Genomic DNA, 72089 nt, shown 5'->3' with positions numbered 1-72089 from the left:
TGGGCCACATGTTGCCTGTCTATTTTCATTACAAGAGGTTGGAAAAAGTGTTCAGAAACATCTGCCCGGGGCTATCTTTGGTAGTATATTTGCCAGTGAGTTAAACAGTTGGATCAATATGATCCTGAGTTGATTAGGAGGCTAAACAAGGATCATTTGAAATTACAAAATTGTAGTCTCCATCTTCATCTGACAATTGTGCCAGAGAAGCTTAAAACATGGAGATGGACATCCTCTGAGTCTGGACAGGAAAGCTATGTGGCAAAGGTTAGAAAAAGGATTGAACCACTGAAAAATGAGAAAAGAGTTGAAGCACATGCCTAAATATGATCAAAATGTCAGTTTAATTAGTTAAAAAAAACAGGCTATGTTTCCACAATGAATATTTAGTGTCTTTTTCTCTGCTGTGTAATTTGGGAGTAAAAAATTCAGCGTCTTACATGAGCAAAGTGAATGGGATTTATAGAAATTTGGCAACATGTCAATTTCTCTTGCGGTTAAATGTGTTTTATTTGCACATTTCCCTATAGACTTTCATGAGATGAATCTGCATAAAAAAACCCCGCACATCTGTTTTTACTGCGCTTGCGCAGCAGACATGCAGTAAAAACACATATATTCTGCAGATGATTGTATCAATAAAGTTTTATCATCGGTAGGTAACTCATCAAACAAGTACCGTATATACTCGTGTATAAGCTGAGATTTTCAGCATATTTTTTTGTGCTGAAAATGCCCCCCTCAGCTTATACACGAGTCATTGTCCAGAAAGTCGGCGGGGGAGGGGAGCGGCGGAGCAGCGGCAGGAGCCAACGACTGTGACATCATACTCACCCTCCTCGCGCCATCGCTGAACGTCCCTGCATATCCGTTGTCCCGATGCAACAGAGCTTCCTGTGCTGAGAGGTCAAATGGTACCGCTCATTAAGGTAATGAATATGAATGCGTCTCCACTCCCATAGGCGTGGAGCGCATATTCATTATCTTAATTTGCAGTACCACATGACCGCTGAGCACAGGAAGAGCTGCCATCGGGACAACGGATATGCAGGCACCTGCCATGACGGCGTGAGGAGGGTGAGTATGACGAGGGAGGACGGGGGGAGCCGAGCCATGCATACAAGGATGGGAAGGGGGGAGCCGAGCCATGCATACAAGGATGGGATGGGGGGATCCGAGCCATGCATGCAAGATGGGATGGGGCGAGACATGCATACAACAGGGGGAGCCACACAGAGCAGGACAGGATGGGGGGAGCCACACAGAGCAGGACAGGGATGAGGGGACAATATATACCTGGCTTATACTAGAGTCAATAAGCTTACCCAGTTTTCCGTGGCAAAATTAGGTGCCTAAGAGGCACAAGACAACCAGTGCTGTAGTGACAATCTTCTGCTATTATTAATAATAATAATAATAATAATAATAATAATCTTTATTTATATAGCGCCAACATATTCTGCAGCGCTTTACAGCTGAACAGCTTCAAACACAGCAGTCATAAGTAACAACGTTAACAATACAATAATTAAAGCAAAATAAGACGACCCTGCTCGTGAGAGCTTACAATCTACAATGAGGTGGTGGAGATACAAATTACAGGTGTGTATTTACAATGATGTATTTACAATGATGGTCCAGCCATCTTCAGGGGGTGGGGGATAGATGGAGAAAGTGAATGGGCTACACACACACAAACATAAAATGACTTTGATTAGTGAACGTGATAGGCCTCTCTGAACAAATATGTTTTGAGGGAGCGCCTAAAACTATGCAAATTGTGGATGGTCCTATTTTCTTGGGGTATAGCATTCCAGAGGATTGGCGCAGCACGGGAGAAGTCTGGGAGTCGGGAGGTACGGATTAGAGCAGAGGTTAGTCGAAAGTCGTTTGCAGTGCGCAGTGGTCGGTTAGGCCGATAGACAGAAATGAGGGAGGAGATGTAAGGGGGTGCTATGAAGAGCTTTGTGGGTGAGAACAAGTACTTTGAATTGTATCCTGTAATGAATGGGCAGCCAGTGTAATGACTGGCGAAGAGCAGACACATCCGAGTAACGATTAGCTAGATGGGCAACCCTGGCTGCTGCATTAAGGATAGACTGCAGAGGGGAAAGTCGAGTGAGGGGGAGTCCAATTAATAGAGCATTGCAGTAGTCCAGGCAGGAGTGGATCAAGGCGACAGTGAGGGTTTTTGTTGTCTCCATGGTGAGAAAAGGACGGATTCTAGAGATGTTCTTTAGGTGTAAGCAGCACGAGCGGGCAAGAGATTGTATATGGGATGTGAAGGAGAGATTGGAGTTAGACAGCGCGCCTGCTGCCGGGTGTTATTATGGTGCCACCCACGGAGAGGGAAATGCCAGATTTAGGGAGGTTAGTAGATGGCGGGAGCAGAAGAAGTTCAGCTTTGGAGAGGTTGAGTTTCAGAAAGATAAAACACTGATTTTATTGATACAACTGCACACAGTGCTGCAATTAGTAGGTGACACATACCTGGAATCAGGGTCATCTCCTTCATATCATGCTGTTCTGAGATTCCCTTTAACTTTTAATTATGCATTTCACCATAAAATGAACGCATGATGCTTAAATAACCGCCCATTTCCATATACGGTAATATGAAAAGTATTAAGAGATAACAATATGAGTGTGAAGTACATAGTTTGTGAATTGTTGTGTCCTGTTTTGCTCAGTTGTTTTTATATTTTTTGCTGGGCTTTCTTGGAAGGTAGCATACAATTACAATTTCTTCATCAATCATGTCATTCGATATAGAAACTGTGGTGTCAGTATGGAAAAGCTTCATATTCGGTGAAATACATCACTATTGCACTGTGATCAAAGTATATCTATTTGGCAATTGTGCATTTTTTTGTATTCAGGTAACTGAGCACACTGTTGTAGCAGAGGACATTGAGATTCTATGAGTTAATTTCTGGGGCAGTGCCCCCGGTGGCATTCAAGATGGCAGGTGGCATTCAAGATGATTATTATTATTTATTATTATAGCGTCATTTATTCCATGGCACTTTACATGTGAGGAGGGGTATACATAATAAAAACAAGTACAATAATCTTAAACAATACAAGTCACGACTGGTATAGGAGGAGAGAAGACCCTGTCCGCGAGGGCTCACAATCTACAAGGGATGAGGGAGAATGCAGTAGGCAAGGGTAGGGCTGGTCGTTCAGCGGTTTGATCGATCAGTGGTTACTGCAGGTTGTAGGCTTGTCGGAAGAGGTGGGTCTTCAGGTTCTTTTTGAAGGTTTCGATGGTAGGCGAGAGTATGATATGTTGTGGTAGAGAGTTCCAGAGTAGGGGTGATGCGCAAGAGAAATCTTGTATGCGATTGTGGGAAGAGGAGATAAGAGGGGAATAGAGAAGGAGATCTTGTGAGGATCGAAGGTTGCGTGCAGGTAAGTACAGTGAGACGAGGTCACAGATGTATGGAGAAGACAGGTTGTGGATGGCTTTGTATGTCATGGTTAGGGTTTTGTACTGGAGTCTCTGGGCAATGGGGAGCCAGTGAAGGGATTGACAGAGGGGAGAGGCCAGGGAATAGCAGTGGGACAGGTGGATTAGTCGGGTAGCAGAGTTTAGAATAGATTGGAGGGGTGCGAGAGTGTTTGAGGGGAGGCCACAGAGCAGGAGGATGCATGGACTAGGGATTTTGCAGATTCTTGGTTTAGGAATGTACGGATCCATGAAATATTTTTCAGTTGAAGGCGGCAGGAAGTGGAAAGGGCTTGGATATGTGGTTTGAAGGAGACATCAGTGTCAAGGATTACCCCGAGACAGCGAGCTTGTGGGACTGGGGAGAGTGGGCAGCCGTTTACTGTAATAGATAGGTTCGTTGGGGGGGGTCGCGTGAGATGGGGGAAAGATGATGAATTCTGTTTTGTCCATGTTAAGTTTTAGAAATCTAGTGGAGAAGAAGGATGAAATAGCGGACAGACATTGAGGGATTCTGGTTAGTAGGGTGATGATATCTGGTCCAGAGATGTAGATCTGTGTGTCATCAGCATAGAGGTGATACTGAAAGCCGTGAGATTCTATGAGCTGTCCCAGGCCAAAAGTGTAAATAGAAAAGAGCAGGGGCCCTAGGACTGAACCTTGCGGGACTCCGATAGATAGGGGGCGAGGTGTGGAGGTGGTGTGTGAGTGGGAGACGTTGATTGTCCAGTCTGTTAGGTATGATGAGATTCAGGATAGGGCCAAGTCTGTGATGCCAAGGGATGAGAGGGTCTGTAGTAATAGGGAACGGTCCACTGTGTCAAAGGCAAAGGACACGTCCAGGTGGAGGACAGAGTAGTGTCGCTTGCTCTTGGCGATTAATAGGTCATTGGTGACCTTAGTTAGTGCAGTTTCAGTGGAGTGGTGTTACCGGGAGCCAGATTGTAAGCAGTCGAAGAGGGAGCAGGAAGAGAGATGGGAAGACAGTTCAAGATGGATGTGTTGTTCCAGTAGTTTTGAGGGATAGGGGAGAAGTAATATAGGGCGACAGCTAGATACAGAGGATGGGTCAAGAGAGGGCTTTTAGAGGATAGGTGTGATTAAGGGATGTTTAAAGCTTGAGGGGAAAACACCAGTTGTTAAAGATAGGTTGAAGAGATGGGTTAGGGTTAGGATGAAGACTGTGGCAAGGTTTGGGATGAAGTGGGATGGGATCGGGTCAAGTGCACAGGTGGTGAGATGCGATCTTGAGAGTAGAGTGGAGAGTCTATCTTCTGTAATGGTGGAGAAGTTGGTTTTGGAGGTGGAGGGCTGGGCAGTTGGGAGGAAGGGCTCTGAGGGTTGTCGACCAAAACAATCTCTGATGTATATGATTCACATTATACAGCTAGCTGCATACATTATTACATAGACCTTTAGTTTGAAAATCTAAGACAGAATGGCTGAGCAATCCTCTTGCTTAACTTATAAAATGCTGATATTTATTTTTGGATTATGCAATCAATTTGACATGAATTTTCAAATGAAATACATCTGCTTCATCTTGTCAGTGAGTGACTGTTTTGCTTCCCTATGGAATCTGGATCGTGCTGAGTTGTCTGTGTTTTGATTGACAGCTCAACATTCCAGTCTGTGACTGGGAGGTGCTGGGCTTTTCTCCAGGTGTTTTCTGTTCAGGAAATTGCCTAGCTACTTAACTGAGCTGTCTGCCTCTGATCCCTGCCAGATGTAGTTTGTGCTTCCAGGTAAGTGTTTACCTGATTCTGTTGTGCTAAATTCTGGTCTTCTGCTGCCTGACCCTCTGGACCATGTCCTGATCATCCCTTCATGTTGTCCTTTTGCTTTCATCTGCTATTTTCTGGTATTTTAACCCCAGACCGTGACCTGACTTACGCCTTTGTCTTTCTCCTTGCTTTTCTATGTGCTTTATTGGTGCTGACAGCAGAATGTGTGACTTCTGTGCCTCATGGTCTATGCGTGAGTTGTGACTAGCATCACATCCTGTCTGGCCCTATACTTTTTTGTTCTCATCAATGGATCCAGTTCGTATACTCTGTGATTAGGTGACAAATATGACCAGATAGTTCAAGATCCGGCCAGGGATCACCAGAGGCTTGCCTCATCACAGTCCAACCTTCAGGGTCAGTTTAGTACTCTTGGTGCTTCACAAAGCTCTCCACTATTGACTTCCGGACCCGCTGTTGACTGCCCCAGAATCAGTTGTGGCACTTCCTGACAGATTTTTGGGGGAGAGGGATCAGTTTAAGGTATTCAGGAAGAGCTACAATCTATTTATACTCTTCGACCCCGGTCTTCTAGTGATGAGTCCGAACATGTGGAAAAAATCATGTCCCTATTGCATGGGGGTCCTCAGACTTGGGCATTCTCTTTGTCTCCAATAGCACCAGAATAGTCTTCTGTTGACACCTTTTTTGACACCTTAGGAATGATTTATGACAAACCTGACAGTCCAAGTCACAGAGGCCGAGATCATGGGACCACACCGCTGAAGATTATAGTTAGGAGTTGTTTATGAATGACATTTATTTTTATATTATTGGATGGTTTATTTTGGTATCCCTTTGATGATATTCCAATTTTTTCATCTGACCTGAGTTCACACTATGAGCATGTTCGTTATGTTTTACAAAAACTCAGTGATAATTCTTTGTTTGCTAAATTAGAAAAGTCTACATTCTCTGTTCAAGAAATATCATTTCTGAGGTTCAATGTCTCTGTTGAAGGGTTTAAGATGGATCCTGGGAAGGTGCAGGCTATAATTGATTGGGTTCAACCTCACGACCATAAAGCACTACTGAGTTTTTTGGATTTGCGAATTACTATAGAAAATGTATTAGGAGTTTTTACTTACCCATATTAAAGTGCAAGTGCTATTCAATGTTCTCTGCGGAAATTTACTTTTTGCATTTGTGAAGTCAGAACTCCATCTCCTTTTAGCCCATATGATATTTGAGTTTCTTCTCACATTATCCAATTAATATAATTAATATATTCAGATAGGATGTTTTGACATTTCACATGATGCAATTATATTTAACCTATCTGTGTAGTATTTCTGGAATTTTCTTACTAGCAAAAAGCTATATGTAGACTCTTTTGGTGGCCATTCATACTTAACAATATTAATGGCTTTGAATACACTTCGGAGGTTTGCGCATATGCTAAAGTTTGTCATAACTGGCTGCCAAGGAAATTGGCTCCATTGCCTATTCCAGAAAGACCCTGGACTAATTTGGCCATGGATTTGGTTTTGTCTAGTGGGAAAACTGTTATTTGGGTGATAGTTGACTGATTCAGTAAACAAGATTGCTTTGTTCCGTTATCGGGGTTACTTAATGCAAACATACACTTTCTAGGTTACTTATCAATCATGTGATGAGATTGCATGGCGTTACTTTGTACATTGTATCCTATAGGGGTTGCAGTTTGTCTCCAAATTCTGCAGAGAATTTTGTAAGATATTGGGGATTGTCTTATCGTTTTCCTCTGCTTACAACCCTGAAACCAACGGTTAGACAGAGAGGACAAATCAGTCATTGGTACAAATTCTACGATGTTTCATTGCGGCTCAGCAGGAAGCCTGGTTTTCAATCTTACCTCAAACTGAGTTCGCCTCTAAAGCCCCCGTCTCACATAGCGAGATCGCTAGCGATATCGCTGCTGAGTCACAAGTTTTGTGACGCAACAGCGACCTCAGTAGCGATCTCGCTATGTGTGACACGTACCAGCGATCAGGCCCCTGCTGTGAGATCGCTGGTCGTGTCGGAATGGCCTGGACCTTTTTTTGGTCGCTGAGGTCCCGCTGACATCGCTGAATCGGTGTGTGTGACACCGATCCAGCGATGTCTTCACTGGTAACCAGGGTAAACATCGGGTTACTAAGCGCAGGGCCGCGCTTAGTAACCCGATGTTTACCCTGGTTACCAGCGTAAATGTAAAAAAAAACAAACAGTACATACTTGCCATCTGATGTCCATCAGGTCCCTTGCCGTCTGCTTCCTGCTCTGACTGAGATCCGGCCGTACAGCGAGAGCGCAGCACAGCAGTGACGTCACCGCTGCGCTCTCGCTGTACGGCTGCTCAGTCAGAGCAGGAAGCAGACGGCAAGGGACCTGACGGACATCAGATGGCAAGTATGTACTGTTTGTCTTTTTTTACATTTACGCTGGTAACCAGGGTAAACATCGGGTTACTAAGCGCGGCCCTGCACTTAGTAACCCGATGTTTACCCTGGTTACCCGGGTGCTGCAGGGGGACTTCGGCATCGTTGAAGACAGTTTCAACGATGCTGAAGTCGTTCCCCTGATCGTTGGTCGCTGGAGAGCGGTCTGTGTGACAGCTCCCCAGCGACCACACAGCGACTTACCAACGATCACGGGCAGGTCGTATCGCTGGTCGTGATCGTTGGTAAATCGCTATGTGAGACGGGGCCTTAAGGCCTCTTTCCCACTTATGTCTTTTTGTTTCCGTCAAAATCCGTCATTTTGTGAAAAAAAAAATGGATCCAGCAAATGTTGCTGCTGGATCCGTTTTTTTCTCATAGACTTGTATTAGCGATGGATTGTGACGGATGGCCTTCCGTTTCACGGATCCGTTGTGAATTCTGTGTCCGTCACCCAGAGACAACATAGTAACGTTTTTTGTGTTCGTTGAAAAATCGGACAGCTGTCCATCGTTGGCTATAATGGAAGCCTATGGACGCAGGATCCGCCGCTGTCCGTCAAAAGACGGAATACAGTGACGGATTCCGTTTTTTTAAACTGAGCATGCCTGGAAGAATTTCTAATTCCTGTAATTTAACCCATTTTTCCATTCAGGGAAAAAACCTCTCTCTCTCTCTCAGTTTTTTACAATCTGCACAGGATCCGTCTTTTCAACACTTTGACGGATTGTGACTGATTCTAAAAAACTGATGTGTGAAAGAGGCCAAAAAGTTGGGTTAACGAGTCTGCTGGAACCCAGCCATTTTTTATCATTATGGTTATCATCCTCATTTTGATGAATTCTGGTTGTCCTGGAATAAAGGTTGCCATACAGAAACTTGGGGATGTCTGTAGGGAGTTTCAGAAGAATATTTTGGAAATTTCATCTGCAAGTCACTTTGGATAAGTCTCTATGAGCTTTCCACTGGGATTTTTGCCCATTGCTCGAGGCAAAACTGCTCCGGTTCCTTCAAGTTAGATGGTTTCCTCTGGAGAACAGCAATCTTCAAGTCTGACCACAGATTCTCAATTGGTCTGGGCTTTGACTAAGCCACGTAAAACATTTATATGTTTCCCCTTAAACCACTTGAGTGTTGCTTTAGCAGTATGCTTTGGTTCATTGTCTTGTTGGAAGGTGAAACTCTGTCCCAGTCTCAAACCACTGACAAAGTAGCACTCTGTAGCGCTATAGCATGCAACATGAAATATATGAAATTTGAATTGTATTACTGCTCTAGAAAATTAGAAAAATGTAGAATAATTAGTGCATAAATTGGCCAATTCATGTGCACCCAGCAGCCATGATAAGGCGATTCTCATTGCTGTGAACCTGCCTAATGTAAATCCTCTCTTAGGTTAAAGCCTACATTTCTATGGGAAGGTAGGATCCTGCTGTAATTAAAATGCCTGCGACTGAGGTGTGGAGTGCTCAGTCAGAGAGCCTATGTATACAAATATCACCGTCTCATCCAAACAGAAATCCACCCCTCAGCTTGGTCGTATGAACAGTGTAAAAATCTTAGGTTGTGGGTTGTAATAATCACCTAGGCAGGTTAACAGTTCAACTATTTTTTATTCCTTGTGTCCATGGTCTTAGAGCAACTTCGGATAGATGGCCACAATGTAATGCCCCCAGTCCACAAGATCCCAACCCGGGGTTGGTAGTTCCACTGACCCCGTACCAGGCAATATCCACTATCTCCAAACGTTTAGTTGGCTCACAGCTTTTGAATCGCCTGCTGGTATAGTCTACAGTCACAGCCAATGCTCCTCCAGCCGACGGATACCATGACCATAGCACATTTATCCAGCTCCAGCCAGCAATAACAACTCCATTTCCTCGTCAGTGTCCTAAATACTCATGGTAGCTCCTCCAGAATTGAGCCTGGCCTTTGGGAAACACCCCCACAAAGCTAACTGTTCATTGATGGAGGTATTTTCCTTTGGCTGAGCCCCTCACCTGGGACTGCATGTGAGCCCCTCTGTGGTGACGGCTCAACTGGGTATATTACCCACATCCGTACAATGGGACTAGTGACTGGGAGAACAATGGCTTAATTGATGCCACTGATGAGAGTAATGGAATGATTGCTTTACATTTGCAATCTTGTGTCTGACATTATGTATTCAAAAGATCAAGCCTGCACATCTGCTTACTGTCACTGAAAAGAAACATCGATTTCTGAGGCTGTACACTTTCCAGAAGAGATTTGTGCACCTTTAACTGATGAGCAATCTCTAATAAAACACAACAATATGATTGACTTAACCAGTGCTTTGTGCTGGAAAAAGTTTGCATCTCCGTGAATTCTGCTCTATGTCTATGGGTCCAATAGTCTTTAATCCATGGGCAGCTCATAACAGACAGATACTCCAGTCTTTGCTTGGAAACTCTGCATCTCCTTCAGCTTTGCCTTTGGTCTCTGTACTACTACTCTGATTAATGCCCTCCTTGCCTGGGCTGAGAGTTTTGGTGGGCAGCCCTCTCTTGGCAGGTTTGTTGTAGTTCAATATTCTTTCCATTTAATAATGAATTGATTGTACTCTGGGGTATCATTAGATATTGGGATATTATTTTATAACCCAACCGGCTTGCACTTCTCAATAACTTTGTCCTTGACTTGTTTGAAGATCTCCTTGGTCTTCATGATGTTTGGTTAGTGGTTCCCCTTGCTTAATGATGTTGCATCCTCTGTGACCTTTCAGGAAAGATGTGTATATACTGACAGACCATGTGACAATTAGATTGCACACAGGTGGACTTACTTTCACTAAACATGTGACTTATAAAAGTAATTGCTTGCACCAGAATTTTTTAGGCAGGGTGCCCACGACTTGGAACTAGCAGCGCTTTGGACACAGAGCATGTTCATTGCATCCAAATCGCTGCGTTCTATTGAATGCAGGTAAATCCGCATGTGTTCACTGAACCATGCGGATTTACCGCATACAATACATTCTATTGATGTAGTTGGTAAATTGACATGCTGTGGTCTGGACAGACGTGCCGCATATCAGTCTCCATGGGTGAGCCGCGGGCGTCTGTGGACGCATAGTATATATGGGATTTCTTGAAATCCCATCCACTTTGCTGTCACAGCTGGCCGCTGTGGGTTTGATGCTGCATAAATACGCAGCATCAAACCCACAGAAGTTCCCGATCGTGGGCACAAACCCTAAGGAGCTTCATCGCAAAAGGGGTGAATACATATGCACATGCCAATTTTTAGCTATTTGATCCCATAAGTTTAATTTATGCCTATATTTTTCTCAATTCACCAAACACACGTTGTATTGCAACAAAATAGGTAACTAACCAAGATGGTATGAGTATGGGAAATGTTACTTATTACCGTATTTTTTGGACTATAAGACGCACCGGACCATAAGGCGCACCCCAAATTTGGGGTGAAAATTGCAGAAAAAAATATTTTTTATAAGATGGGGGTCCGTCTTATTGTCCGAATTTACAGTATCTTACCTGAAGGCTGGCGGTGGCAGAGCAGGGTCACAGGAGGCATGGTGTCGGCAGAGGTGGGGTGATGCGGTACGGCGTGCACCTGAGCAGGGTCCCTTCCTGCTTAGGTGGGCGACGCCACGGCCTGGTGTCCATGGGAGGGTTGCAGCACTGGTTACCGGCAGAGGTGCTGGGATGAGGAGGTGCTGGGATGAGGAGGTGCTGGGATGAGGAGGTGCTGGGATCAGGAGGTGCTGGGATCAGGAGGTGCTGGGATCAGGAGGCGCAGTGACAGGTATGGTGTGAGAGGGTCCCTTTCCCCGGTGAGGTGATGCAGCAGCTCGGTAAGCAGCAGAGCCGGGTGAATGCTGTTGTTATCGGTGGTGGCGGCCATCTTCCGGGGGCCGCGCGTGCGCAGATGAAGCGCTCTGCTTCCCGGGGCTTCAGGAAAATGGCCGCGGGAGGCCGCGTGTGCGCAGATGGAGATCGCGGCGGCCATTTTCCTGAAGCTAAGAACTTCAGAAAAATGGCCACCGCGATCCCCATCTGCGCACGCGCGGCATCCCGCAGCCATTTTCCTGAAGCCCCGGGAAGCAGAGCGCTTCATCTGCGCACGCGCGGCCCCCGGAAGATGGCCGCCACTACCGATGACAACAGGATTCACCCGGCTCTGCTGCTTACCGGGCTGCTGCATCACCTCACCGGGGAAAGGGACCCCGCTCACTGCGCCTCCTCATCTCCGCACGTCTGCCGCCGCACCTCGGCCACCGCACCTCTGCCGCCATGGGTAAGCCTGCATTTCGACTATTAGACGCACCCCCCATTTTCCCCCCTTTTTTTGGGGGGAAAAAGTGCGTCTTGTAGTCCGAAAAATACGGTAAGTATTTTGTGTGACATATCTGTGTGATTTAACGGCATGAAAATTCAAAGTGGGAAAATTGTGAAATTTTCAAAATTTTCACCAAATTTCTGTTTTTTCACAAATAAACACAAACCATATCAAATAAATTTTACCACTATCATGAAGTACAATATGTGCCTAGAAAATAATGTCAGAATCACCAGAATCCGTTGAAGCATTCCAGTGTTATAACCTCATAAAGGGACAGTGGTCAGAATTGTAAAAATTGGCCTGCTCATTAACATGCAAACCACCCTCGGGGTTAAAGGTAGAGAGACCCGGGTCTCTGACCTTACTATGATCCTGATATGTCCCCTCCCCCATATAAATGAGGAATGGGACATAAATGTACAATAAACAAGGCACAAAGACAAAACAGGGATAACAGAAAACCATTATCATGCAAAAGCACTCACAAACAATAGGGAGAAGGATAGAGACAGGGAGGAATAAACTAAATCGGGATAGGGTCCAGGAGATAAACGCTTGCGCACAGCAACAAACAACAGATAACTCCTACTACAACTCCCTTCCAACTACTCAGCTTTAGCACTTAATACAGGAAAACAAATCTTTCACTGGCAAGGACTAAACGCCCAGAGACAGTATATATAGAGGGCATATATGATAAGCAGTTGCAGTTGAGAACAACCAGGCTGTATGGTCTCAGCCAGCATAGAAAGTCTTTAACCCTTTCAGCACTGAAGAAAAGGAAATCCATCTAAAATAAGACATGAATCACATAATGTCTAAAGAGGACTGCGACATAACCTTCTAACTCCAGGTCTTCTAAAGGGACGTGACACCCAACAAAATTAAGACTTTGTGAGTAGCCTAGTCAAAGTCCGGACATTAATCTGACTGATATGCTGTGGTCTGACTTTGAAAAGGTGGTTCATGCTGGAAAACCCTTTAATGTGGCTGAAGTACAACAATTCTGCAAAGATGAATAGGCCAAAGTTCCTCCAGAACGTTGTAAAGGACTCATTTCTTGTTATCACAGCTTGATTGCAGTTGTTGCTGGTAAGAGTGGCCAAACCAGTTATTAGGTTTAGGGGGTAATCACTTACAGGGCCCTGTAAGTTTGGATTTCTTTTTCCCTAAATAATAAAGATTTTCATTTAAAAACTGTATTTGTACTTGTGTTATCTTTGTTTAATATCTAAATTTGTTTGGTGATCTGAAACATTTAAGTGTGACAAACATGCAAAAGAATAGGAAATCAGGAGGGGCAAACACTTTTTCATACAACTGTATGTGTATATTAGAAAAAACAGAGAAAATGGACGTAACAGCTTAAATGGAAATGAAATCCGTATATAAACATCTACTGTGAGTAATAGTGGCATATACGTTCTAAACAGTGATAGAATATAATACCTTTATTGAATCACTTTTGAGTGACAAAAGTTGGCACTGTGTGCAAGAGTGCCCGCACAATTACAATGATAAAATTAAAAAGACAATTTAAAAAACGAGACAAACTGCGCACAAGATATAGTTGGTAGAAAAGAAACGGGGACCACAGGGAAAATGATGACAATTAGGTTTTAATGGGCTTTATAAGTTAAGGTGCAAAGTAATACTGTTCCCATAGAGGATATGCCTATACACACGTGGTCAAAATTGTTGATACCCCTTATTTAACCCCTTAGTGACAGAGCCAATTTTGTACTTAATAGCCAGGCCAATTTTTACAATTCTGACCACTGTCACTTTATGAGGTCATAACTCTGGAACGCTTTAACGGATCCCGCTGATTCTTAGTTTTTTCGTGGCATATAATACTTCATGTTAGTGGTAAAATTTCTTTGATATGACTTGTGTTTATTTATGAAAAAACGGAAATATGGTGAAAATTTTTAAAATTTCACAATTTTCAAACTTTTAATTTTTATGCCCTTAAATCTGAGAGCTATGTCACATAAAATAGTCAATAAATAACATTTCTCACATGTCTACTTTACATCTGCACAATTTTGGAAACAAAATTTTTTTGTTAAGAAGTTAAAATGGTTAAAAGTTGACTAGTGATTTCTCATTTTTACAACACCATTTTTTTAGGGACCACATCACATCCCCAAGTCACTTTGAGGGGTGTACATGACAGAAAATACAAAAAAGTGACAACATTCTAAAAACTGCACCCCTCAAGGTGCTCAAAACCACATTCAAGTAGTTAATTATCCCTTTACGTGCTTCACAAGAACTGTAGCAATGTGGAAGGAAAAAATGTTTTACATTTTTTCACAAACATTTTATTTCAGAACCAGTTTTTTTTTATTTTAACAAATGTAAAAAGAGAAAATTAACCACAAAATTTGTTGTACAATTTCTCCTGATTACGCCGATACCCCATATGTGGGGGTAAACCACTGTTTGTTTGCACAGCAGCGCTCGGAAGGGAGGGAGCGTCGTTTGACTTTTTCAATGCAGTATTGGCTGGAATTGAGATCGGATGCCAAGTTACGTATGAAGAGCCCCTGATGTGCCTAAACTCTGGAAACCTCCCACAAGTGACACCATTTTGGAAACTAGACCCCCCCAAAGGAACTTATCTAAGATGTGTGATGAGCACTTTGAACCCCCAAGTGCTTCACAGAAGTTTATAACGTAGAGCAGTGAAAATAAAAAAATCATATTTTTTCCACAAAAATGATCTTTTTTCCCAAAAAATTTTATTTTACCAAGGGTAACAGGAGAAATTAGACCTCCAAAGTTGTTGTGCAATTTGTCCTGAATACGATGATACATTATATGTGGAGGTAAACCACTGTTTGGGCGCATAGCAGAGCTCAGAAGGGAAGGAGCGCCGTTTGACTTTTTCAATGTAGAATTGGCTGGAATTGAGATTGGATGCCATGTCGCGTTTGGAAAGCCCCTGATGTGCCTACCGTCACGATCCATTTTTGGGTCTGTGGTAGATTAAAACTTTTTCCTTTCAGGCCATCAGGGGTTAATGTCAGTGTTTTTTTCCCCCGGTGGCCTGATGGTGTAATTGCATTGTTGCTTTGTCAGCTGTTGTCGGTGGTAACCACTCCCACATCCTTTAAAAGGTCACCTGATGCACCAGCTGATTGTTGGTGTTAGTTCGACAGCTGTGTTCGGTTTATCTGGTGTCGCTATCTTGCTGTGCTTTGCAGCAGAAAGCTAAGTTTGGTACTAATACCCTGTCCCTGTCAGTTTCAGTGTCTGTCTTACCCTACCTTGTGTTGTCTTAGTGCAACGGTGGGACCTGTGTTACATAGTTACATAGTTAGTAAGGCCGAAAAAAGACATTTGTCCATCCAGTTCAGCCTATATTCCATCATAATAAATCCCCAGATCTAAGTCCTTCTACAGAACCTAATAATTGTATGATACAATATTGTTCTGCTCCAGGAAGACATCCAGGCCTCTCTTGAACCCCTCAACTGAGTTCGCCATCAACACCTCCTCAGGCAAGCAATTCCAGATTCTCACTGCCCTAACAGTAAAGAATCCTCTTCTATTTTGGTGGAAAAACCTTCTCTCCTCCAGACGCAAAGAATGCCCCCTTGTGCCCGTCACCTTCCTTGGTATAAACAGATCCTCAGCGAGATATTTGTATTGTCCCCTTATATACTTATACATGGTTATTAGATCGCCCCTCAGTCGTCTTTTTTCTAGACTAAATAATCCTAATTTCGCTAATCTATCTGGGTATTGTAGTTCTCCCATCCCCTTTATTAATTTTGTTGCCCTCCTTTGTACTCTCTCTAGTTCCATTATATCCTTCTTGAGCACCGGTGCCCAAAACTGGACACAGTACTCCATGTGCGGTCTAACTAGGGATTTGTACAGAGGCAGTATAATGCTCTCATCATGTGTATCCAGACCTCTTTTAATGCACCCCATGATCCTGTTTGCCTTGGCAGCTGCTGCCTGGCACTGGCTGCTCCAGGTAAGTTTATCATTAACTAGGATCCCCAAGTCCTTCTCCATGTCAGATTTACCCAGTGGTTTCCCATTCAGTGTGTAATGGTGACATTGATTCCTTCTTCCCATGTGTATAACCTTACATTTATCATTGTTAAACCTCATCTGCCACCTTTCAGCCCAAGTTTCCAACTTATCCAGATCCATCTGTAGCAGAATACTATCTTCTCTTGTATTAACTGCTTTACATAGTTTTGTATCATCTGCAAATATCAATATTTTACTGTGTAAACCTTCTAACAGATCATTAATGAATATGTTGAAGAGAACAGGTCCCAATACCGACCCCTGCGGTACCCCACTGGTCACAGCGACCCAGTTAGAGACTATACCATTTATAACCACCCTCTGCTTTCTATCACTAAGCCAGTTACTAACCCATTTACACACATTTTCCCCCAGACCAAGCGTTCTCATTTTGTGTACCAACCTCTTGTGCGGCACGGTATCAAATGCTTTGGAAAAATCGAGATATACCACGTCCAATGACTCACCGTGGTCCAGCCTATAGCTTACCTCTTCATAAAAACTGATTAGATTGGTCTGACAGGAGCGATTTCTCATAAACCCATGCTGATATGGAGTTAAACAGTTATTCTCATTGAGATAATCCAGAATAACATCCTTCAGAAACCCTTCAAATATTTTACCAACAGTATAGGTTAGACTTACTGGCCTATAATTTCCAGGTTCACTTTTAGAGCCCTTTTTGAATATTGGCACCACATTTGCTATGCGCCAGTCCTGCGAAACAGACCCCGTCGCTATAGAGTCCCTAAAAATAAGAAATAATGGTTTATCTATTACATTACTTAGTTCTCTTAGTACTCATGGGTGTATGCCATCCGGACCCGGAGATTTATCTATTTTAATCTTATTTAGCCGGTTTCGCACCTCTTCTTGGGTTAGATTGGTGACCCTTAATATAGGGTTTTCATTGTTTCTTGGGATTTCACCTAGCATTTCATTTTCCACCGTGAATACCGTGGAGAAGAAGGTGTTTAATATGTTAGCTTTTTCCTCGTCATCTACAACCATTCTTTCCTCACTATTTTTTAAGGGGCCTACATTTTCAGTTTTTATTCTTTTACTATTGATATAGTTGAAGAACAGTTTGGGATTAGTTTTACTCTCCTTAGCAATGTGCTTCTCTGTTTCCTTTTTGGCAGCTTTATTTAGTTTTTTAGATAAAGTATTTTTCTCCCTATAGTTTTTTAGAGCTTCAATGGTGCCATCCTGCTTTAGTAGTGCAAATGCTTTCTTTTTACTGTTAATTGCCTGTCTTACTTCTTTGTTTAGCCACATTGGGTTTTTCCTATTTCTAGTCCTTTTATTCCCACAAGGTATAAACCGCTTACAGTGCCTATTTAGGATGTTCTTAAACATTTTCCATTTTTTATCTGTATTCTTATTTCTGAGGATATTGTCCCAGTCTACCAGATTAAGGGCATCTCTAAGCTGGTCAAACCTTGCCTTCCTAAAGTTCAGTGTTTTTGTTACTCCCTGACAAGTCCCCCTAGTGAAAGACAGTTGAAACTGTACAATATTGTGGTCGCTATTTCCTAGATGCCCGACCACCTGCAGATTTGTTATTCTGTCAGGTCTATTAGATAGTATTAGGTCTAAAAGTGCTGCTCCTCTGGTTGGATTCTGCACCAATTGTGAAAGATAATTTTTCTTGGTTATTAGCAGAAACCTGTTGCCTTTATGGGTTTCACAGGTTTCTGTTTCCCAGTTAATATCCGGGTAGTTAAAGTCCCCCATAACCAGGACCTCATTATGGGTTGCAGCTTCATCTATCTGCTTTAGAAGTAGACTTTCCATGATTTCTGTTATATTTGGGGGTTTGTAACAGACCCCAATGAGAATTTTGTTACCATTTTTCCCTCCATGAATTTCGACCCATATGGACTCGACATCCTCATTCCCTTCGCTAATATCCTCCCTTAAAGTGGACTTTAGACAAGACTTTACATAGAGACAAACCCCTCCTCCTCTCCGATTTTTACGATCCTTTCTAAACAGACTGTAACCCTGTAAGTTAACTGCCCAGTCATAGCTTTCATCTAACCATGTCTCGGTTATTCCCACTATGTCAAAGTTACCTGTAGATATTTCTGCTTCTAGTTCTTCCATCTTGTTTGTCAGGCTTCTGGCGTTTGCGAGCATGCAGTTTAGAGGATTTTGTTTTGTTCCAATCTCCTCGCTGTGGATTGTTTTAGAAATGTTCTTACCTCCCTTCTGAGTATGTTTTCCTGGGTCTTCTTTGTTTGAGTCTAATGTTTTTCTTCCCGTCCCCTCTACTTCTAGTTTAACGCCCTCCTGATGAGTGTAGCGAGTCTTCTGGCGAATGTGTGCTTCCCAGGTTTGTTGAGGTGTAGTCCGTTCTCACTTGCCAATTCCCTACTTAGGGATAGCAGGGCAAGTGAGTGTTTAGGCATCCTGGTCGGCGATGGGTTGAAAGAACCCATATAGGGACGTTAGTAAGAGCAGGGCACATACTCAGGTGAGTGCAGGTGGTGTCCATTCCCCGTTCCCTAATGGCAGGGCCCACTGTTGTTAAAGTTTCCCTGGTGTCCCCTGCTGTGTTGTGCCATCTGGTGACCGACCAATCGTGAGGTTGTGTCACACCGCTTCGGTCACATCGTTACATTAACACCGACTGTCACATTTTTTGGGATTGTATTGGGCAGGTGATGAGCAGTGCCTGGTTTTCTCCACATATACAGCTTACAATTATCACCAAAAAGGTCTATCTGTTACGGATCTGCAACACAGGACTAAGGTAGAAGGGGGAAAACTGACCCTGCACTATGACTAGGCTGAAACCCTACGATGGAGTGGGCGACGCATTCCTTGCGAATAGACCCACCGACGATCCTAGGTTAATCTCAAGCGAAGACCTATAGATAAGGGGAAGGGATTCCCTAAAAGAACTTAAGTCTGGGTACAAAACCTCCTAATAGAAAACAAAGAGAAGGCTTCAGAAACCAATAGAAAACAGAAACTAACGCTAGCAGAACCAGAGGTACCAGCACTGCACAAATAACACACACAGAAGACAAAGGAAAGCACCAAGCTAGAGCTCAAGCAGATAAAGACTGTTGTCCAGCAAGGACTGGGAGGCAGGTGCCAGTTAATAAAGAGTGAAACAAACACCTGACCCAAGACAAACCCAGCACCAGAGGAAAAAGACCAGCAGCCAGAACTCCACAAGAAAATGGAGGATAGTCACAAACTAAACAGATTCTAACAGTACCTCCCCTTTAACGAGGATCCCCCGAATCTTCTAGGCTGGGCCTTATTCGGAAATCTGTGAAAAGCCTTAATTAACCTTGAGGCTGAGACGTCCACAGCTTTCACCCAGGAATTGTCCTCGGGACCGAAACCCTTCCAGGACACAAGATACTGTAACCCTCCTCTATGCCACCTGCAATCAAGAATCAGTGAAATCTCAAACTCGCAGTCTTCATCAATTGGAGGAGCAGACGGCATAGCCGGTGTGTCAACCTTCTTCAGCAAAGATACATGAAAAACTGAATTAATTTTCCAGGAAGAAGGAATGTCTAATCTCACCGCTGCCGAGGTGACAATGTGAACCATTTTGAAAGGTCCTACAAACTTTGGCCTCAACTTTTTAGAAGGGATCTTCAAACGCAGATTCCTAGAGGACAACCAAACCATGCCCCCAACAACAAACCTCGCCTCCCTTCTTCTCTTGTCAAAAAATGTCTTAGACCTCCTATTATCCTGTTTAAGATTATGGCGCACACTGGTCCAAATCCTTTCCAAATTTCCAGAAAAACTCTCCTCCTCAGGCCCAATCCTAGTAAAAGGACCAAAAGATGGATTCTTCCCAGTACAACAAAAGAAAGGAGAACACCCAGCCGAAGAAGACGTATGATTGAGAGCAAACTCAGCTAATGGTAGATATTCCGACCACATCTCCTGATTGTCCGCTACAAAACATCTCAAAAACTGCTCAACGTCCTGGTTCTTCCTCTCAGTCTGTCCATTGGACTGCGGATGATAGCCTGAAGAAAATGACAAATGAACCTTAAGTCTGTCACAAAAGGCACGCCAAAAGCGAGCCACAAACTGTGGTCCCCTATCGGAGACAATGTCCGTGGGAACACCATGGAGTCTGACAATCTCTTTCACAAATGCCCTGGCAAGTGTCTTAGCGCAGGGTAATTTATTGAACGGGACCAGATGACACATCTTACTAAACCGGTCCACAACCCTGATAACAGAAAAACCCTCAGAGACCGGGAGGTCGGTGATAAAATCCATTGCAAGATGCATCCATGGAGAACTTGGAACCTCTAACGGGCAAAGCAACCCTGCTGCCGAAGCATGAGAAGCCTCAGACCTAGCGCACACGGTACACTGACGCACCCACTTGACAATGTCTCTTAGCCACCCGACCACCAGAAACTCCGACTGATCGACTTTCTTGTTTCTGCAATCCCTGGATGACCCGCTAAACAAGACTCATGACATTCTGTAAACAAAACTCTCCTCAGGGCTTTAGGCACAAATAATTTCCCATATGGAGTGTTAGTTGGTGCCGCATCCTGGGCTTTAAGAATGCTAACTCAAAACCTAATGCTGCCACCACCACCCCTCTCTGCAGAATAGATTCTTCCTTTTCAGTATTAGCCGCTGGGGTGAAACTTCGAGACAAAGCATCAGCTTTAACATTTTTTGTCCCAGGGATATATGTCACAGAGAAATGGAACCGGGCAAAAAACAATGCCCACCTAGCTTGACGGGCATTCAAATGTTTAGCAGCATCCAGATAGATCAGGTTATTATGACCAGTAAAGGCTTGTATAGGATGTCTAGCGCCCTCCAAAAATTGTCGCCAATGCTCAAACGCAAGCTTAATGGCGAGCAATTCTCGGTTCCCAACATCGTAGTTGAGCTCCACCTCTGAAACTTTGTTAGAAAAGAAAACATAGGGATGCACCCCATCGTCTCCCTCCTGGGACAGAACAGCCCCCACTCCTACTGAAGAGGCGTCCACCTCTACTAGAAAGGGCTTAGTCTCATCTGTCTGGATCAAAACAGGAGCAGAGCTAAACCTCTCCTTGAGATGCTCAAAAGCCTTAACATCCTCAGGGGACCATTGGACATTATTGGGACCCTTCTTAGTAAGATCAGTAAGGGGTTTTGCGATAACAGAAAAATTCTTTATGAATTTTCTATAATAATTAGCAAACCCCAAAAATCTCTGAAACGACTTCAAGCATTCAGGTCTAGGCCACTCCAATAGAGCCTGAACCTTCACTGGGTCCATCTCAAAACCATCACTGGAAACAAAGTACCCCACAAAACTAATTTTCTGTACCGCAAACTCGCATTTCTCCAGTTTAGCAAAGAGGGTGTTTTCTCTCAGAATCTGCAGAATCTCACGGACTCTCTGCCAATGCGACTCCAGATCAGGCGAATAGATCAAAATATCATCCAAATAAACAATCACACTCCTACCAATCAACGGCCTCAGGATGTCGTTAATGAAATTTTGAAAGACCGCCGGAGCATTTGTAAGGCCAAAAGGCATAACTAGACACTCAAAATGACCTTCCGGTGTATTAAAGGCTGTCTTCCATTCATCGCCTTCTTTAACCCGCAGCAAATTATATGCCCCACAGAGATAGATCTTAGAGAACCACTTGGCTCCAACTAATGGCTTAAGCAAATCCGGAATTAGCGGAAAGGGGTAAGGATTGTGCACAGTGATCTTTTTAATCTCTCTGAAATCCAGACACGGCCTAAGACCCCCATCTTTTTTTTTGGCAAAAAAGAACCCCACAGCCACAAGGGACTTAGAGGGTCTTATATGACCTGCAGCAAGAATAGTCTGCAGGTATTCCTTTAAGGCCTCCCTCTCGGGAATCGTCAGATTAAATAAATGACGCTTAGGGAGAGTAGCACCTGGGACGAACTCAATAGCGCAATCGTAATCTCTATGAGGTGGTAGAGCTTGTGACTTCACTTCTGAAAATACTTTCCAGAATTCCTGAATGGCTTCAGGTAGCTTATTTTTCACAACAGCAGCAATGTGTACATCACAACATTTCCCATAGCACTCCTGACCCCAGAATCTTATCGTACTTGATGACCTTTCGAGAAACGCACCCATGCTCTAGAGGAGTGTTATCAATTGCAACTACAGGAAAAGGGCATGATAAAGGTACAGAATCAATCTTATACTTGTCTAGAAATTGTTGATCAATCAAATTAAGTGCAGAACCACAGTCCACCATCACTTGAAAATCAATCGAATGACCACGACAGGTAGAACTACCAGAAAAGAAACTCCTGCCAACCGTAAAAATGCAATGCGAAAGGGGTTATTCTAATTGACCTTTTTTTTCTCTTTTCCTTGTTTAGGCATCCTTCACATTGCTTCATAAAATGGTCAGCCTTACCACAATAAAGGCATAGCCCTCTCAGAGAATCTTCTCTGCCTTTCCTGGGAACGAGAGGACACCGCCCCAAGTTGCATCGGCTCCCCACAGTCAACAGGGCTCTCCAGCAAAATTGAAACCTTCTCATTCTGTCTACCTTTCAATCTTCTATCCACTCGGATAGCTAATTGCATAGCAGCCCCAAGCGTAGCCGCTGCAGGATATGCAATGAGCAAATCTTTAACCCTGTCATTCAAACCTGCTAAAAACTGACTCTTGAGTGCTGGATCATTCCAGCTGACCTCTGCAGACCATCGTCTGAACTGGGTACAATATCTCTCAGCGTCGCCAGAACACTGTTTCAGACGCCTGAGTTCTGCCTCGGCTGTAGTGACCCGATCAGGATCATCATATAATACCCCCATAGCAGAAAAAAACGCTTCTACTGACATCAAACAAGGGTCACCATGACGCAATGTAAATGTCCAAACTTGTGGCTCACCTCGCAATAACAACATAATAATCCCCATACGCTGTAATTCAGCCCCTGAAGACCTGGATCTAAGCCAAAAATAAAGTAAACATGCATTTTTAAATGAAAAAAAATCCTGCCGTTTACCAGAAAAACATTCAGGCAAACCCACCTTAGGTTCTTCAGAGCAGATTTCAGGGCAATTACTCAGGTGCTGTGGTAAGCTGGCAACTTCCAACGTTAACCCTTGCAGACGCTGAGCAAGATCTTGAACGCTGTTCATATTGCAGAAATCCGGGAGGGTTTTTTTTTTTTTTAATTTCTTTCTGGCTGGACAAACTGTCACGGATCTGCAACACAGGACTAAGGTAGAAGGGGGAAAACTGACCCTGCACTATGACTAGGCTGTAACCCTACGATGGAGTGGGCGACCCATTCATTAAAAATAGACCCACCGACGATCCTAGGTTAATCTCAAGCGAAGACCTATAGATAAGGGGAAGGGGTTCCCTAAAAGAACTAAGGACTGGGAACAAAAACGGGTCACCTCCTAATAGAAAACAAAGAGAAGGCTGCAGAAACCAATAGAAAACAGAAACTAACGCTAGCAGAACCAGAGGTATCAGCACTGCACAAATAACACACACAGAAAACAAAGCAAAGCACCAAGCTAGAGCTCAGGCAGATAAACACAGTTGTCCAGCAAGGACTGGGAGGCAGGTGCTGGTTAATAAACAGTGAAACAAACAACTGACCCAAGACAAACCCAGCACCATAGGAAAAAGACCAGCAGCCAGAACTCCACAAGAAATGGCGGATAGTCACAAACTAAACAGATTCTAACACTATCTTCGTCTCATCAGACCAGAGAATCTTATTTCTCATAGTCTGGGAGTCCTTCATGTGTTTTTTAGCAAACTCTGTGCGGCTTTCATATGTCTTAGGCCGGCGTCACACTGGCGAGTTTTACGGACGTAAGAGCGCAGAAACTACGTCCGTACAACTCGCATTACATACGGCACAATTATTCTCAATGGGGCTGCTCCTATTAGCCGTATATTACGGTTCAGTATTATACGGCTTTCTACGGCCGTACAAAATCGCAGCATGCTGCGTTTGTCAGCGTATTGCGCAAAAAAATCGCTAATGAAAGTCTATGGGGGCGAGAAAAATACGGATTCCACACGGACCTGCAGTGTGACTTGCGAGAAATACGCAGCGGTGTTAGTGAAAAGTCGGTAATTCAATTGCCGGCTTTTCATTTCTCCTGCCTAAACCCGACAGGATATGAGACATGGTTTACATAAAGTAAACCATCTCATATCCCCTTTTTTTTTGCATATTCCACACTACTAATGTTAGTAGTGTGTATGTGCAAAATTTCAGCGCTGTAGCTGCTGAAATAAAGGGTTAAATGGCGGAAAAAATTGGCGTGGGCTCCCGCGCAATTTTCTCCGCCAGAGTGGTAAAGCCAGTGACTGAGGGCAGATATTAATAGCCAGGAGAGGGTCCATGGTTATTGGCCCCCCCGTGGCTAAAAACATCTGCCCCCAGCCACCCCAGAAAAGGCACATCTGGAAGATGCGCCTATTCTGGCACTTGGCCACTCTCTTCCCACTCCCTGTAGCGGTGGGATATGGGGTAATGAAGGGTTAATGCCACCTTGCTATTGGAAGGTGACATTAAGCCAGATTAATAATGGAGAGGCGTCAATTATGACACCTATCCATTATTAATCCAATTGTTGGAAAGGGTTAAAAAACACACACACACATGATTTAAAAGTATTTTAATGAAATAAACACAGCGGTTGTTGTAATAATTTATTGTTCTCTCAATCCATCAGGAACACCCTCGCTTGGAAAAATAATAAACGCACAAGATACATACCTTCTGGTGAACCGTCTCGTCCCACGATATAATCCATCTGAAGGGGTTAACTAATATTACAGGCAGGAGCCCTGCTAAATGCAGCGGTGCTCCGTGCCTGTAATCCCCGGCGAATGAATGAAATGTAGGTCATTGACCTACATTTCCTTCAGTCGCGGTGATGCGCCCCCTGGTGGATGTCCTCATATGACCTGGAGCGTGGGAAAAAGTTCCCAGGCTGCAGTTCATGAGAACATCCAGCAGGGGCGCATCACCGCGACTCAATGTAAGTACAGATCACTGCTTTCCTTTCAGCACCCGGGGATTACAGGCACGGAGCACAGCTGCATTAGCAGGGCTCCTGCCTGTAATATTAGTTAACCCCTTCAGATGGATTACTTCGTGGGACGAGATGGTTCACCAGAAGGTATGTATCTTGTGCGTTTATTATTTTTCCAAGCGAGGGTGTTCCTGATGGATTGAGAGAACAATAAATTATTACAACAACCGCTGTGTTTATTTTATTAAAATACTTTTAAATCATGTGTGTGTGTTTATTAACCCTTTCCAACAATTGGATTAATAATGGATAGGTGTCATAATTGACGCCTCTCCATTATTAATCTGGCTTAATGTCACCTTTCAATAGCAAGGTGGCATTAACCCTTCATTACCCCATATCCCACCGCTACAGGGAGTGGGAAGAGAGTGGCCAAGTGCCAGAATAGGCGCATCTTCCAGATGTGCCTTTTCTGGGGTGGCTGGGGGCAGATGTTTTTAGCCATGGGGGGGCCAATAACCATGGACCCTCTCCTGGCTATTAATATCTGCCCTCAGTCACTGGCTTTACCATTCTGGCGGAGAAAATTGCGCGGGAGCCCACGCCAATTTTTTCCGCCATTTAACCCTTTATTTCAGCAGCTACAGCGCTGAAATTTTGCACATACACACTACTAACATTAGTAGTGTGGAATATGCAAAAAAAAAGGGGATATGAGATGGTTTACTGTATGAAAACCATGTCTCATATCCTGTCGGGTTTGTGCAGGAGAAATGAAAAGCCGGTAATTGAATTACCGGCTGTTCACAGATATCGCGCTGAATGAAATCTAAATACAGAATATATATATATGTGTCTCAATGACATATATATATATATATACTGTATATATGTTTTCCCGAACATTTGAGCACATAAATCCATTAGATGTCGGTTTTGCAAGCCTGCGCGAAAATCTCGCAGTACGGATGCCATACGGATTACATACCGAGGATGCCATGCGCAAAATACGCTGACACACCCTGACTACGGATCACTATTTTGGGAACATTTCTCCGTATTACGGCCGTAGTACGGACGTAAAAAACGGACCGTATTGTCTTACGCCGAGTGTGACGCCGGCCTTACACTGAGGAAAGGCTTCCGTCTGGCCACTCTGCCATAATGGCCCGACTGGTGGAGGGCTGCAGTGATAGTTGACTTTATGGCACTTTCTACCATCTCCCTACTGCATCTCTGGAGCTCAGCTACAGTGATCTTGGGATTCTTCTTTACCTCTCTCACCAAGGCTCTTCTCTCACGACTGCTCAGCTTGGCTGGACGGCCAGGTCTAGAAAGACTTCTGGTGGTCCCAAATGTCTTCCATTTAAGCATTATGGAGTCCACTGTGCTCTTGGGAACCTTGAGTAATGCATTCTGTTATAACCTTGGCCAGATCTGTGCCTTATCACAATTCTGCCTCTGAGCTCCTTGGCCAGTTCCTTTGACCTTATCATTATTTATTATTATAGCGCCATTTATTCCATGGCCCTTTACATGTGAGGATGGGTATACATAATAAAAACAAGTACAATCATCTTAACCCCTTTACCCCCAAGGGTGGTTTGCATGTTAATGACCGGGCCAATTTTTACAATTCTGACCACTGTCCCTTTATGAGGTTATAACTCTGTAACGCTTCAACAGATCTTGGCGATTCTGACATTGTTTTCTCATGACATATTGTACTTCATGATAGTGGTAAAATGTATTCGATATAACTTGCGTTTATTTGTGAAAAAAACGGAAATTTGGTGAAAATTTTGAAAATTTAGCAATTTTCCAACTTTGAATTTGTATGCCCTTAAATCACAGAGATATGTCACACAAAATACTTAATAGGTAACATTTCCCAAATGTCTACTTTACATCAGCACAATTTAGGAACCAAAATTTTTTTGGGTTAGGGAGTTATAAGGGTTAAAAGTTGACCAGAAATTTCTCATTTTTACAACACCATTTTTTTTTAGGGACCACATCTCATTTGAAGTCATTTTGAGGGGTCTATATGATAGAAAATACCCAAGTGTCACACCATTCTAAAAACTGCACCCCTCAAGGTGCTCAAAACCACATTCAAGAAGTTTTTTAACCCTTCAGGAGTTTCAGAGGAATTTTTGGAATGTTTAAATAAAAATTAACAATTTACTTTTTTTTTACACAAAATTTATTTCAGCTCCAATTTGTTTTATTTTACCAAGAGTAACAGGAGAAAATGGACCCCAAAAGTTGTTGTACAATTTGTGCTGCGTACGCTGATACCCCATATGTGGGGGTAAACCACTGTTTGGGCGCATGGCAGAGCTCGGAAGGGAAGGAGCGCCATTTGACTTTTCAATGCAATATTGACTGGAATTGAGATGGGACGCCATGTTGCGTTTGGAGAGCCCCTGATGTGCCTAAACATTGAAACCTCCGACAAGTGACACCATTTTGGAAAGTAGACCCCCTAAAGAACTTATCTAGATGTGTGGTGAGCACTTTGACCCACCAAGTGCTTCACAGAAGTTTATAATGTAGAGTCGTAAAAATAAAAAATCATATTTTTTCACAAAAATTATCTTTTCGCCCCCAATTTTTTATTTTCCCAAGGGTAAGAGAAGAAATTGGACCCCAAAAGTTGTTGTGCAATTTGTCCTGAGTATGCTGATACCCGATATGTGGGGGTAAATGACTGTTTGGGCGCATGGCAGAGCTCGGAAGGGAAGGAGCGCCGTTTGACTTTTCAATGCAAAATTGACTGGAATTGAGATGGGACACCATGTCGTGTTTGGAGAGCCCCTGGTGTGCCTAAACATTAAACTCCCCCACAAGTGACACCATTTTGGAAAGTAGACCCCCTAAGGAACTTATCTAGATGTGTTTTGAGAGCTTCGAACCCCCAAGTGTTTTACTACAGTTTATAAAGCAGAGCTGTGAAAATAAAAATTCTTTTTTTTTTTCCACAAAAATGATTTTTTAGCCTCGTTTTGTATTTTCACAAGGGTAACAGGATAAATTGGACCCCAAAAGTTGTTGTCCAATTTATCCTGACTATGCTGATACCCCATATGTGGGGGGGGAACCACTGTTTGGGTGCATGGCAGAGCTCGGAAGGGAAGGAGTGCCATTTGCAATGCAGACTTAGATGGATTGGTCTGCAGGTGTCACGTTGCATTTGCAGAGCCCCTGATGTACCCAAACAGTAGAAACCCCCAAAAGTGACCCCATATTGGAAACTAGACCTCCCAAGGAACTTATCTAGATGTATTGTGAGAACTTTGAACCCCCAAGTGTTTCACTACAGTTTACAACGCAGAGCCGTGAAAATAAAAAATCTTTTTTTTCCCACAAAAATGATTTTTAGCCCCCCAAATTTATATTTTCCCAAGGGTAACAAGAGAACTTGGACCCTAAAAGTTGTTGTCCAATTTGTCCCGAGTTCGCTGATGCCCCATATGTTGGGGTAAGCCCCTGTTTGGGCGCACAGGAAAGCTCGGAAGGTAAGGAGCACTGTTTTACTTTTTCAATGCAGAATTGGAATTGAGATCGGACGCCATGTCGCGTTTGGAGAGCCCCTGATGTGCCTAAACAGTGGAAACTCCCTAATTCTAACTGAAACCCTAATCCAAACACACCCCTAACCCTAATCCCAACGGTAACCCTAACCACACCCCTAACCCTGACACACCCCTAACTCTAATCCCAACCCTAATCTCAACCGTAAATGTAATCCAAACCCTAACCCTAACTTTAGCCCCAACCCTAACTTTAGCCCCAACTGTAACCCTAACTTTAGCTCCAACCCTAGCCCCAACCCTAACCCTAGCTTTAACACTAGTACTAACCCTAACCCTATGTCATGTCGGACGCTGTTCAGACCAGGTCGTCCGACAGACAGCGGTAATTCCGCTTTTGTCCACTATGCGCTCATTGGCGTCGGCTAGATTTTATCTAGCTGGTCCGGGGTTAATTTACCTGGTGCTCGGATTGGAAGCTGGGCCATGCCCACTGCCTTTAAATAGTTCTCCTGAACATTGGGCGTCGTAGATTATAGCTTCTGTCTTGTGCGTGGTTATCTCGGTCTGGAGTGGTGAGCTATGTAGTTGGAGTATCGTTGCTGGTGGTGTATTTCCCTTTGTCTTATTTTCTCCTTCCCATATTTGTATTTGTTTTGCCCTTTGCATTTATAGTGTATTCCTGAGTGACTGCGGCGTGGTGCTTATTTTTCCGTTATCCTTTTCTGTGCTAACTGTGGGTATTGGAGTGTGGTCTCTTCACTGGTGGGGGTGGTTTCAGCCTAGGGTTGAAACAGGAGATAGGGCGAGGGTGGAGGCCCAGACATGCACACCATCAGTGTAAACTCTGGGAGAGGGTCAGTCAGGGTTTCCCTAGTCTGAGGGAAATCGCAGGGGCCCGGGTTATTAGCTCTTTCCTACCTAGGTCTCCCGTGACACCCTAGCCCTAATGGGAAAATAGAAATAAATACATTTTTTTAATGTTGTTATTTTTCCCTAACTAAGGGGGTGATGAAGGGGGGTTTGATTTACTTTTATAGCATTTTTTATAGCGGATTTTTATGATTGGCAGCTGTCACACACTAAAAGACGCTTTTTATAGCAAAAAAGTTTTTGCGTCTCCACATTTTGAGACCTATAATTTTTCCATATTTTGGTCCACAGTCATGTGAGGTCTTGTTTGTTGCGGGACGAGTTGACGTTTTTATTGGTAACATTTTCGAACACGTGACAGTTTTTGATCGCTTTTTATTCCGATTTTGTGTGGGGGGCGTTTATACCGTTCCACGTTTGGTAAAATTGATAAAGCATTTTTATTCTTCGGGTCAGTACGATTACAGCGGCGATACCTCATTTATATCATTTTTTTATGTTTTGGCGCTTTTATACGATAAAAACTATTTTATAGAATAAATAATTATTTTGGCATCGCTTTATTCTGAGGACTATAACTTTTTTCTTTGATGATGCTGTATGGCGGCTCGTTTTTTGCGGGACAAGATGACGTTTTCAGCGGTACCATGGTTATTTATATCCGTCTTTTTGATCGCGTGTTATTCCACTTTTTGTTCAGCGGTATGATAATAAAGCGTTTTTTTTTTGCCTCATTTTTTTTTTTCCCTACGATGTTCACTGAAGGGGTTAACTAGTGGGACAGTTTTATAGGTTGGGTCGTTACGGACGCGGCGATACTAAATATGTGTACTTTTATTGGTTTTTTTTTTATTTAAAGAAATGTATTTATGGGAATATTTTTTTTTTCTTTATTTAGGAATTTTTTTTTTTTTTTTACACATGTGGAAATTTTTTTTTTTACATTTTTACTTTGTCCCAGGGGGGACATCACAGATCGCTGATCTGACAGTTTGCACAGCACTCTGTCAGATCGGCGATCTGATTTACAGTGCTGCAGGCTTACCAAGCGCCTGCTCTGAGCAGGCACTTTGTAAGCCACTCCCTGCAGGACCCAGATGCAGCCCCGCGGCCATTTTGGATCCGGGGACTGCAGGGAGAGGAGGTAAGAGACCCTCGGAGCAACGCGATCACATCGCGTTGCTCCGAGGGTCTCAGGGAAGCCCGCAGGGAGCCCCCTCCCTGCGCGATGCTTCCCTGTACCGCCGGCACACCGCGATCATGTTTGATCGCGGTGTGCCGGGGGTTAATGTGCCGGGGGCGGTCCGTGACCGCTCCTGGCACATAGTGCTGGATGTCAGCTGCGATAGTCAGCTGACACCCGGCCGCGATTGGCCGCGCTCCCCCCGTGAGCGTGGCCGATGGCGCTGGACGTACTATCCCGTCGGTGGTCATACGGGCCCACCTCACCTCGACGGGATAGTACGTCCAATGTCAGAAAGGGGTTAAACAATACAAGTCACAACTGGTACAGGAGGAGAGGACCGCGAGGGCTCACAATCTACAAGGGATGGGTGGGGATACAGTAGGTGAGGATAGAGCTGGTCGTGCAGTGGTTTGGTCGATCGGTGGTTACTGCAGGCTTGTCGGAAGAGGTGGGTCTTCAGGTTCTTTTTGAAGGTTTCGATGGTAGGCGAGAGACTGATATGTTGTGGTAGAGAGTTCCAGAGTAGGGGTGATGCGCGAGAGAAATCTTGTATGCGATTGTGGGAAGAGGAGAGAAGAGGGGAGTAGGGAAAGAGATCTTGTGAGGATCGGAGGTTGCATGCAGGAAAGAACCGGGAGACGAGATCACAGATGTATGGAGGAGACAGGTTGTGGATGGCTTTGTATGTCATGGTTAGGGTTTTGTACTGGAGTCTCTGGGTAATGGGGAGCCATTGAAGGGATTGACAGAGGGGAGAGTGTTATGAGCTGGTGGTTTAGGAGCAACATGGGACGTGTTCTGGAGGAGGTGGTACCTGTACTGACCGCAGTTCCTGAGCTTAACACAACACTAGAAGTAGCCGTGGGATGTTTCTGTCACTCCCTAGACACCTCGTCACAGCCGGAGGACTAACTACCCCTAAAGATAGAAACAGGAAAGCTATCTTGCCTCAGAGAAAATCCCCAAAGGATAGAACAGCCCCCCACAAATATTGACTGTGAGTGGAGAGGGAAATGACATACGCAGAATGAAACCAGGATGTAGCAAAGGAGGCCAGTCTAGCTAGATAGATAGAACAGGACAGAATACTGTGCGGTCAGTATTAAAAACTAGAAAAATCCACCACAGAGTTACAAAAATCTCCACACCTGACTAAAGGTGTGGAGGGTAAATCTGCTTCCCAGAGCTTCCAGCTTAACTGAATAAATCCATACTGACAAGCTGGACTAGAAAAAACATAGAAAGTGCAGAACGATTAAGTCCACAAGAAGTGGACTGCAAAAGAACAAAGCAAGGACTTATCTTTGCTGAACGGGTCAGAATATCAGGGAAATCCAAGCAGAGATGTGAATCCAACCAGGAACCATTGACAACTGGCACTGGCTGAAGGATAGAACCAGGCTAAATAGCCGAGCCAGAAAGACAATCAGTGGAAGCAGCTGCTGACTACTAAATCCAAGGAGCAGCCGTACCACTTAAAACCACCGGAGGGAGCCCAAGAGCAGAACTCACAAAAGTGCCACTTACAACCACCGGAGGGAGCCCAAGAGCGGAATTCACAACAGGAGAGGCTGGGGAATAGCGGGGGGACAGGTGGATTAGTCAGGCAGCAAAGTTAATAGATTGGAGGGGTGCGAGAGTGTTAGAGGGGAGGCCACAGAGCAGGACGTTACAGTAGTCAAGGCGGGAGATGATGAGGGCATGTACTAAGGTTTTTGGAGATTCTTGGTTTTAGGAATGTACGGATCCGTGAAATATTTTTGAGTTGAAGGCGGCAGGAAGTGGAAAGGGCTTGGATATGTGGTTTGAAGGAGATCAGTGTCAAGGATTACCCCGAGACAGTGAGCTTGTGGGACTAGGGAGAGTGGGCAGCCGTTTACTGTAATGGATAGGTTCGTTGGGGGGGCCGCGTGAGATGGGAGAAAGACGATGAATTCTGTTTTGTCCATGTTAAGTTTTAGAAATCTAGCGGAGAAGAAGGATGAAATAGTGGACAGACATGAGGGATTCTGGTTAGTAGTGTGGTGATATCTGGTCCAGAGATATAGATCTGTGTGTCATCAGCATCGAGATGATACTGAAAACCGTGAGATTCTATGAGCTGTCCAAGGCCAAAGGTGTAAATGGAGAAGAGCAGGGGCCTTAGAAACTGAACCTTGTGGGATTCCGACAGATAGGGGGAAAGGTGAGGAGGTGATGTGTGAATGGGAGATGCTGAATGTCCAAACTGTTAGGTATGACGAGATCCAGGATAGGGCCAAGTCTGTGATGCCAAGGGATGAGAGGGTCTGCAGCAACAGGGAATAGTCCGCTGTGTCAAAGGCAGAGGACAGGTCCAGGAGGAGGAGGACAGAGTAGTGTTGCTTGCTCTTGGCAGTTAATAGGTCATTGGTGACCTTAGTTAGTGCAGTTTCAGTGGAGTGGCGTGACCGGAAGCCAGATTGTAAGCGGTCGAAGAGGGAAATGATTCTCATTTCGTCTGACATGCAGTGAGCTGTGAGGTCTTATATAGACAGGTGTATGCCTTTCCAAATCAAGTCCTATCAGTTTAATTAAACACAGCTGGACTCCAATGAAGTAGAACCATCTCAAGGAGGATCACAAGGAAATGGACAGCATGTGACCCCACCCATCGGACCGGACAGGGATGATTGACATACGAAAACGGAGAGATTACTAAGGTATTTTGGCAGCAAAGGTGGGGAATCGGGAAATATGAAAGGTACTGATGTAAAGCTGAGCTCAGACCCTATTGAACCATATTTTTATCTCATATCGAAAAAACGGGGTGACAGGCTCCCTTTAAATATGAGTGTCTGAGCAGAGGACCTGAATACTTATTACCATGTGATATTTCAGCTCTCCTTTTAAATAAATTTGCAAAAATTTCTACATTTGTTTTTTTTTCAGTCAAGATGGGGTGCAGAGTGTACATTAATGTGAAAATAATGAACTTTTTTTAATTTACCAATTGGCTGCAATGAAACAAAGTGAAAAATTTAAAGGGGTCCGAATACTTTCCATACCCCCTGTATGTTTATACAGTATGTATGTGTATATTTATGTGAAGTGTGTATATTTGTGTAGTGTGTATATGTATGCAGTGTGTGTATATAGTGCTTATATGTATGCAGTGTGTATATGTATGAAGTGTATGTGTATACAGTGTGTATATGTATGCAGTATGCGTATATAGTGTGTATGTATGCAATGTGTATATAGTGTGTATATACGCAGTATGTGTACATGTATGCAATGTGTGTGTATATGTATGCAGTGTGTGTATATTTTTGTGTGTAGTGTGCATCTCTGCATCTATTACACCCAGCGCTGAGCAGCAGTGTGTGTATAGTGTGTGCAGTGTATACAGTGTGTATGTGTATAAAGTGTGTGTGTATAGAGTGTGCAGTGTATATATGTGTGTGCAGCGTGTATATAGTGTGTTGTGAACAGTGTGTATATACTGTGTCGTGTGTATGTATGTCTGTATCTGTTACACCCAGCACTGAGCAGCAGTGTCTGTAGTGTATATGTATGCAGTGTGTATATAGTGTATACTGTGTCATGTGCAGTGTGTGTATACTGTGTCGTGTGCAGTGTGTGTAGTGTGTGTATATGTATGCAGTGTGTGTATATAGTGCTTATATGTATGCAGTGTGTATGTGTATGAAGTGTATGTGTATACAGTGTGTATATGTATGCAGTATGCGTATATAGTGTGTATGTATGCAATGTGTATACAGTGTGTATATACGCAGTATGTGTACATGTATGCAATGTGTGTATATGTATGCAGTGTGTTTATTTTTGTGTGTAGTGTGCATCTCTGCATCTATTACACCCAGCGCTGAGCACCAGTGTGTGTGTATAGTGTGTGCAGTGTATATATGTGTGTGCAGCGTGTATATAGTGTGTTGTGAACAGTGTGTATACACTGTGTCGTGTGTATGTATGTCTGTATCTGTTACACCCAGCGCTGAGCAGCAGTGTCTGTACTGTATATGTATGCAGTGTGTATATAGTGTATACTGTGTCATGTGCAGTGTGTGTATACTGTGTCGTGTGCAGTGTGTGTATATAGTGTGTGTATATGTATGCAGTGTGTGTATAGTGTGTCGTGTGTACGTCTATCTGTATCACAGCCAGCGCTTTGCAGCGACTGCGCATTAATTCCAGGCACGTGCGCCGCTATCAGGACGCCAATGAGACCCGTGAACAGCGCTCATTACAGCTGTCAGCGTCTGGTCAGCCATTTTCTATGAGACGCTTTGTTTTCCCAGCGGCCATGTTCTGGATAGGAGGTCTCCGTGCCCTGCCCCTGTCAGGCGTGTAGATGGCAGTGTCGGCTCGCCCGTGTGTACTTGCAGGGGCCGTGCTTCTCGAGCAGAGGAGGGGATAAACCATGAGCGTGCTCTGGAGCGGCGGCTTGCTCAGGCTCCATCGGGCCGCGGTCTCCTGTAGTCCCGGAAGACCTCTAGCGTGTCGCCGCTGGCTCAGCATGCAGCGCTACAGCACTGAGGAGCGGGGGCGGCCCAACACTGCGGAGTACCGGCTGTACTTCAGTAAGTAGGAGCAGGCTGAGGAGAGGGGGGTTCTCGTAGCCAGCCGCGCAGTTTCCTGTCAGTGAGCGCACGGACTCCCCTCTCTTCTCATCACATGGACCTGGCGGCGGCTATAAATACCCCGTCCACAGTGCCGTCTACCAGTCTGGTCTGCTGCCTGTGGAGGCTGTGAGGGTTCTGTGACCTTGTCACACCTGGACGTGGGAAAAGCGTTTGACCTTCCTGTGTCACTGCCTTATAATGCCACCTTTCCAATATCCTTGTCCTGTGCCCTCCATGTGGTGGGGTCATGACCTGCCTGTACAGGAGGTCACCGTGCCTGAAGGTCGCTGGTAACCATGATGAAAGTCTCTCCGTAAATGACACACCCTATTAAACCTGGTACAAAATTACCGAAAGGTCATATCTATGACCCCGTGTGGAGCCCATGTGCTGCCCCGCTGGAGGTGGAGAGAAGAAATTGACTGATCCTTTTGTCCACCGTCTTAAAATAAAGAATGTTTCTGGGGCATCGTCCGCAATAAAAACGTGCTGGAAGTGTGCACGTGACTGGTCCTGCCCATAGAGCACCTGGGTCCATCTACAGCTCGTTCTTAAAGGGAATCTGTCAGCAGCTTCTTTCTATGGAATCTGAGAGCAGCGTGATGTAGAGACAGAGCCCCTGATTCCAGTGCTGTCACTGGACTGCTTGGTGCAGTTCTGATAGGGTATGTTTCCATGTTCAGGAAACAATGCGTGTTTGACGCTGCGCAGAGCCGCAGCATCAAACACGCAGCGTCCAGATGTTACAGCATAGTGGAGGGGATTTTATGAAATCCCGTGTCCACTATGCGTGGAAACACGCACCCGGCGGCCCTGCGATTCCTGACATGCGGCGCGTCTTTTAAGATCGCAGCATGTCTGTTTACCTTGTGGCGACACTGCGCCGCTGCAAGGTATATCACAGGGCCCTATGTGTGGGGTGCGATGATTCCGGATGTGTGCAATGAACACATCCGGCATCATCGCGTCACAGAAGGGGGCGGGGCTTAGGGCGGAGCCGGTTTGCCGCTCCGTCCAAAGCGCCGGCCATCCTGAAGGTGGACACATACCCATAGAATCCCTGGTTTCTCAGGTGTAGATGTAGCAGTGGTCAGTATGCTGGTGATGGGTCGTTTGTGACCAAACCGAGCAAAAGATGCGGCTCCCTGCTGTGAACGATGGGAACCAGCATCCTGCTGAATGGCTCTCACTGGCATAAAATTCCGTGTTCAGCTGGTGCAAACTCCGCCCACCTGATCCAAACTTCACCCATTAATCAATTTAATTGGCTGACTGCAAGTAAGCAGTGTTTCAGGCGTGGGTGGGCGGGGTTTTGAACACATTCACGTCATTTTAAATGTGTTCACATATTCCGAACACATAAGTAATAGGGATTCAGTTAGGATCCAAAACCGCTGGCTCTTGAGTGGAGCTGAGAGTCAGATCACCAAAAAGAGCCAGACTGCTGCAGAATGCTTATGTGTATAACCCAAGCAAGCTGCCAATCAGGGATGGGGGCGGGGTTACACAGATTAGCTGGACTGCCTGGCACGCGGGATGTAGTCCTGTATTGATGATCTCCTGCTGCTAAAACACTGATTGTATTGAAACTACATGAAGCTGTTGGAATCGGGCTTTCTGCCGCTACATCTTTATGCTCTGACTACATAGCAAAAACTTTCTGACAGATTTTCTTTAAAGGGAATCTGTCAGCAATATTTTACCCCCTCAAAATTATTTATATGCACATGTAGCTTTTTCAAAGACAAGTCCAGCAACACCTTTACATGGCCAGTTAGCGAAAACAGACATGGTGGAAACGCATTGAATTTAATGGCCCCTGGGCCGAGACCTTACTGAAAGTGCAAGAGCAACTCCACAAAAATCATTTGATCCTACAGAGAACAAGGAGTCCTAGCCCTCAGATAAACACAAAGGTATATAAAGTGACGTGAGACAGAAGTTGTTTAAGTAGAATACAAAAATATCTTTGTTAATTAAACTCACAAAATGAATGCAGGCATATAGCCCAAATACAAAATACAAGATGAGAGTAAAAATGGGGGGGACAAAACAAATAGGCGTCACAAAACACCAGAGAACCTCCACTAGAGGTATTAACATCAAAAAATAGCCCCGAGCAAAAAAGGACATATGGAACTCTCCATGAAGAGAGGTCTAACTAGCAAGTGCGTTCACTCTGCTGGGTTCCCTCCCCCCACATGGGTAAGCAACAGATCCTACTATGCACTATGAGCAACACTCACTTTTTTCCTCTCCTGGGTCCTGTTTAGTACTTGCTAGTTAGACCTCTCTTCATGGAGAATTCCATCTGTCCTTTTTTGCTCGGGGCTATTTTTTGATGTTAATACGTCTAGTGGAGGTTCTCAGGTATTTTGTGATGCCTATTTGTTTTGTCCCCCCCATTTTTACTCTCATCTTGTATTTTGTATTTGGGCTATATGCCCGCATTAATTTTGTGAGTGAGTTTAATTAATAAAAGTATTTTTGTATTCTACTTAAACAACTTCTGTCTCACTTCACTTTATATACCTTTGTGTTTCTTTGAGGGCTATGACTCCTTGTTCTCTGTAAGATCAAAAAACCTTTACATGGCCAGTCTGTTCCTCCATTACTGAGAAATCTGTGTTTAAGGCTACTTTCACACTAGCGTCGGTACGGGCGCGTCGCAATGCGTCGGGCCGACGACGTACTGACGCATGCTGTGAAATAACTGCAAGACGTGGGCAGCGGATGCAGTTTTACAATGCATATGCTGCCCATTCTGCAGTCTGGGGAGGAGGGGGCAGAGTTTCGGCCATGCATGCGCGGTCGAAAATGGCGGACTCGACGCTCAAAAAAACGTTTAATGGAACTTTTTTTGTGCCGACGGTCCGCCAAAACACGACGCATCCATCGCACGACGGATGCGACGTGTGGCAATCCGTCGCAATGCGTCGCTTATGAAAGTCTATGGAGAAAAAAAACGCATCCTGCGGGCAACTTTGCAGGATGCGTTTTTTCTCCAAAACGACACATTGAGACGTGCGTCACACGGCGCTAATGTGAAAGTAGCCTAAGTTGATATGAAAATGAGACTGATGTGCTTTGGATGCAGTAGCACTTCTCAAGGCTCTGTCTCTCCAGCTCTATTCTTCACCCAGTGCTGCCTCCTCCTCCTTGACTAACAGCTCTTTGCTTAAAGTCATACAGCAGAAGGGCTGTCGGTCAAGCAGGAAGGATAAGGCAAAACTGGGTGGAGAATAGAGCTGGAGTGACAGAGCCTTGAGAAGTGCTTCCACGTCGTCCAAAGTGGTGGTGGTGAAGTTACCAGTGTGGTATGTAATGGCCGCTCTCTGCTCTCCTGATCTCCCTGTAGAGCTGTGTGTGATTATAACTGACACATCTGCAGGTTCTTCTCCGCTTCCAGCTCACAGGCAGACAGGGTTGTAATATTGTTACAATACAGCAGAGCTCAGAGAGCTCCAGAAAATGTGTTTGCAAGAAGCCAAATTATATTTCTCCTATCCTGAGTTAGTTACTTGTCTCACACTGGTATCTCCCCTTCATGTAAAATAATCTCTGGAGGCAGAGTTATCTTCCAGGCAGTGTCCTCCCCATAGCCTGGAAGAGGTCATTTATATGAAGTGATAAAGGATGATTTCTCAAACAACAAGGCATCAGATATGAGACATACAAGGTAGGGCTTTCTTCGGAAGTCTATAACCTGTATGCCCATATTAATAGTTTAGATAGGTCAAATGGGTTGTCCGACCCCCTTAAGGTGACCCTGTGATATCATACTTGCATGTGGAATGACCATGTTGATGCCCTCTGTGAATTTGGACCACCACTTTCTAGGATGGAAGACACCGTTCAGATTTCTACTACAGAAGATTTTGTCTACTATCGTCCCTTCCTCCACCCCCTCCTCCTCATTTACCTATGGCATTTATTAAAGGTATTTTAGTAAAAATGCTGCGTATCTGCAGAAGTAAAACGTTGCAGGTGTGGAACCAAGTGGGCACATACCCATTTAGGCTGCTCCTGCTCTAATGTAGGGGGTCTTGGTCAGGAGACCTCCACTGACTTGCAGTTTGTACCGAATGTCAATCAGTGATCTAACAAGTTGATCGGACTGATGCAAACTGTACATATAATCGTAAAGACCCCATACAGTTTGTTTATGCTCAGTGACAACGGTTACTTTCCTTGAAGATTTGATCAGCCAACAAGCAATTGTTTGATACACAAGTTAGTAGTTCTGTATCTATATAAACTATCAAATGTAAATATATAATACACAAGTCAAATTTGAGAAGATTATCTTTATTTTTAATTTAGCCGGCTAAAGGGACTCCGCTAATAAATAATAACCAGAAATAGGTGTAATTATACAGACACAGCTACATATTATTATTATTATTATTATTATTATTCATTTTTATAGCGCCATTTATTCCATGGCGCTTTACATGTGAAATACGGGGCAAATATAGACAAATACATTACATATATATAATATGTAATGATATTATATAATATAATATAATTTACACATATAAATACATATAAGTAACAATCAAGGAAATGTCATCTAATATATAATTGCCTAGAATACTACTTCCTGCAATTTGTGCCAACTTCCGTGGCTTTGTCCGGAGCTAATGTCCGGAGATAATGTCCGGAGCTAATGTCCGGAGATAATGTCCGGAGCTAATGTCCGGAGCTAATGTCCGGAGATAAGTGACGTCACCAGTGTCCTACACCCAGGCAGAGCACAGGGGCCCCAGGCAGCATATGGGGCCCCAGGCAGAGCACAGTGGCCCCAGGCAGAGCACAGGGGCCCCAGGCAGCATATGGGGCCCCAGGCAGAGCACAGTGGTCCCAGGCAGAGCACAGGGGTCCCAGGCAGCCTATAGGGCCCCAGGCAGAGCACAGTGGCCCCAGGCAGAGCACAGGGGCCCCAGGCAGCATATGGGGCCCCAGGCAGAGCACAGGGGCCCCAGGCAGCATATGGGGCCCCAGGCAGAGCACAGTGGCCCCAGGCAGAGCACAGGGGCCCCAGGCAGAACATGGGGCCCCAGGCAGAGCACAGGGGCCCCAGGCAGAGCACAGTGGCCCCAGGCAGCATATGGGGCCCCAGGCAGAGCACAGTGGCCCCAGGCAGAACATGGGGCCCCAGGCAGAGCACAGGGGCCCCAGGCAGAGCACAGGGGACCCAGGCAGCATATGGGGCCCCAGGCAGAGCACAGTGGTCCCAGGTAGAGCACAGGGGCCCCAGGCAGCCTATGGGGCCCCAGGCAGAGCACAGTGGCCCCAGGCAGAACATGGGGCCCCAGGCAGAGCACAGGGGCCCCAGGCAGAGCACAGGGGCCCCAGGCAGCATATGGGGCCCCAGGCAGAGCACAGTGGTCCCAGGTAGAGCACAGGGGCCCCAGGCAGCCTATGGGGCCCCAGGCAGAGCACAGGGGCCCCAGGCAGCATATGGGGCCCCAGGCAGAGCACAGGGGCCCCAGGCAGCATATGGGGCCCCAGGCAGAGCACAGTGGCCCCAGGCAGAGCACAGGGGCCCCAGGCAGAACATGGGGCCCCAGGCAGAGCACAGGGGCCCCAGGCAGAGCACAGGGGCCCCAGGCAGAACATGGGGCCCCAGGCAGAGCACAGGGGCCCCAGGCAGCATATGGGGCCCCAGGCAGAGCACAGGGGCCCCAGGCAGCATATGGGGCCCCAAGCAGAGCACAGCGATATTTTGGACCACTGTGCGGTGTTTCAGACCCCCTGTGTGATGTCTGGGGCCCTGTTCTTAAGTATATTAAAGATTAAAGTAACGTATATTAAAGTATATTATAGATCAAATTTGACACGTTTATGAGCACCATTGAGTGATATACTCAAGAATGACATAATTTTTCAACATTTTATGGTTTCAAACTGTAAACACTCAGAGTTTTTTTTACTTCAACCAGAAAACCTTAACGGTTCATAAAAAACTTGACTGTTCAGGATATGATAAAAGTCATAGTATTCTGAATCTTTAACTTATAAAGATACCTTTACATGGGGTGATTATTGGTTCCAGAGAGGCTTTCGGCCGATAATCGTACACATGGCTGGTGACAGGACAATACAATATAAACGTTCAAAGGTAAACACTGATAATAACATTAAAATCTAATATATAATTGCCTAGAATACTACTTCTGGCAATTTGTGCCAACTTCCGTGGCTTTGTCCGGAGATAATGTCCGGAGATAAGTGACGTCACCAGCGTCCTACACCCGCTCAGGGTGGACAAAGATATATGCCTTCGTGGTGCGCGGCACTTTTCTGATTGGTTGCCGCCTGCCGCGAGCGACCAATCAGAAATGTGCCGTACTGTCAAGAATTTTCAAGAGCTGGTGAGTGCAGCCATTTTTTGTTCTTTCTTACTATTATTTATTAATTGTATTATTCTTACATTTGAATAAATAAAGTATATATGGATTCTAGACTCCCGATTCTTTAGAATCGGGCTGCCATCTAGTTAATTATAAGAATATAAATAAAGTGACGTGTTGCAGAAAGTTTCTTGTGAGACTTTTTCCCCTTAAATGTTTTTTTAATTTTTGATAAATGGTTATTCGGCTGAATTAAAGATAGTCTTTTCATATTTGACTAGTTGTATATTGTATGTATAAGTTTGACAGCTAACAAGCAAGCGTTTCATTAGTGAGGGTCCGCAACGACTTTGACCATGACATTGTTTGCACGGTCAGAGAGAGCTGTATGCCACTGCGGCAGAGTGCCAGTCACTGGCGTATTGACACGCAATAAATCCAACTGTTCCATTTCTTGCAACTTGCTTATCGGAGTGCTTTGTGGATCGCAGTGTAACACCATTGACTTTGTATTATGCTGTGGTTATGCTGGTATACGGCAAATTGCCTTGTAGCCCCAACTTATATCTGGTTTGCATGGGGATTTACAATTAATGAGCTTTGTGTTCTAATAGTGAATGGTAAAATAAAAATTGTACTATTCTCCTCTTCTCATCTTGTGAAGACAACTTGTCCTTGGCATTCAGTCTAATATGGATTTGTCATGGAACAACCCCTATAATTTACTTGTCTTCCTCCCGTGCCTCTGCTATGATGCAATGAATTGGCCTCCATGCAATGTCACCTACCAAAGATGGCCAGTCACTGCCTGCGTAACATTATCACTATGGAGTGTGTAGACTCAGTAGTAAGTTGTTTTTTTTTTGTAACTTTTGAAAACTACTGCTGTAAATCGGAAAACCGTTTAGCTCCATGACTATTTTATTGTAAATGGCAGTTGATCAGAGTCCTCATGTAGAAAGCTGCAGTAATGCGACTGTTCAGTTTTGGCGTTGGCTCCGTTTAATACCGTAGGCAGCACTTTCTCTGACTTTGGATGAGATCATTTGACCGGGATGAACATGATATTACACACAAGAATGAATGCTCTAGTCTAGACCTGAATAAGTTCTCTCTCGGCCATACTCCAACCAACATAAGAGTCTGCCAAAATCAATATGGATTTCCCTATTTTTAGAACATAAAAATCTGAAACATTATCGATGCAGCTTTATTCCTCCATTACACTGACCAGTAAGTTATGGTATATGGATACATTGCTTAAAGGGAATCTATCAGTAAGATCAATCCCAAAACAATTACATATATGGGTTCTGAAAAAAAAGATATTTTCTTATTTGTTGCTGTGTTTTCATTCAAATGCAGTGTTGCATTAAAGGGGTTTTCGCAGAAACAAAAGTAATTTTAACGTTGATTTTAATCAATAGATCTTGGAATAATAATAATTTCCACAATTGAATGTGTTTAAAAAAAAATGTTCTTGTGCTGAGATAATCTTATAAATGTGTCCCTGCTGTGTAATAGCTGTGTCTGACCGTACAGGAATATTGTCTGATCACACCACATCTCCTGGGCAGGGGGGAAAGCAAGAGAGTTTACAGACAGGACCGCATGGGATCTCAAATTATTCCTTCTGTGAGGTAAAACATTTCCCTGTCTGTTTTTTTAAAAATATTTTACCTAAAAGAAATAATCATTGCAATCTGGTGCTGTGATATCTGTAGACTTTTGCCTCCTCCCCCACTTGTGAAATTTTAGGGCTGGGAAGGGCACCCCTCTTCATACAAGGGCTCTATCTGTAGCTTCTGACTGATTTATCACTTTAATGCACAAGGGGAATGGGTAGATTTTAAAGAACTGCTTGTAGTGCAAATTTGGGAATTTTGGGGATTGTTTTTTTTGTTTTGTTTTTTAACGGATCATAATGACAATTGAGTTTTGAATAATTCAGTTTTTTTATTTTTTTTATTTGACCTCTGTTCTGACTTTCAGAAAGGAACAGGGTTGGTTCAGTCTTTTATTAGTCCTTTTCTAATATTTTCACTAAGGTCTCGGAACATTCTGGTTTTCCATCTTCCTTTCTTTTGTTCATGTTTTCGCCAGATTGATAGTGAGCTACAACAAGATATAGCTGTTCAGATCATGAAAATTCTTCCTTCAGTAGGAAACAAGCATGGTGTTCTTGTACTAAACCATTACCACACCTCAAAATTGTGAACATGTAGTGAAGCGAAAAAAGTCGGAATAGACTTGTGCTCAACTAGTACCCATCCCTGGAAATACTGTATTACTTTTCAGTGTGGCTGATGGCACATGTAGGACTTTAACAAGGTTTCCAAATAATTTCTATCTTTTTATAAGCTTAATGTATTTTCTTTATTCTTCACAGAGAATGAAGATGGTAAATTCATCTCCCCTTTTCATGACATCCCACTCCATCCAAGAACTGAAGAGGTAACAATCTGACATTCATATGGATATCATGCCTATACTTAGCGGGCAGCTATGTGCCTACTGTAAATGTGATGTACTTCATCTCCTTGTAGGGTTAATAAGTCACAAGTACCTGGAACAGATGCTGACTAGTGATGAGCAAATATACTCGTTACTCGAGATTTTCTGAGCATGCTCAGGGGTCCTCCGAGTATTTCTTAGTGTTCAGAGCTGAATGATTTACATCTGATAGCCAGCATAAGTACAGGTGGGGGTTGCCTGGTTGCTAGGGAATCCCCACATGTAATGAAGCTGGCTAACAGAGGTAAATCATTCAGCTAAAGTGAGGAAAACTAAATCTCCGAGCACTAAAAAATACTCGGAGGACACCCGAGCGTGCTCGGAAAATCTCAAGTAACGAGTATATTCGCTCATCCCTAATGCTGACTTATAAGACATAAGCCAAGATTTAGCTTTTAACTCCATTTCTCAGTATGAGCCTATGTAATTGCAGTCCAAATAGGGAAAACTTCACTGGTCGTTAAATATTATCCTACAAATTAAAAAAAACAACTCCAAAGTTGTGCACACCATTATTTTAACATCTTAAGATAAAAAATCCCCACCAGTTTAACCCCTTCACGACACAGCTTTTTTCGGTTTTGCTTTTTCGTTTTTCGCTCCCCTCCTTCCCAGAGCCATAACTTTTTTATTTTTTCATCAATATAGTCATGTGAGGGCTTATTTTTTGCGGCATAAGTTGTACTTTTGAAGAACATCATTGGTTTTAGCATGTCGTGTTCTAGAAAATGTGAAAAAAATTCCAAGTGCGGTGAAATTGCAAAAAAAAGTGCAATCCCACACTATTTTTTTGTTTGGCTCTTTTGCTAGGTTCAATAAATGCTAAAACTGACGGGCCATTTTGATTCTCCAGGTCATTACGAGTTGATAGACACCAAACACGTCTAGGTTCTTTTTTATCTAAGTGGTAAAACAAATTCCAAACTTTGCTAAAAAATAAAAAAATTGCACAATTTCCCGAAACACGTAGCGTCTCTTTCGTGATCTTGGGTTGGGTGAGGGCTTATTTTTTGCGCGCCGAGCTGACGTTTTTAATGATACTATTTTGGTGCAGATACGTTCTTTTGATCGCCCATTATTGCATTTTAATGCAATGTCGCGGCGACCAAAAAAAAATGTAATTCTGGCGTTTCAAATTTTCAAATCCTTTTTTTATTGCTAGATCAGGCAATTCTGAACTCGACGATACAAAATATGTGTAGGTTTGATTTTTTCTTTGTTTTATTTTGAATGGGGTGAAAGGTGGGCGATGTAAACCTATATATATATATATATATATATATATATATATATATATATATATATATATATATATATATATATATAAATTTATTTTTATTTATTTTTTTTTTCACATTTTTTAAAACATTTTTTTTTACTTTTGCCATGCGCTCATTTCCGGCCCGATGGCTGGAAGCGGTAGTTAAATGCCACTGTCAGCGTTAGACAGCGGCATTTAACTAGTTAATAGCGGCGGGCCGATTGCTATTCCACCAGCCTCTATTGAGGGCACATGTTAGCTGTACAAAACAGCTGACATGTCCCGGCTTTGATGCGAGCTCACCACCGGAGCCCACATCAAAGCAGGGGATCTGACCTAGGACGTACTATCCCGTCCGAGGTCAGAAAGGGGTTAAGAATATGTGTACAAAGCTTTTTTGAAGTAGTCAAAAATGAGTTATCTAGTGGAAACTGCTTCAGGAAATGTTCCTCCTTTGTGGAGTATTGAGGAGTTTCTCTCTTCTAGAAGTGTTTTTTGTAGCCTTCAGATTGGATAGAATCCGCATTAAGCTTGACACTATCAAAACTGCTTCAAGGAAGTAACAAACACTTTCTTTTTTCGCACAAGGTGTTCAAAACCTGAAGTTGAGAGAAAAAAAAGATTAACAATAAAGTTTGTTGTACAGTAGACATGAGTACGTTGAGTCTATTAAACATTTTTAGCAATTTTTTTCCCCCAAGACCTGCTCCAAAAATATTCAAATCACCCTGTACACATACCCTCTGGGATGGCATCAGATTGTCCCATGTGACGAGAAGGTAGCAGTTACCCAGGAGTGCACTGGAGCCATCTTCTGCTTTTCTTCTGTCTTCCTGCCCAGACTTGGAGAGAAAACAGACCCTCACACATCTTCATCAATCTCACGAAAATCTGTCTGACTGCTTGTCCTCGCTTGTTGCAGCTACTACATACGCACCATTTCTGCTGTCACTACCATGTAGTATCTTCTTCACTGTGATATCACAGGGCAACTACTGAGCATGTGCGTCCACTACTGAAGGTGGACCTACATTACAGCCACAAGAGACACAAAATGAGAGACCATTACGTATGAAAATATAACGTGTATACAAAACTGTCCCCTATTTTAATGGATGACTATTGCAAATACACTTCTTTATATTTACTTGATTGCGCTTTGGCCAGTACTTTTTGTGGGACATCCCTATGAAGAGTAACCTGCATTTTCTTTTTAGATTTTCCCCTTGCTCCAAGATAAAATGCTGTCGTATAAGAGACCACTTTTTAATGTATTAAGTGGTTTTCATTAAAGTTTACAAATATACAGATGAGCGTTTTGTGGGGTTTTTTTTGTTCCTCCCACCAAAATTCCCCCTCCCTCCGCATGTGAATATTTTGTCTAGAAAGAGTACACCGGATTTATTAGTCATAAATTAGATAAAACTCTTTGTTCATTTATACAGTGTTGACTAAGGCATCCATCTCTGTTGGCTTTATACTAAACCAATAAGGCACATATCCACCTTACTTCATCACATTATCAAGTAGTGGTGAAGCGGAAGAAAAGATGAAAGTCCCTCCTTAGCTCAATAACTGAAGACTTATCCAAGATTAGCAGTTTCACAATGTTCTGTCTCTGATGAGTGATTCTGGCGCTAACCTGACAAGTCACACAGTTTGTAATTTTTAGGCCAAGTTCTTCTCTTATGATGAACATATTTTTCCATGTGCAACAACCAGTTTACTTTGTTTTTAAATCTAGCCATAGTTGGTGGTACATATCTAGCCAGTTCTACTAGTTTGCTTGCTTCATATAGATCTCTGGCCTCAGCAGTCTTGACCCACTCATGTGGTGGTCCATCATTCACATAACCAAGAATACATGCGTATGGGAATGAATCAACAAAAACCCGATAAATTATGGTATTCGTGTCAAATTCCTCCCGTGAAAAGTTAGTACGTTTGGGACAACGCCACATCATGTGAACAAAAGTTCCAGACTCAACTCTACATCTCGGACCAAGAGATGAATTTTGTAGACTAATGGCATGGAGTTCTGTATTCACGATACAATGGAAACGATTGTGACATAGGATAGGCTTCACTCACTGGGGACCATCTGTAAAAGACATCAGTTAAGTTGGTAGCATGAAAGAATATTTCTATTTTTTTTTCTTTATCAACCCACTAAGGCCTGCCATGTATATTAGATATCTGCTTGTGTGTCCACTGTCTCTCCCGATTCCCACCTCTTCATACACCTCTTCATACATGAACACATAGCTAAGTGTGAATGCGTTCATGGTAGAAAATGTCCAAGAATACAAAAATTAAGTAGCTGAAATATAATTGCCCAATTTCTGGTCTACTCCGACTTCTGCTATCAGTGGAGAGTTGGGATGCCTTAACATTAATGTATGACCAGCACAATGTAATTAATGACATGTCTCTATTCAGATCCTGAGGCTCTCAGAATTCTGAAGGTTATTTTATTATTATTATTATTTATTATTATAGCGCCATTTATTCCATGGCGCTTTACATGTGAAGGTTGGCATTAGACAGTCTGTGATCTGACTGCTTATCTCTGTACAACGCCAGGCATGCTCACAGTAAAACTAAATCTATTGTCAGCTATGTATGCATTACTTTATGACTGATGCCACTTGTATGTTGTTGTATTTCAGGACCATGATGTGCCAGCAAAGAAATCAAAGTCTATTTGTGATAAGGTAATAATAACCATGTAAGCTGTTAGCGCAGAGACCTTATTGCCCAATTTTCTTTCTTCTGTATTAAATGGGTATTACCATATATCACGGAGTGAATGATTTTGTTTGTTTTTTTCGTTAGTTCCTTCCCTTCCAGCTTGGCCTCTATGCTGGTTTTCTATGTTAAATTGCAACGAAAAATCACCTGCATAGCACATCATGTTTTGGAACAAGGCTCATAGCAGGGAATACATATTCATAGAACATCTCAGATATGAAAATGTGTGAAACATTACATCAAGCCAACAGAACTGTGTATGATGTCAGCTGAAAGATTCAATAAGTGATTTATGTATTTAAATAACCAGACTTACAAATACAGGTGACTCTCACATATCAGCAATATTCCATTGTGCATACTGTAGAGTGGTCTCAAAGAAATGTTAAACCATAGTATGATAATGGCCAAGCAAAGTGAATTTATGACGCTTAGTCATTGACTTTTATATTTATATCGTTATGTGCAAAATAAAAGCAGCCTAGCATCACTAATGTGTTTAATTACTTTTTTGGCAGAAAAGATCATACAACATGGGGAAAAAATTCCTGACTAGGTGTAGGCGAGTAATGGGCAACCAACAGAATCAAGTATCATGTCATAATGTAGCACACTCGCACTGGGTCACGGTTAGCAGTGGGGTACCACAGGGGTCAGTATTGGGCCCTCTTCTTTTAATATATTTATTAATGACCTTGTAGGGGGCATTCAGAGTAGAATTTCAATATTTGCAGAAGACACTAAACTCTGCAGGGTAATCAATACAGGGGAGGACAATTTTATATTACATGTTTATATTACATGATTTATGTAAACTAGAAGCTTGGGCTGATAAATGGCAAATGAGCTTTAATAGGGATAAATGTAAGGTCATGCACTTGGGTAGAAGTAATAAGATGTATAACTATGTGCTTAATTCTAAACCTCTGGGCAAAACCGTCAATGAAAAAGACCTGGGTGTATGGGTGGATGACAAACTCATATTCAGTGGCCAGTGTCAGGCAGCTGCTACAAAGGCAAATAAAATAATGGGATGCATTAAAAGAGGCATAGATGCTCATGAGGAGAACATAATTTTGCCTCTATACAAGTCACTAGTTCGACCACACTTAGAATACTGTGCACAGTTCTGGTCTCCGGTGTATAAGAAAGACATAGCTGAACTAGAGCGGGTGCAGAGAAGAGCGACCAAGGTTATTAGGGGGGGGGTCTGCAATACCAAGATAGATTATTACACTTGGGGTTATTTAGTTTGGAAAAACGAAGACTAAGGGGTGATCTTATTTTAATGTATAAATATATGAGGGGACAGTACAAAGACCTTTCTGATGATCTTTTTAACCATAGACCTGAGACAGGGACAAGGGGGCATCCTCTACGTCTGGAGGAAAGAAGGTTTAAGCATAATAACAGACGCGGATTCTTTACTGTAAGAGCAGTGAGACTATGGAACTCTCTGCTGTATGATGTTATAATGAGTGATTCGTTACTTAAATTTAAGAGGGGACTGGATATCTTTCTGGAAAAGTATAATGTTACAGGTTATATATACTAGATTCCTTGATAGGGCGTTGATCCAGGGAACTAGTCTGATTGCCGTATGTGGAGTCTGGAAGGAATTTTTTTTCCCCAATGTGAAGCTTACTCTTTGCGACATGGTTTTTTTTGCCTTCCTCTGGATCAACATGTTAGGGCATGTTAGGTTAGGCTATGAGTTGAACTAGATGAACTTAAAGTCTTCCTTCAACCTTAATAACTATGTATGCGCTTCTAATTGGGTGTTATTGACTTATTTAATGAAAGGGGGTGTAATTAATAGCAGAGAGGAGGTCAATTAGTGAGGCCATTCATTCTGTGAAAAAACAGGTGTCAATTATGGCCCTTATTTAAAGAAGGAGACAGCAAATGTTGTACCTGCTGGCTTTAGCACTAGGTCAGTGAGTAAAATGGGTTGTTCCAGACATTATACTGAAGGAGAAAGAGAGCTTTGACAAGAGGTTGACTGGAAAGGGGAAAACCTATAAAGAAGTGCAGAAAATTATTGTCTGCTCATCTAAAAAGATGACCAACGCTTTAAAATGGCAAGCAAAACTGAAGCACATGATAGGAACAGAAATTCTACCATCCGCATAGATCATAAAATCACAAGAATGGCAATTCAGTGATCAGCTCCAGGGAGATCAAAGAAGATCTTGAGTAACCTGTGGGTCCTGCAACCATCAGAAGACACCTACGTGAAGCCAAGCTATTTGCAAGAAACCATCGTAAAGTACCATTGCTGAAAAAAGTGTGCTGAAAAGGTTATAGTTTGCCAAAGAGCACATTGACTAGCCTAAAGAGATGAGGTGCAACATTCTAGGGACAGATGAGCATAAGATAGTTCTTATTGGGTCTAAAGGCCACAAACCATTTGAGACCACCCAAAAACACTGAATTCAAGCCAGAATACACTGTGAAGACTGTAAAATATGGAGGTGCAAGCACAATGGTTTGGGGATGTTTCTCATACTATGGAGTTGAGCCAATTTATCGTATACCAGGCACAATGGACCTGTTTGAATATGTAAAAAAAAATACTGGAAGAAGTCATGTTGCCTTATGCTAAACAATAAATACGCGTGAAATGGGTATTTCAGCAGGATAATGACCCCAAAGACACCAGCAAATGGGTAACACCCTGGTTCCAGACCAACAAGAATGATGCTATGAAGTGGCCAGCCCAATCCTTCGACCTCAATCCAGCTGAGAATTTGTGGTGTGACACCAAAAAATGCAGATTTTTGAGACACAACCTAAGAATGCAAAAGAACCATTCAGCTTGGGCTGGAATACCTGTTCACAAGTGTAAGTTATTTCCATGCCACACAGATGTAAAGCAGTTATCAGAAATAAAGGTTATAGATCTAAATATTAGTTCAGTGAGTAACAGAAAACCTGAGTCTGTAAGCAAATTTCAGTTTTATACAGTAAAAATTTGAGTTCCTAAATGAAAATGCAGACACTGCTATTGTTTTAACAGCCTATTATTCACGTTTCTTCATTTTCAGTTTAAAAATTGATAATTTGTTCATGTTTTCATGTGGAATTGAATGTGCAGTGCTCTGTGCCTTTGTGTGTATGGAAATAAATGCGATTATATGGATTGAGTTTTTCTGTTGTTCTAAACCCACTTCCACTTGCATGGCTCCTAGACCGCGTCCTCTAGTCGGACATGCCCATTCATCGGGGCGTGGTCTTGGCTCCATACAAGTGTATGGAGAGCGAGGCTGCGCCCACTGGCCGGTGGTATGTATAACTCATACATACTTTCCGGTTCCGGGTCTGGAACTGGTGAATCCCCGCAGCGCACAGACTGACTGCAGACTTATCGGTTTTGATCGGACAACCCCTTTAAAGTATCATTTTTATGTGACCGGGGCGCTTCAAATTATCTGAAATCTAATTTATTTTTCAGAATATCTTTAACATGGTGGTTGAAGTTCCACGGTGGACGAATGCCAAAATGGAGGTAACTGGTTGCTTTCTGAGACTTACACTTTTTGACAACTTGAATCTGCTTTGCTGCTGTCATTTTCGTGGCCACTTTCTGAGGTGGTACTTCCATTCTTACTTTTCTATGCATGGTATTTCTTTTGTTAGATCGCAACAAAGGAGTCTCTAAATCCAATTAAACAAGATATAAAGAAAGGAAAACTTCGCTTTGTGTCAAATATCTTCCCTCACAAGGGATACATATGGAACTATGGCGCTTTGCCTCAGGTAATTATTTCCTATGGTCAAAGTTGTTTTTTTTTCTGGATGTTGCTGCTAGAAAACTTTGCATTTGAACTGCTTTGATTTCAATATATATTTATCTATACATTTTTTGCCTTGTTTTAACAGACCTGGGAGGATCCTGGTCATAGAGACCAAGATACAAAATGCTGCGGAGACAACGATCCTATTGATGTCTGTGAAATTGGCTCAAAGGTGGCGTTTTTTTTTTTGTTTTTTTTTAAAGAGGTGTCAGGTTTGGTGTTTAAGTTGGCCATACACCACATATCACTAGAATCATTGATTGAAGGCTCACCACTCCTGAGCATACTGTACATTTTTTTTTTACCATGTGGGGAGTTAGCTGCTGCCAGACAAACAATGACTATGAAAGGATTGGACATGTTCCAATGCAACATGCCTTATCATTCTTTACCACAACATCTACTGTTGTGTATATGGGAGCCCAACTTCACCCATTAGATGGTTGACAGGTAACATTGTGGGTTTGCCTGACAATCATCTGATGTGCATGTTAATCCTTTAAGGTTTGAGTCTAAGGGTACCGTCACACTCTGCAACTTTCCAACGATCACGACCAGCGATACGACCTGGCCGTGATCGTTGGAAAGTCCTTGTGTGGTCGCTGGAGAGCTGTCACACAGACAGCTCTCCAGCGACCAACGATGCCGAAGTCCCCGGGTAACCAGGGTAAACATCGCGTTACTAAGCGCAGGGCCACGCTTAGTAACCCGATGTTTACCCTGGTTACCATTGTAAATGTAAAAAAAAAAAACACATACTCACATTCCAGTGCCTGTCACGTCCCCGGGCGTCCGCTTTCCTGCACTCCTGCATCCTGTGTAAGCGCGGCCGTAAAGCAGAGCGGTGACGTCACCGCTGTGCTCTGATGTACGGCCGGCCGGCGCTGACACAGGATGCAGGAGGAGTGCAGGGAAGCGGACACCGGGGACGTGACAGGCACCGGAATGTGAGTATGTGGGTTTTTTTTTTACATTTACAATGGTAACCAGGGTAAACATCAGGTTACTAAGCGTGGCCCTGCGCTTAGTAACCCGATATTTACCCTGGTTACCAGTGAAGACATCGCTGCATCGGCGTCACACACGCCGATGCAGCGACGTCAGCGGGTGATCCAGCGACGAAATAAAGTTTCAAACGATCTGCTACGACGTACGATTCTCAGCGGGGTCCCTGATCGCAGTAGCGTGTCAGACACAGCGAGATCGTAACTATATCGCTGGAACGTCACGGATCGTGCCGTCGTAGCGACCAAAGTGCCACTGTGAGACGGTACCCTAACTGTAGCCGACCTTAAACAATAGGATCCTGAAGAGTCCAGGGTGTCAGACCTTTGTCAGTGATATCCTTTCCTATCCGTTTCTGGAATACTGTTAAAAAGTAAGCCTGTTCACGGTGGATTTAAGAGGCATATATGTAGCCTTTTATTAGGTAACTAAATGGAGGCCCGATGCTATCACATCAGGAGGGCGGTAATGTCACGATGGGGTCAGGCTTTGCAGCTTTGAGAATCTCTCCCCCCCATGTGCTCACCCACCTATCCACTCTCTCTCTTTCCTCATGTGCTGACTTCTTCCATCTGTGCTCTCTTCTTTGACCTGTCTACCCCATGTGCTATCCCCCCTGTCTGCTGTCTCTCCTTCCTGTGCTGTGTTCTCCCCTCAAAGACAATACTGACATTACAGCAGGAGATTGCAGATGATACATTTTGTGAGGTGAAATATTTTACCTCACAAAAAAATCCTCTGTGATCCCCTGCTGTAATGTCAGTATTGTCTTTTGCTTCCTCCCCTGCCCAGGAGATGTGGTATGCTCTGTACTCGGTCAGACACAGACAATTTTTAAAATGAACTTTCCGTCGTGGGAAAACCCCTTTAATGTGACCGGCTTCCTCTGCCTGTAGACACGTTGTGCATCTGCCACCAGGATCAGCCGAATGATTCACTGCGCCTGTGCAGAACTCGCGCAGGTGCAGTAAATCAGACCGACGCCATCTTTGTGCAGACAGATAGCAGCCGTCATGTTAAAACTGCGCATGTACTCCTCCTGTACAAACATTGCGGCGGTCAGTAAATCATTCGGCTAATCCCGGCGGCGGCGTGTTTGCGACGGTGTTCCGCTGGTGCTACCATGCAAGAGGCTGCGTACGGCATATACAGTGTGTGTGTGGTGTGACCATGTACTGCACAAGATGCTGGTACCACCAGCAGTTTCCATATTGAGACACCCATCACTTGGGTGTCCCAATATGGAGGTCGGTGAACTTCCGCCGCATGGAATTCTGGGATCCAGACACATCTGGACGGAACAGGATTTGAAGACATTACAAGGTAAGTATGACTAAATCTTTAGTGCATTTCCAGCTATCCACAAAAAAACTGTTGCATTGACTCGCTATACAGACAGGCAGATCTAGCACATATTGTACATAGATATCCAGTATATTGTAGCAGATTCAGACATTTGTGCTTGATTTAGTGCACAGAGCATTGCCCAGGCTGCATATCATATTACCCTCTTGTTCCTGGGAGAAGGACTAAGGCCAGACTCACACACATCGGTGTTTCATGGTCTGAGTATGGACCACGATGGCTGGACCAGCTTCGGTTCTTTACATGAACTTCACATCCCTACGGGCATAAAAGGTTTCTGAGTTTGCCAGTATGGACCATGAGACGTGTGAATCTGGCTTAAGTAGTGGTCTCCTTCAAACCTGTAGATGGTCTCAGTCGAAGATCCATGGAGTCCGTCACCAGTGGTACAGGAGAGCAAGGGTTGTCTAAGACCCTATATTTCTTCCTTTTAGAATTCGGTGGTAGTAAACTATCAGCATGTTATAATTTCTCCTCTGAGATGATGTCTTCAACCTGACTGTAGTAAGTATTCTGTGTGCACTTTTCCTTTGTACATACAGAGTTGACTACACCTTTAGTGGTCTTCACTGTTTTCCAGCCCAGTTATAGGGCATTCTGCAACTTGCAGTTGCACAGCAACCATGATGGTATCTCATATGCTTTGTGCTCGTTTACAACACTGAGAGATGAACACGTGCAAGATCCGCACAGCTCTGAGCGCTGCCGCTGCGTGCTTCAATCAGGCGTATCTTTGAACATTGATAGAGATGGGAGGCGGAGGGTTGTCTCCGTGATTGCTTGCCGGGGAAAGATTAGATGATCAAATTAAAACCATTCAGTAATAAAATCTTAATAGGATGCATCATGTGTTGCAGGTTTGCTCTAGGGGAGAAGTAATTCAAGTGAAACCACTAGGCGTTCTAGCTTTGATAGATGAAGGAGAAATGGACTGGAAGATTATTGCAATCAATACTGAAGATCCTGAAGCCGACAAATTCAATGGTTGGTTAAATTACAGTAGAAGTGATTACGGCGCTATTTGCTGGCTATGCCGCCGATTTCTGAATGTTTCGTTTTAATGTTTAATCTGTGTGAACTAGATGGGTTTGCTGTGAATTAAAGGGTTAGTCCTGTTTTGCTGAATTCTGCATTAGGCCGGAGTCACACACAACGTATAAAAATAAGGTCCGTTTTTGATGGCCGAGATACGCAGAAAATTTCCTGAACAATAATCCGTATTCAATGCGAGGATGCGGTTTTTTTCTCCAAAAATTATCCGTGTATCATCCGTATGGCATCCGTACGGCGAGATTTTCTCGCCGGCTTGCAAAATGGACATAGAATCGATCCATGGCCTCAGATATTCATGAAAACATGTGTATATATATATATATATATATATATATATATATATATATATATATATATATATATATGTGTATGTCAGTGAGACGCATATGTATACATGTATTTATATTTCATATAGCGCTAGATAGCGGAAATGCCGGTAATTCAATTGCCGGCTTTTGTTATCTCCTTCCCAAACCCAACAGGATATGAGACATGGTTTACATACAGTAAACCATTTCATATCTTTTATTTTTTAATATATTCCTCACTAGTAATGTTAGAAGTGTCTGTGTGCAAAATTTGGAGGCTCTAGCTGGTAAAATAAAGGGTTAAATCACGGAAAAAACTGGCGTGGGCTCCTGCGCAATTTTCTCCGCCAGAGTGGGAAAGCCAGTGACTGAGGGCAGATATTAATAGCCTAGAGAGGGACCATGGTTATTGGCCCCCCCGGCTAAAAACATCTGCCCGCAGCCACCCCAGAAAAGGCACATCTGTAAGATGCTCCTATTCTGGCACTTAGCCTCTCTCTTCCCACTCCCGAGTAGCCGTGGGATATGGGGTAATAAAGGGTTAATGTCACCTTGCTATTGTAATGTGACATTAAGCCAGGTTAATAATGGAGAGGTGTCAATAATATCCATTATTAATCCTATGTTTATAAAGGGTTAAAAAAACACACACATTAGGAAAAAAGTATTTTAATGAAATAAAGACACATGGTGTTGTAATAGTTTATTAAACGCTCAATCCAATTGAAGACCCTTGTCACCTGAAACAAAGTTAAAGTAAAAAAACAACAATATCCCATACCTCTCCGGCGTTACAGTCAAGTCCCACTATGTAAATCCATCAGAAGGGGTTAAATAATTTTACAAGCAGAAGCTCTGCTAATGCAGCTGTGCTCCTGCCTGTAAAAAGTGGGGAATGAATGGAATGCAGAGGAACATAGCTACCTAGACTTGCTGTGCTGCGCCCCCTGCTGGCATAAACTCATATGAACTCGAGCGTGAGAAAATATTATGAAAAATTCCCACGCTCGAGTTCATATGTGTCTTCTATAGAACACTGGTGCGTATTTCTCGCAAGTCACACTGATGGTCCGTGTGTAATCCGTTTTTTTCTCGGACACATAGACTTGCATTGGTGATTCTCGGCCGAGATACGCTGATAATCGCTGCATGCTGCGATTTCACTCAGATCCTGAATACGGCTGAGAAAACAACAGATAATAGGAGCTGCCCCATAGATTAACATTGGGCCGAGTGCTATGCGATTTTTTATCGCATTGCACTTGTCCGTATTACGGTCTAGTGTGACTCCGGCCTTAAAAGGTGAGCGGGGCAGGTGACATCACAACTACTGACACTTGCCCGGATGCGTTCGTGATTGGTAGATGCGCCATCACCTGTCCTGCTTAGCAGTCCATACGGATGGGTGCACAGCAGGTCTAACGTTTAGTGTCCTAGGTACCTGCCCCCAAGACCACGACCCATAAAGTATTTAATTATTGTCATCAGAAATGTAAAAATAATTGTTTGCTGTTTTTTGGGGGATATAATGACTTTAATTATTTTACTTATTTATTTTTTTGCAAAAGTGACAACTTCTCGGAAACTGATGGTAATGTTCCTACTATCACATTTAGTTAGCGCATTGTGAGGGGCCAATATATTTCCTGATTCTGCTTTTGCAAAAATGGTCACCGCAACAAACCATTCATATACATTTGTATATTTTGTTGGTAATTCTCTTTAACCCCTTCCCAACATGGCTATTTTCCACCTTTTGTGTTTGTTTTTTCCTCTTCTTCTACCAAGAGCGATTAATCATAATTTTCTTATTTTTTTTGTCAAAATAGCCATATGAGAGCTTGTGTTTTTGCAGAACGCAATGTACTTTTGAATGGCGTCATTCATTTTATGTGATGTTCTGGAAGGTGGGAAACCAAATTCCAAGTGCAGTGAAATTGCGAAAAAGTGCAATTACACAATTGTTTTTTTGGGTTTTCATTCACCCTGTTCACTATATAGTAAAAATGACCTGGCAATATGATTATTGAGCTACCAATCACGCATAGCTCACTTTTTGTTATTTAAGGGCCGGAAAAAAAATCAGAAATTTGTAAATAAAAAAAAATTTATATGTAAAAAAATTTGGCTCTTGTGTCATGTAATCTTGGCATTTTAGATTTTTTCTTTCTCTCATTACACCATTTACCAATGGGGTTACCGTATATACTCGAGTATAAGCCAACCCGAGTATAAGCCGACCCCCCTAATTTTGCCACAAAAAACTGGGAAAACTTATTGACTCGAGTATAAGCCTAGGGTGGAAAATGCAGCAGCTACCGGTGAATTTCAAAATTAAAAATAGATGCTCCATACCGTTCATTATTGCCCCATAGATGCTCGACATAAAGCTGTGCCACATATAATGCTCTGCACCGTTCATTATGGCCCCATAGATGCTCGACATAAAGCTGTGCCACATATAATGCTCTGCACCGTTCATTATGGCCCCATAGATGCTCTACATAAAGCTGTGCCATATATAATGCTCTGCACAGTTCATTATGGCCCCATAGATGCTCCATAGAAAGCTGTGCCATATACAATGCTCTGCACCTTGATTATGGCCCCATAGATAGCTGTGCCATATACAATGCTCTGCACCTTTGATTATGGCCCCATAGATAGCTGTGCTATATATTACCTCTGCACCTTTGATTATGGCCCCATAGATAGCTGTGCTATATATTACCTCTGCACCTTTGATTATGGCCCCATAGATAGCTGTGCCATATATAATGCTCTGCACCTTTGATTATGGCCCCATAAATAGCTGTGCCATATATAATGCTCTGCACCTTTGACCTTTGATTATGGCCCCATAGATGCTCCACATAAAGCTGTGCCTTATATATAGTGCTCTGCACCGTTGCCCCATAGATGCTCCACATAAAGCTGTGCCTTATATATAGTGCTCTGCACCGTTGCCCCATAGATGCTCCACATAAATCTGTGCCATTGCTGCTGCTGCTGCAATAAAAAAAACAAAACACATACTCACCTCTCTTGCTTGCAGCTCCTCAGCGTCCCGTCCCGGCGTCTCTCCGCACTGACTGATCAGGCAGAGGGCGGCGCGCACACTATATGCGTCATCGCGCCCTCTGACCTGCACAGTCAGAGCAAGAGGACGCGAAGACAGAGCGGCGCCCGGCGGGTGGAACGAGGGAAGGTAAATATGTAATACTCACCTGCTCCCGGTGTCCCGCTTTCCCCCCGGACAGCTGGTCTTCGGTGCCGCAGCCTCTTCCTCTGTCAGCGGTCACCGGCACCGCTGATTAGAGAAATGAATTATGCGGCTCCGCCCCTATGGGAGGTGGAGCAGCCTATTCATTTCTCTAATGAGCGGTCCCATGTGACCGCTGAACAGGGGAAGAGCTTCGGCACCGAAGACCGTGGGACGGGCAGGGGGAGCGCCAGGAGCCCCGGGAGCAGGTAAGTATGCCTCAACGCCCTCTCCCCCTCACCCGCCGACCGTGACTCGAGTATAAGCCGAGGGGGCACTTTCAGCCCAAAAATTTTGGGCTGAAAATCTCGGCTTATACTCGAGTATATACGGTAATTAATGTTATATTTTGATGATCGAACTTTTACGGATGTAACGATAGCCCAAATGCATATCATCTATATATTTTTGTTTCTGTATTTTTTTTTTCCGACCTTGCTTGACCGCTTATGTTCTCTTCAAATCCTTCTAGAATTAAGAGCATTGAGTGCTAGGATAGAAGAGTTGGAGGTTTTTCTAAACGGAGAATGAGATATTTAAAAGCTCTTCAGAAATGAGATGGAGCCGTGGTACTACTGAGATCCTTGGGTTTTTAAATAGAACTTTTTTCCCCCCATATTGCTGTATTAACAATTGTTGTAATTTTCTGTATCAAATATGCTGACAGCAAATAACTGGCATCAGGCTTTTCCTTTAATTACAGACATTGATGATGTAAAAAAGTTCAAACCTGGCTATCTTGAGGCTACTGTCGAATGGCTGAAAACCTATAAAGTGCCAGATGGAAAGCCAGAAAACCAGTTTGGCTTTAATGGGCAATTTAAAGATCAGGTGAGATCGATTTCTTCTTAGAGGATTGTTTCGTGAACAAAAGTATATTTTACTCAACAGATCTTGAAGTAATAATAATTTCCACAATTGGATGTGTTTAAAAAAAATGTTCCTGTGCTGAGATAACCTTATAAATCTTATATATGTGCCCCTGCTGTGTACTGTGTAATGGCGGTGTCTGATCGTACAGGAACATGGTCTGATCATACCACAGCTCCTGGGCAGGGCAGGGCAGGACTCAAAAGAGTATACAGACAGGACAGCATGGGATTGCAGATGATTTTTTTTTTTTTTTTTTAGTTAAACATTTCCTTGCTTGTTTTTAAACAATATTTTACCTTAAAGAAAGAATCAGCAGTGATCCCCTGCTGTCCTGTCTGTAATCAGGGGAGGGGTCAAAGTTAGCATCGTGAGCTCTAATTGTGTCACAACTGATGCACCCATTAAACTAAGTTATACATCGCTGGAATCAGGGTCTCTTTCCCTACATTATGCTGTTCTCAGGTAGCAAAAATCTGGTGACCTACTCACTTTCATTTTATTCTGCTGGTTTGTATGATTATGGCAATACAAAATGTTGTGTCAAGGCTGGGTGGAGGGGTTTGGCATGGGTACTGGTCATAGTTACAGGGAGGTGTCAATTATGTAAAACAGCCAAAATTTACCATGTATGGATTAGGTTAATGCAAGGGGTTAAGGAAGAGCTTTATATGACAGACGTATTCAGTGTCGGACTGGGGTGCCTAGGGCCCACCAGTGGAACTGACTCCAGGGGCCCACTCTACATTTCAATGCTCAGGCTAGGTTCACACCTTTGTGTTGTAGTATGTGTTAGGAGGCTCAGCAGTAAGTTTCATCATATTCACTAGTACAGGTACAACATGCTGCACATGTTTTCTGCTAAAAAAAATGGACACTAAGGGTATGTGTCCACGTTCAGTTTTGCTTCAGGCTTTGGTCAGGATTTTATGCAGGTAAAATCCTGACCAAAACTGAACCTGAGGTCTCTGGCAGGTCACCTGCGGTGTGCCTGCGTGTTTTGCTCATAGTAGCAACATGCTGCGTTTTGAAAAAACGCACCGCATGTGCGTTTTCGCGGCAAAAACGCATGCGTTTTTTAACGCATAGTGGAGTCAGGATTTCATTAAATCCCCTCCACTATGCTGTAACATCTGGATGCTGCGTTTTTGACGCTGCGGAAAAACGCAGCGTCAAAAACGCAACGTTTCCTGAACGTGGAAACATACCCTAACGGAAACAACAAAGACCTGATTACTGTATTTAATTGGTTCTCTCCATCGCCATTTTTGTCTATTTTTGACAGATCCATTTCTTTAAGGCTATGGTCACACTATGGCTATATGCACACGTTGCGGTCAGAAACGCAGGTCAAAATCTGCGCGTTTTTCTTGCAGATTTTATGCATTTTTAGCCCTGCGCATTTCTATAATGGAATGGGTGCAGAAACGCACAAAGAATTGACATGGTCCTTTTTTTAATCCCCTGCGGATTCCGTGCTGATTTTAGCTCCATTAGCAGAGCACTTTTATTTTCCCATTGATTTACATTGTATTGTAAATCACTTACGGTTCTGCAGCGGTTCTGCACGGAAAAAACGCTGCGGATCCGCAGGAAATCCGCAACGTGTGCACACAGCCTATCGGTATTTTACATCAGTTTCTGCAGCAAAACCTGAGTGCTTGGCAGGTTCCACTGCATTTTTGGTGCGTTTTTTCATGCATTTTTTTCCATTCAATTCAATGGGTGAAAAACACTAAAAAATGCTGAAAAAAGTGACATGCTCTACATCCAAAAAACCATGCAAAGCTCAAAATACTGATAAAAAATAACCCAATGTGTGTGCATGAGATCTCTGAAATTTCATTAGCTTTGCTGGTACTGTAAAACGCAGGTGAAAATTAGTATAAAAAACGCATTAAAACACAGCAAAAACGCCCAGTGTGAACGTAGCCTTAGGCCGGGGTCACGCTTCTCAGTGCAATGCAAGAGACTCGCACAAGTCTCTCGCCTCAATACCCGCCTGTATTTCTATGCAGCCGCACACTCCGATCCCGAATGCCGGTGGCAGTGCCGAGTATTGAGGTGAGAGACTCGTGGGAGTCTCTCGCATTGCACTCGCAAATATGACCCCGGCCTTTTACTTTCCCTCTGACTGTTCCTCTCCTGGTTTTGGCTTACAAATCCTGAGGTAGAATACTGACCAAATACTGATTGCATGATCGCAGCCTTAGTTTAAACCTTTAGCAACCGCCGACACTCATTAAGCTAAGTGTCCTTATTTCCTCATCGCCGTTCTAAAATGGCAATCAGGGATAAGGCTGTAGCGCCCCCCAGAGTCGGAAAATCTCCAGGGTCTCAGCTACCAGGGTTACCCGAGACCCCGGAGAACATGATCAGGGCTGGATTTTCTGCTGTCTGATCATGTGATTGCTGTTATCGCCCCAAGATCTGCCCGCCTGTACCCGGCAACAATAGGACATTTTTCCTATTCTTTCCTTTTGATCACTGTTATAGAGCACCCAATGCAAACTGGAGAGATGGCATTTTTTTTACTGTTATTTTTGTGATAAATGACATTATAAATATATTCATTGTTCATTCTGCATATAAAAATGCCAGGTATCTTTTTAAAAGGGACATGTGTTTTGTTGCGGCGCTTTTTAATGTCACATGTATGCACACAGTCACTTATTGACATAAATGCATTGCAGACACACTGTACTTCTCTAGATAGTGTACATATTAGGATTGGGGTACACACCTCATACACACACAGAAATAAGATAGGATTTCAGGCATCAAGTGACATGAAGAAGATGGGGGCCCCCTGTCACTATCACGGGTGGCAGTGGGGGTAGGTAAAGTGATATCAACAACTAGAAGGCAGAAAGGGTAGAGGGGGCAGAAAGAGTGCAGCTGTGCGGGGCAAACAGAAAAAAAAACAGCTTTTGTTGGTGTGGAGGCCAGGAGAGAGTCAGGACAGACATAAACAGGAAGCTCACTCAGGTCAGCACTGTGTTCCTCTGGGGCCTCCCCTCCCCCTCCTGCCTGTGCCGACGACAGAGCTCAGAGCTTGGAGCAGGGCAGGAGCCGCAGACGCCTCTTCACTTCCATTAGCACTTTCATCACTGCTAGCTTCAGCGACTGCACGGCTCTCCTGGCCGCATGTTGCAGCAGCCTGACCCGGTCCATGCTGGTGGGCAGGACTTACTGCTGTCAGGCTCCAGGAGCAGCGTCAGGTAAATGGCTGTCTGAGCCTCCCTCCTCTCATCCTAGCCAGAGACTCCGGGGAGGGAAGAGATCCAAATCGAGCATGCAGCAATGCTCAGAAGAGAGAGACTGTCGGAGGCAGGGGCCCACCGGGGGATCCACTGATTCCTCGGTGGGCCAGTCCGAGCCTGGATGTATTAAAATATGAGCTGAATATGTTGAATTACTGTTACTATTCTATGAGTGAGATTTATTAATGCCATCTCAAATTTCAACTACTGTAAGTTCACAGTTTTTTTGAGGCAGTAAATGCAATGAGCTTTTTAACCCCTTTCTGCCAGTTAACGGAATAGTACGTCAGCTGGCAGTATCCCCCCGCTTTGAGGTGGGCTCCGGAAGTGACAGGTGACATGTGCCCGCAATGGGCGTGAGCGGAATCGCGATCCCCTAGTGCCCATTAACTAGTTAAATGCCGCTGTCAAACTCTGACAGCGGCATTTAACAAGCGCTGCTGGCCGCGCAGCTGGAAGTACGCGCATCGCTGACCCTGTCACGTGATCGGAGGTCATCGATGGGTTGCCATCACAACCAGAGGTCTCCTAAAGACCTCTATGGTTGTTGATGATGGATTGCTATGAGCGCCACCGTGCGCTCATACAATGCAGTAATTCAGCTACATAGAGGTGATCTGTGCATCACCTGTATGTAGCAGAGGCGATCTAGTAGTGGATGCTTCAAGCCTCCCATGGAGGCTATTGAAGCATGCTAAAATTTTTAAAAAATGGAGACGCTACCGGTATTGGAAATTTTTTTAGCAAACTTTGGAATTTTTTTTTTTACCACTTAGATAAAAGAGAACCTAAACATGTTTGGTGTCTGTGAACTCGTAATGACCTGGAGAATCATAATGTCAGGTCAGTGTTAGCATTTAGTGAACCTAGCAAAAAAAGCCAAACAAAAAACAAGTGTGGGATTGCACTTTTTTGCAATTTCATCGCACTTGGAATTTTTTCCCGTTTTATGTTACACGACATGGTTGAACATATTGTTCAAAAGTACAACTCGTCCCGCAAAAAAATAAGCCCTCATATGACCATATTGATGGAAAAATACAAAAGTTATGGCTCTGGAAAGAAGGGGAGTGAAAAACGAAAAAAGCTCCGGGGGTTAAGGGGTTAAGCAGGTTTCAATTCATGATAGACTTTTTTGATTTTTGAGGGATTTTTGGATGGTTGATTTTATATTAATATTAGAAGAGTAATGAAAGCATATTTAAAGATGTATTATTATTATTATTTTTATGTTAAATCAAAATTTTGGAGTAAATCAACTTCAAAATATTCCTCAGAGAACACCATGTGGACCTGTTTTTTTTTTTTTTTTTTTTTTTGGGGGGGGGGGGGTTATTCCCCCCTGAATGGTCATGCATTGTTTTTTTTTTCTTTTTTAATAAAGCATCCTTCATTTATTTGTAAAAACAAAAACCTCAATAACATATTGTAATCATTACAGTAGGGCCTAAAAATAGCCCATTCCAAAACAAAAGAAACAGCAAAGCAAACCAACTCCAAAATATTTATATCACACGGAGAAAATAGGAGTCATTAGGTATAAAAATAGTAAATTTATTTGTACTTCAAAAAAATCAACATACTAAATCCATTACATCAAAAAACGAGTATCTGCAGGAAAATTGAATCAGAAAAGAAGGAACCCTGCTGATTACCCCTGCCCACTCTGTGCAAAAATCGCATTAGATAAGGTGCAAGTGCAGTAATATATTGCACATAGAAAGTAAGCAAAAAAAAAAAAAAAAAGCCAGCCAGGATCAGTATATCGGCCAGAGAGTAACAAAGTGCTTACCAAAGGCAGGGAGGTTCCAAACCCGGGCGTGGATGCCCCATAAAAACCCCAACGCATGTTTCGCGTGTCTTTTTTTGAAGTACAAATACATTTACTATTTATATATCCTCATTTATTTGTATGGCTGTTTCATATCCGCAAACACTGATCAAAATAGGTCCTGATCTGCGTCTCGCTCGTATCCACGTATTTCATGGCTTTGTGAATAGATCCACTCTATGGGTCTGTGGGTTGTACGAGAATAAATTGGACGCTGTAAGAAATCTTGACCCGTATGTGTGAATGCAGCCTAATACCTTATAACACTAGACCAGATGAGCAGAATCTGTGGCCAATTCATCTTCTTTCTAGACTGTTTTCGTTATACAACCTCTTGACCAGCTTACCTTACCAATATTTAGCCACGAAATGATGGATGCCATTAATGTGACTTATTTTACAAACCTTGTTAGCCATGCTTTTTACTGTCTAATAAAATACATAAGTCTAAAAAACAACATAACAAATCTGTCATATGTGCTTCTTTTTGGCACATATTGAGCCAGAATTTTGGCTTCTTGAGCTCCGTGTATCTTGGCCGATAGGACACATTAAGGTAACTTATGTTTCCTTACACTTGACTGTTATTTTTAGAGTTTTGCAGTTGGAATTATCAAAGAAACTCATGAACATTGGCTAAATATGGTTCATAAGAAGTCAGAGTGTGGTGATATAGTGTGGTAAGACTCATGTTATGTGTTTTTCTGCTGGACCTTTTGCTTAATTATCTTATTTTCTGTACAGTCCTAGTGTCTTTTCTGTGTTTTTGTAGTAAATGTTCATCTGAAGAACAGGACGGGGGATAAATAATTTCCGACTGACTCATGGGACCCCATCCAAAGAATGAGCCAGGATCACTATACACTACTCCTTTATTAATGTAGGGGACTTTGGGACCCCTATTCTGGGATTTGTTGGGGTCCCAGCATTTTAAAAACCCTATAATGATCCATTTATCAATTATCCTGTAGCTTAATACAATAACGGGTTAACCTGATTAAGGTCTGCAGTCTTTCTTTGCCTTTAGTTTGATGCATTAATTCACTGATCTATTAAAAACACTATAAAAGCATTTAAAAAAAAAAAAAATTCTAAACTGTATTTTTTTTTTTGCACAGTAAAAACGCTCTGATTACGGACAGCCCATTCTGCTGCAGTGCGGAAGAAGTTGCTGCTATGGTTAAATTCGTAAGTCTGTCCTCTTGTTTATAGTCGTATTGGATTGCTTTTTAACCCTTTCACGACATGCGCCGTACATTTACTGCGCATGCTGTGAATCCTGCTTTGATGTGGGCTCCGGCGCTGAGCCCACATCAAAGTCGCGACATGTCAGCTGTTTTGTACAGCTGACATGTGCGCGCAATAGCGGCGGGTGAAATCGCTATTCACCCGCCGCTATTAACCTGTTAAATGCCGCTGTCAAACGCAGACAGCGGCATTTAAGTAAAGGTTCCGGCCGGGCGGCCGGAAATGACGTCATCGCCGACCCCCGTCACATGATCGGGGGTCGGCGATGTGTCAGGACAGTAACCATAGAGGTCCTTGAGACCTCTATGGTTACTGATGCCGGCCTGCTGTGAGTGCCCCCCTGTGGTCGGCGCTCACAGCACAGCTGCATTTCAGCTACATAGCAGCGATCTGATGATCTGATGATCGCTGCTATGTAGCAGAGCCAATCGAGTTGTGCCAGCTTCTAGCCTCCCATGGAGGCTATTGAAGCATGGCACAGGTAAAAAAAAAATGTTTTTAAAAATATGAAAAAAATGTAAAAAAACATAAAAGTTTAAATCACCCCCCTTTCGCCCCATCCTAAATAAAACCATAAAAAAAAATCAAACCTAAACGTATTTGGTATCGCCGTGTTCAGAATCGCCTGATCTATCAATAAAAAAAAGCATTAACCTGATCGCTAAACAGCGTAGCGAGAAAAAAATTCAAAACGCCAGAATTACGTTTTTTTGGTCGCCGCGACATTGCATTAAAATGCAATAACGGGCGATCAAAAGAACGTATCTGCACAAAAGTGATATTATTAAAAACGTCAGCTCGGCACGCAAAAAATAAGCCCTCACCCGACCCCAGATCACGAAAAATGGAGACGCTTCGGGTATCGGAAAATGGCACTTTTTTTTTTTTTTTTTTTAAAGCAAAGTTTTGAATTTTTTTTCACCTCTTGGATAAAAAATAACCTAGACATATTAGGTGTGTATGAACTCGTAATGACCTAGAGAATCACAATGGCAGGTTAGTTTTAGCATTTAGTGAACCTAGCAAAAAAGCCAAACAAAAAACAAGTGTGGGATTGCACTTTTTTTGCAATTTCACCGCACTTGGAATTTTTTTCCCGTTTTCTAGTAAAAGACATGGTAAAACCAATGGTGTTGTTCAAAAGTGCAACTCGTCCCGCAAAAAATAAGCCCTCACATGGCCATATTGACGGAAAAATAAAAAAGTTATGGCTCTGGGAAGGAGGGGAGTGAAAAACGAAAACGCAAAAACGAAAAAGGGCCGCGACTTGAAGGGGTTAAGGATCCCACTATTGGCTTTACTCATTATTCCTTCATGGGTAACCTCTGTTAGAAGCTAAGAACTGGTGGTGCAATTTGTTTTACTCACATTTTCAGTTATTTATATTTATCCATAAAGAGTGAAATCTACCACATTCCAGCTACATGCTCAGAGAAACTTGGTTCCTTGCATATTTCAATCCCTTTGCAGTGCAAATTAAATGGCTTCTCTGATGCTGAAAATGTTATGCACACCTTTTGAACACTTTATTGATTTGCAGGTACTTTTGCAAATGAAAGATTTGCCATTGTATTTTGTTCTTGTTTTCATCTTTTGTGGCTTGTAGAGCTTGCATGTAATGCACCGCAGTGCAGGCTGCTCAATTCTCTTGTCTTCATTCTATCAGATTTGCTTCACTTAGGACTCTTGCACATAATCGTGTTTTCGGTCCAAGTGAGATATGTCAAAACATCGGACCGCATTTGGACCATTGTTGTTCAGTGAGGCAGTGCACGCGTCCGATTTTTCTGATCTCGGACCTAGTGATCTGAGGAAATAAAATCCCAGCATGCATGATTTGCCTCCGGTAATCGGGTCCGTGGGTAAAACCATTCATGCCTGTGGCACCCTGGAAAAAATGTAATCCAAGTGAGGTCCAATTTTCATGGACAGACTGAATGAAGAAACTTCTTTTTTTTATTTATTTATTTTTATATTTTTAACTCTCCAAAACCGAGAAAATCAGATCACTCTGATTAGTCTTATCAGCATAGTCGGACCATTTTTATTGGATGGAGAAGACATGGTCGTCTGCACCCACCATTAATTTATGTTTTGAATTTGCATTTGATCTTTAACTTCAGGAGAGATGAGAGAAGTGGCTGCATAGAGAGCGTATGAGAACAGAATGAGATCTAGCAGCATGCACTGTATTGTATTACATGTAAGCTCTAATAAAAAAAAAAGGTAGACAGTTTTTAATAAAATAAAAATTGCAATAGTACATGCAATAATAAAAAAAAAGCTAATTACAAACCTTTAAGTAAAGTTGCTGAACTTAAACTTATGTTGACAAGCCATAATGAGAATTTTTTTTTTCTGTGTTCTTGGAGGCGCCATTGCTGGGGGGTCCAAGCCCGATGTCCACTGAAGGTCAGTGTTTTACATTGGTCAAAATGCATGGAAATTATCTAAAAGACATTTCCTTTGTCTATAGCATCTAAATAACCGAGCAGCTTTAATTTTTTAAAGTGCACTTTAAAATAAAAAAAGTAATATAATTGGTTAGTTCACCAAAGCAATTCCTTTTTTTAATTAGGCAAGATCAGTCTTTACATTTCTGAATAATAATTTCTTGTTATCAAATGTACAGTTCTTCTTTTACAGTTTAGGTTTCTTAATGCTATTAAAATATTATTGAAACTGGGATTCAATTCTGAGCGTACTGATTTGCATCCATTTTGCACCTGTCTGAGTCCCTTAGTATTTGGTACCATCACCCTTAAACCTCTAGTATTAGGTTAACGGACCTGCCAGATGAGATTCTAAAATGGCCTATTAGTAGGTATTAGGGGTATTTCCGTCTCCAAGATCCTATCCCAATATGTAGTAGGTGTAGTAATATTAGCAAATACTTCCAATTAGAAATGTAGTATTTCGCTATGTCTCATTCCCCATGTGCAGGGCATTGCAGTATCTTGGGTAACCGTGGTTGCGACCACTAACAACTAACTGTCTTTATATGAGTGGTCATCACCATGGATACCTAGGCTACTGGAATGCCCTGCACATGGGCAAAAGAACATAGTGAAAAGGGAGAACTTTACTACCTTTTTATTCGTTAATATTATTATTACACCTATTACATATTGAGATAGGATCTTGGAGAGGGGCATACCCCTTTAAGTGTACTAGTGAGACATAACCAAGGTCTATACTTGGCATTTTATTTTTACATCTGTGGAGAAAGCAGCAAGAAATAATCATTGCCGTCATGACTTTTGAAACTTTGTATTAGTAGAATTTCTTATGATGTCATTCCACCCCTTCCCGAGAATAAACCTCACTAGATTGGATGGTCTTACTAATGTCTGACTTTTTTTGTTTTGCAGTTGACCTATGGCATTTTGTAAAAAAGCAAGCCATATAATTCCTAGCTACGCTTAAGCATATTGTCAAGAACCTTGGACGATTTATCTCTGTATATATTCTTTTATTACATCCTGGATTCTGATGACTGTGTAAATAAACACATTTTCTTTTGTTAAAGTTCTCTAGTTGATTCCTTTTCGATCTTTTGAATTTTGCAATTTTGAATATTTTACATTTATTTTGTAAATGATAAAGCTGCATATGCAGAAAATAAATACTAAGTGCAACTATTATTATCAACTTTTAGGTGTGGTTTAGCTGCCTGTATTAGGGGGGGGGGGGAGGGTCAGCTGCTTCTGTAAAGTGCGGATGTAGCTAGCTGTGTGTGCAGCTCCACTTGCTAGACAGGTTACGGAGTTGCCTTTAAGTTGCATATCTGTTAAATGGATCAGAGTCTCCATTTTTACATATACATGTTAGATCATATTAGAGAAGAGAGATAGATGATTTTTACACCGGATATCACTCTTTTTTTTTTTTTTCCACATGATTGAGGACTAGAGAAACCAGCCCTGATAGTGTTCTCTAGGGTCTCTGCTACCCCCAGAGATTTTCTGACTCTGGGAGCTGCTATTACCTTATTCTTAATCGTCGTTTTAAAACGGCAGTGAGGGAATAAGGCCTACAGCAGTTTTTATGCGTATTGGTGGTCACTAAGGGGTTAACTGAGGCACATCAGTCCCCATCCAACAAAATTTTTCATTCTTTCGTATAACTCATAGGAGCATATTCATCAAGCATTTAAGCTAGTCTTGTGCTGTAAAACTGCTTGAATTGTAGCAAAATGTAGGTATTGTTACTCCAGTCTCAGTCATTTTTATTCACTTTGGAGCCAAATTAATCATTTACGTAAAAAGTGTGTCATAATGGAAAGAGATTGAGGGCGTGTAATCCTGTTGTACCTTATTAGACAGTTCAGTCCATAGTTGTCATACTATGATGACCTGGTAACCTCATGCCTCAACTCGTGTTACATTTTTAAAGGTTTTGTCCACTACGTCAATATTGATGACCTATACATAAGCTCAATTCAGTGCACTGTTCAATGGCCATTGCAGAGAGCTGCCGTTCTCGGCATGTAATCGGCACCGCTCCATACACTATGTAATCTGCTCTGTACGCTGATTAAATCCATCCGCCACTGCAGCTAAAAACTGTGGGCTAGTTGGATCCCCACCAATCTGCTATACGTATCCTACCCTAAGAATAGGTAATCAATATCAAAGTAGTGGACAACCCCTTCAATCCTTTAATGCAGGGGTGAGGAACGTCCGGCGATATCATCTGGTGCCGCCCACAGCCACTTTGCCCATTTTTTTTGGCCGCTGGCCCTTTCATTCTTCAGAGGAGCGCGCGGACGGCCGCTATGTGGCCCGGCGCCACCGCCCCCATCGCTCATTCAACTTATCAGCATCATAGATGCCGATACAGTTGAAAGCAGTGATGGAGGAGAGAGCATCAGACGCTCCCTCTCCCATGACTCCCCCTCTGCTCATGACTCAGCGGGCGCGCAATGATGTCACTGGGGAACAAGGAGGGTTGAGTATTGTGTATGTGTGTGTGTGTCGGCTCTATACTGTGTTGGGGGGGAGCTGCACGGTACTGTGTGTGTGTGGGGGGGGATCTGCATTGTACTGTGTGAGGGGAGATGCACTATGGAGCAGAGCCTGGAGCAGCATGGGGAACAAGGAGGGGTGAGTATTGTGTATGTGTCTGCACTATACTGTGTTTGGGGGGGAGCTGCACTGTACTGTGTGTGGGAGCTGCATTGTACTGTGTGAGGGGGATATGCACTATGGAGCAGAGCCTGGTGCAGCGTGGGGAACAAGGAGGGGTGAGTATTGTGTGTGTCTGCACTATACTGTGTTGGGGGGCTGCACTGTACTGTGTGTGTGTGTGGGAGGGGAGCTGCATTGTACTGTGTGAGGTGGATATGCACTATGGAGCAGAGCCTGGAGCAGCATGGGGAACAAGGAGGGGTGAGTATTGTGTATGTGTCTGCACTATACTGTGTTTTGGGGGGAGCTGCACTGTACTGTGTGTGGGAGCTGCATTGTACTGTGTGAGGGGGATATGCACTATGGAGCAGAGCCTGGTGCAGCGTGGGGAACAAGGAGGGGTGAGTATTGTGTGTGTCTGCACTATACTGTGTTGGGGGGCTGCACTGTACTGTGTGTGTGTGTGGGGGGGAGCTGCATTGTACTGTGTGAGGTGGATATGCACTATGGAGCAGAGCCTGGAGCAGCGTGGGGAACAAGTAGGGGTGAATATTGTGTGTGTGTCTGCACTATACTGTGTTGGGGGGGAGCTGCACTGTACTGTGTGTGGGGGGGGAGCTGCATTGTACTGTGTGAGGGGGAGATGCACTATGGAGCACAGCCTGGTGCAGCGTGGGGAACAAGGAGGGGTGAGTGTTGTGTGTGTGTGTGTCTGCACTATACTGTGTTGGGAAGCTGCACTGTACTGTGTGTGTGGGGGGAGCTGCATTGTACTGTGTGAGGGGGATATGCACTATGGAGCAGAGCCTGGAGCAGCGTGGGGAACAAGGAGGGGTGAGTATTGTGTG

At 43.3% G+C, this 72089-nt stretch overlaps 1 protein-coding gene across 1 annotated transcript; it reads left to right on the top strand.

Moving 5' to 3' along the window:
• The first annotated feature begins 34854 nt into the window (after positions 1–34854).
• Positions 34855–69640, top strand: PPA2 (inorganic pyrophosphatase 2). Its single transcript, XM_077278228.1, has 12 exons — positions 34855–35183; positions 43974–44038; positions 48029–48073; positions 51565–51618; positions 51750–51869; positions 51993–52079; positions 55135–55261; positions 59604–59731; positions 65459–65544; positions 65983–66052; positions 68485–68524; positions 69484–69640. Exons 1-12 carry the CDS (start codon positions 35024–35026, stop codon positions 69519–69521), a joined length of 1020 nt encoding a protein of 339 aa, XP_077134343.1. The 5' UTR covers positions 34855–35023; the 3' UTR covers positions 69522–69640.
• The last annotated feature ends 2449 nt before the right edge of the window (positions 69641–72089 follow it).

The sequence above is a fragment of the Ranitomeya variabilis genome, chromosome 1 (assembly GCF_051348905.1).
Source record: "Ranitomeya variabilis isolate aRanVar5 chromosome 1, aRanVar5.hap1, whole genome shotgun sequence".
NCBI classification, from domain to species: domain Eukaryota; kingdom Metazoa; phylum Chordata; class Amphibia; order Anura; family Dendrobatidae; genus Ranitomeya; species Ranitomeya variabilis.
The sequence above is the reverse complement of the archived record's forward strand: the minus strand, read 5'-3'. Positions and strand labels throughout refer to the sequence as shown.

Coding starts and splice junctions, on each gene's coding strand:
- PPA2 (XM_077278228.1), top strand. CDS start 35,024: ATGAGCGTGCTCTGGAGCGGCGGCTTGCTCAGGCTCCATCGGGCCGCG. Junction 35,184..43,973: donor GGAGTACCGGCTGTACTTCA/GTAAGTAGGAGC, acceptor TATTCTTCACAG/AGAATGAAGATGGTAAATTC. Junction 51,619..51,749: donor GGACGAATGCCAAAATGGAG/GTAACTGGTTGC, acceptor TTCTTTTGTTAG/ATCGCAACAAAGGAGTCTCT.